Raw genomic sequence first — 64,350 nt, 5'->3', positions numbered from 1 at the left:
GAAACTTGTGATAATAAGCAGTCTTATGCGTTTATATACTACATGTTCAAATGTTTTTACTAGTCATACGTTTAGTATATGGTACGTATAGTACAGGGGTCGGCAAACTGCGGCCCGCGGGCCAATTGCGGCCCGCGAAGGGTAAATCTGCGGCCCGCGAGCACGTTATTTTTTTGAATGGAATGCGGCCCGCGAAAGAAAATTTTGTGGCCCGCGAGCATGTAAAAGTGGCCCGCTGAGGGTAAAATTTTTTTCGGTAATTCGATTAAATTTGTTTAGTTTGGTTTTAAGTCTCTGTATAACATTTAAAAATAATTAGAAGAAGTTGCTACTTTATTTTTAAAATGTGAAAAAGACAGATTAGTATTCTAACAGGATATTTTCTGAGTTTCATAATAACTTCTATTTTACAACAGCAAGTAATTATCTGAAAAAAGAGAGCTTGAATTTAACAAGTTAGTTATATTATACCTATTTATCAAATAAACTAAATGCAAATGTTTTCCATTTTGTACAAAATTAATGTACAGTAATTAACTAAAGTGTCATTTCTTTATAGCTTAGATATTCTTTCCAATATTTTTTATACCTAAGTTTCTTTTATATATTTTTTATTTAAAAATGTTATATTCTATTGTAAAAACATTTAAAATAACATAGTAATAAGAAAAAAAGGTTTATTTAAGTTTAGTTTTGACACATTTTAATTTTTTAGAAGTTTTCTTTGCACTTGAACTAATTTATATGCACTACAACTTAAAAAAAATGCTTAAATTTTAAACCACTTTTTATAAAATACTTTATTTAGTTTAAGTTTAGTTTATGCATAATTTTCTAAGTTTGTTTTTTCTACATGTAATATCTAAATTTGTACAGACACAGTTAAAACAATATATATGACAAAACTAATATAGTTTTTGTTAGGTATACATTTTCATTTTTCAAACATTGATTTTGTCAAACTAAGTTAACTTTTATGCTTTGCATATCAATACACACATTTGCTGTTTTTTGGAGCTACCTATTTAATATAAACTAGACTTAGGGATAGTTTATAAACATTGACACACACTCAGACTATCACTATTTGAAGACTTCAAATCTCAGGCTAACTAAGTCATTTTATAAGTTTTTGGCTAGAATTGTTTTTTTGTATACAAAAATATCAGGAATGTTTTTGTTAATTCAGGCTGGCTTTTTTGCTTAAAAGAGTGGCAAATTAAACTTATTATGTAAGTTTTGCTCAACCCAAAGTGTTAGTTTCAGTTATAATATATGTTATCATATATTAAGTTCAAGCTTTGAACTTGAAAATTTATGCTTAAAAATTTTGGAAAAAAACTTGAATTTGAGAATTTTTGAAAAAGCCTTGAGTTTCAAACAATTTTTAAATGTAAAGTAGTGAAATTTTGATTTGACACAAAAAATTTAGCAAATAAACATTTCTTTATTAAAAAATATACTAAAGTAGCTTAACAGTGTTTTTTAATATTGATATACTTTATAAGACACTTTTTAAACATTAATTAAACTTTATACTAAAAATAAAAGAAGGAATTGTACTTCTAAAAACTTATGGTGCATTGCACCTTAACTTGTAAAATTTTACCGATTGTTGTGCTTCGTGTTTGAACTAAACCAAGAAATTATACTAAAGTGTCAAAGTTAAAAAAACATCTTTAATAAAAATTCTCAGATGAACAATAGTTTTTCTATCAGTGCTCTCATCTTAACATATTGATTAAAGTCATAATTTTGATTTATGTGACTTTATAACCTTAATGCATTTCCTAAATAGGACTTTTTGTTGTCATTGAAGAAATAAACAAAAGTTTTTATTACTGCCAACAGAAATTCTTTAAAAAAGTTTTCAAATATAAACGGTATCTCATTATTAATAATAAATTTTGCTACTTTATAACTTGCCTTAACAACTTTTTTCTAAAAATTCTGTAGTTACTGAAGATAATCATGTGCTTTGTTGGAACTGACTTTGGTGATTTGTTTTTTTATCGTTTCTTGCAATAACTTTTAACTAACGTTTTTTTATTGTTGCTCGTCTTTTATTTTACAACTAATATTTTTAAATTCTTATTGCAGATAAATAATTGCTGTAATGCTTAATAAAAAAGAGGTTTTTCTCTTCGCTAATGACTCAATTAAGTTTTATACTTTTGTTAAAAATGTTTAAGAAAGTTAATTGTCCATTCCAGCTGACTTATATTTTTTTGGCATGTAGTTTGTTTACTGTTAATAAGTTTCGTTTTTTCTTTATGTTGTGAACTTTGTTTTAACTGGGTTGCAACACAAACAGGCTATTTTAAAAGCTTGAAAACTCAGATGTGTGTGAAACTTTTATTTCGAACACTTTAAATAAATCTTAGAATTCTCAGAACAGTTTTTATGACTGTAGTTAGTTTACTAATTGTAGTTTTTTCTTGTTTTTTTACACTTTGTGTACTTTTTAATGATGATGATATTTTTACTAGGTACTTAAGCTTGATTTACAACGATTTACTAGCTTTTTAAACTTTTAATGAACTTAGGCTGGTTTGATACAACTCAGACATTTTTGCTTTTTAAGTGACTACCATGTAAAAGACTAGTTACTAATAAGATATTTTATTTAAGTATTAAAGAATTAGTTATGTTAAAGAATTTGTTCTAGCTTTCTATAATACAAACAGGTATTTATTTTATTAAATTAACTAATTAATAAATTTTTTAATGAATGTAAACTATCTAACACGCAAAAACTTTTTTTTGAAGTTAATATTCTTAGAAATATGAAAAAAGGGGTTGATAATATAACAAATATATAAAAGTAACTAAAAAATTGTCTTTTAAGTTTGGTTTTATAGACAGTTAAATTGTATGTTAAATTAAAAAAGTATTAAATTTAACTTAGTAAGTGCTTATGAAAGTACATAGTTTATTAACACTTAAGTATATTATTCAAGGTAAATTTTATTCTAATTTTATTTAATTTAATTTAAATTAATTCTATGTATTTATAAAAAAGTTAAAAGCTAAAAGTTATTTAAAATGATAAGGTGAATAAAAGTAAAACTTTTCTCTAGTTTGACTAAAACTAAAACCAAAAGATTATTCAAATGTCACTAAAACTAAAACTGCGGCCCGCGAAGACTTTGTAAACTTGAAATTTGGCCCGCGACCACCAACTGCCTGCCGACCCCTGGACTATAGTATTTATCATGATTAATCGTGACTTTGTTAACAAAATTTTGGGTAAACTTTATAAAGAACATAACAAAATTAAATATGTTTGTGTCTTTAAAATACTTTAGGATAAAGTATTAACAGAAACTATCGTCAAATAAAACTATTAAAAAACTAATTATTTCTAAAAAAATCACAAAAGAAAAATATTATATAATCAAAACACAAATAAATTAAGTAATATGTATGTAAACTGTTTATTCAACGTTATTTTTTACTATATCTTGTACACGATTAAGTTAATACTGATTAAGTAATCTGGAAAATAATTTATTTACGTTTTATGTATCAAAAATAATATTAACTTATTTTATGTGAATATAGTTATTACTTTTTTGCACAAGCACATACATTAATTAAGCATTAAAAAAAACTTTTTTAATTATTTCAAAGCTTAGAAGATTTTTTTACCAACAAACTTAAATAAAGTTAACAAGACAACATAATCTAAACAGTTTATTAGTGAAACAGTTTTTTTGCTGTTAAACGCCTTACATAAAGAACCTTGTTGTTGCTTTAGTTTTATTTTAAGTATTTTTAAAAATTCTTATCAAAATAACTAAATTTATGAAAAATTTGTAAGATAATTCTTAATTCAAGTAAAAAGGTTATCATATTTTATATTTTTAAGCTCCTAGTGTACTTCTCTTACAAGTTTTGAAAAATTTACTCTTGATAATACAAGCTAGCTACTTATTAGAAATTGATTAAATAAAATTGTTTTGTAGTAATTCTTAGTAAAAACTTGTCAGTAACATTTTTTGTGACGTAAAATAATCTTAACTGCAAAAATTTACAAACATTTAACATATTATTGATTTTGTAGAAGAAGTAAATGGAAGTATTTTTAAATTAACTGTAAAAATATAAAGTCGTATAAGTTAAAGTTAATAATGCATATTTTAAAAAATTGATATGTAATCGTTGAAATTATAACACTTCAAGTCTTAATGCTGCAATTACAAAAGAAAAATTTAAATTAACTGGTAAACACTGTCTCGAGTAAATAAGTAACTTAATTATGACTTGTTCTAGTTAAATATTTTTAAAACAGTAACAGAAAATATTATTTCACGCCCGCATTATAACTCTGTTTATACAATCGATTAAATGAGGAAATGTGGGACTGACCGCGTGGCGCAATGGATAAGGCATCCGGCCGCGAAGCGGAATATTGAAGGACCGAGGCCCATCGGCGTCGTATTTTAATTTAGGTTATGTTTATTAAGTAATCGTAAAAATAGTCGTGAAAGCTTTTATTTAGAATGAAAACTTGTTTTGTTTAATAAAAATCAGTTGGTTATAGAAAATTTTCATTTTACAGCAAGTAACTAAACGACAGCATTTCTTATCTTCTATAGTTAACTATAGTTTATTAAACGTTATAATAGACGCTCAAATTATTTTGTCCTAGGACCTGGTGCACGAAGAACCTTTCGGTTATCAAGCTAATAAATAAAGCTATTAATTTGGATTAGAAATATTTTTAAAATTATTCTAATACCATAAGTAGCTTGTAATTCTAAAACAACTATTAATTAATTACTTTTATAATTATTAACATTAGTTTAAAACACCTAAAAAGATTAATTTTTTGAACAACAATGTACATTTTGAGTATAATGAAGCTCATAAAAAGTTTATATAAATTTAAATGTCTTAAAGAAGCTTGTTACCAATGTCAATAATTGAGTCATCATACACCTGTTTATACCAATATCTAATAAATAGAAATAAGGAATAAGCAAAGCACTTATTCTTATTGGGAGCGGGTCAGAATGACACAGTGACAAAATGACACGGTCGTCAAATAGACACGTTGCGTCACTTTGGCACAGCGACAAAATGACACGGTGCGTCACCTTGGCACGGTGCGTCACTTTGGCACAGCGACAAAACGACACGTTGCGCCACTTTGGCACAGCGACAAAATGACACGATGCGTCACTTTGGCACGGTGTGTTACTTTGGCACGGAGGGTCACTTTGGCACGGCGTCACTTTGGCACAGCGACAAAATGACACGGTGCATCACTTTGGCACGGTGTGTCACTTTGGCACGGCGACAAAATGACACGGTGCGTCACTTTGGAACAGCGACAAAATGACACCAAGTGTCACTTTGACACGGTACGTCATTTTGGCACAGCGACAAAACGACACGGTGCGTCACTTTGGCATGGAGGGTCACTTTAGCACAGCGACAAAATGACACGTTGGTGAATAAGGGAGGGAACGATTTGTTGTGAAACTTCATTCTTCATTGGTATGGACAACGATCTTATTTTTATAGGAAACTTTTCGGTTTCCTGTCTTCTAACCGGTTTTGTGGAATCAGCAACAATAACATTGATTAACTTTAAAAACAAAGACCGCAGGAATTTTTGATTGCGACTTCATAAAATAAAGTGAAACACGTAATGTTTATACCTTCTATTGTCCATCGTCGTACTTATAAACAACATACTCATTTTTAAGCAGTAGCAAGGTGTTAGGTGTACTTAAAAGCTGTGCTTAATAAACGACAAATAATTATTTGTAATAAGCAACGTTCACAAAGATGCAAAAGCAGCAACTTTTTTAACAAACTACGACTGCCAAAATTAAAAAGAATTTATTTTTGATTTCTTTCGAATGGAAAAACTTAAACACAGTCTTGTACTAGAACTTGAAACGAGTAATAAAAATTAGAAAATGACTTGCCATTTTACGACTAGAAAGATAAAAACTCATATAAACATACTTTTTAAACTTCAACAACATTCTGATTTAAAAAATACAATCTAAATTTTAGAACAATCATTCAGCACATCAAAACAATAAACTAGTAGATGTAAACACAGAGGAATATTTGTTTAATGAACTAAAACTCAGACGTTATCGAAAACAGCTTTTCTGCTGTTGTAATTCTAAATTCTAATGCGGTTCTTATTTTAAGTTTTTATGCTTAAAAAAAGTAATACTTGCGCTCTATTGGCCACTTATAGATTGCAATTTTGAACTAAAATACTGCGTTCCCTGACGACTTACGCTAGTAGCAACATCTTCAAAAAATCATTGTGCACTTGACTTAAAAGATCGAAATTTTGCACCTCTATGCGACTTGTGTTAGTTGCAACATATAACGTGCACTTAGAAGTAGAAACATAATGCTCTTTCGCAAAAAAAATTGTGCACCTAAGCACTAAAAATGCATAGATAAAAGTATAAGTACAAATAACCGAAAATAAATTAGTTTTTTTAGCAAAACATTCCCTACATCAAGCATCTATTTAAATAAAACTCAAAACCACTTCTACACACTTGTAATACAATAGTAGACTTGCTTTAACAAAGTACAATTTTTCTTACTATTATAATAGTTAAACTTCGCAAAATAAAACATTATCGCAATTGATATTGTCAAGATTTAAAACTCGTTAAAAAATTGACTAGTAATTATCTAAATTATTTTCTCGCTCCGTTTTTTAATGGATTAGGCGTCTGATTCCTATTAGAATATACCTAAAGCTCAGGCAACTTGTGGTCTCCAATATCTCAATACAGATATTGGAGACCACGGGTTGCCCATGATAATTAGGTAAATAGCACATCGCTTTCACCAATTACTGCCGAATGCCCCATACTTTGAAAATGTTGTCTATTTTATATCAAAATCAAATAAGATTTTTTTTTTACTTTTCCATCAGAAAGAAATTAAATATATAAATGTGCATGAATGGTTGCATCACACTCTTAATTTTGTCTTAACTGTTCATAATACTATTTTTAACTTTTTCATAAATTTAAGCTCCAGGACTGTTTATTTTAATTTTTTGCTTTTAGACAAGTTTATTATACATTTTCAAACAAAGTTTTAAGTAAACATCCTAACTTATTAAATTTGGAACTGTAGTATTTAAAAAAGTTAAATAATGCAATTAAAATAATTAATATGATTACACATTGTAATTGTAGTTAAGAATATTACAAGTTGCAATTGTTTGTAAAATGTTTGCTACAAGTTTAGACCATATTTTTAATATTTAACCTCAAAGTGTTGTACCTTTTATAATATTTTTTATTATTGTATAGTTTAATACTCTATTAAGATTATTTTAAAATTTCAAAGCTATTTAAAACTTAAAACATTTAACTAATCAAATTATAAATAAACTTGTTTTCTTATTATCTTTAACTTTTCAACGTAAAATTCATAAACTATTTGTTAGTCATTTTATGTTAAATCAAGTATTTAAAACCACAAGTTGGAATTAATTGCAACTATGCAACTTTAGTAAATATTTAATTAGTAGTACATACTTTAATTCTTAATTCAAAATTACCTTTAGCTTTAAATTAAAGCAGTACTTTATAGTAGATTGTATTTAATTTAAAAACTAAAAGCATATAAAAACTAGTCTTTTCTGTTATCACAACAAATAGGTTGTTTATTACGTCCTAAAATTAAGTTATTACGTAGTAGTGTACGATGATTGTAAATTTAAACGCTGCAGTTTAATAAATATTGTGAGCCTGACTAGCTCAATTGGTAGAGCGTTGGAGTTTTCATTCAACGGTCAGGGATTCAAGTCCCCTATCATGCTTCAACTTTATTACTTTTATAAATAATAAAAATCAAGCAATATTAAAATGATTAGATTAGTTATCTTTATTTATTAAAAAAAATATATATAGTGTAAACAAAATTAATTTAGATACTAACTTATGTACAAAAAATTTTTTTGTGTTATGAGACAAACAATATAAATAAAAACCTTATTAGCTAAATCAAATGCAAACTAGCATTTTTTTTTTGATTTATTAGATTTTTTTTTAATTTTAAATTAATTCAAAAGCAATTTATTTAAATTTAATTCAATAACATAGTATAACTAAGAAAAATGGTTTAGTGTGAAAAAGATAAATGTCTGTTTATAAGATAAGACTTTGTTTATGAAAAATTTTGCAAAAACAAAGTCAAAAGTTTAAAGTAAAATAAGTTAAACTTACAATGGAAATAAAATTAGTATGTTTATTAGTTACAGTAGTATTCCGTTATAACCTTAATAGTAATCATGTTTTAATTGTTTGTTTATGAACAAATATTCTCTAACTCGAATTTAAAATCTAATCAATATTACTGATGTACCAGACTCACTATCCGGGTCCGGACCTGGCCGGATATTGCCATTTTTGTCTGATATCCGGATCCGGCCGGATCTTGATATTAAAAAAAATACGGATTCGGTTCCGGCCGGATTTTAATTTGAAAAAAAAGTCCGGATCCGGTTCCGGCCGGATTCTAATTTTTAAAAAAGTCCGGATCCAGGTCCGGCCGGATCCTAATAAAAAAAAAAGTCCAGATCCAGGTCCGGCCGGATCCTAACAGAGATCCGGCCGATTTGGATCTAGTTAGTAAAAAAGAGCATACAGAAAAGTATTTTTTTAAAAACAAACCCCGTGTAAATTAAAGAGAGTCATTTTCGGCAGAAAATACATTCGAAAATTAAACACCTACCGTGATTGGCTCATTTTGTACACGTGACTAGTTTAAATTTGTTTACATTTAAACTATGAAACAAATATTTCAGAAATGCAACTCTTTACCTATGTTGTAAAATTTAAAACTTTACTACCAAATTGTCAACCTTATGGCTAGCTGTTCTACTGATTATTAGATTAAAGTAATTTTAGACTCAGGCTAGTCTATACTCACTCTAGCTAGTTTTTTTGACTTAAACAGTGGAAACCCTGCTAGTTTGAAAACTTTTGGTAATTTTTGTAAATCTATGGCTGCCTCAGGCTAGTTTAGTTTTTATAAAAACTCAGGCTAGTTTTAAGATTTTTTGAAAAACTCAGGCTGGTTTTCTTTTAGATTTTGAATGAGTTTGAGATGATCCAGTTTTCAATGGTTTGTGATTTTCTAGTTAGTTTTGTTCAAGAACTTGATTTTAATTGATTTTAGATTGGTAAGGCTTTAGGGGGGTCCACCTTGATTTTTACAAGTTGATCTTACTTGATAGATTTTTTGACTTAAAAAACCTAGGAGGAAATAAATTTTTAGTGAAATGGATATTTCCGCGTTTTTAGCTTGCGCCTTGCATTAGGTCCCTATGGAACTCTCCGGCTTTGACCGCTTATATCTCAAAAACTACTTTGAATTTTGTAAAGCTATAAAAAGCATCTGGTAGCTAAGATAGTATTCTATTAAATAAGATCAATTTGTAAAAAAGTGTATAGCCTAAATAATAAACATTACTTAAAATGTTCAACCTTGTGGCTAGCTGTTCTACTGATTATTAGCTTAAAGTAATTATAATTTGGTTTTCCAAAACCTCATTCTGACTCAGGAAAGTTTATAATCACTCAGGTTAGTTTTTTTGAATCAAAGAGTGGCAACCCTGATATTAGCTAAAATTAGGTGATATTCTGGTTGCAAAAAATCATGAAAAGTTTATAAGTTTAGCAAAAAAGATATTTTAATGTTTTTTTATTGTTCTTTCAATTTGAAGTTTTTTTTACTGTTCTTTCAATTTCAAAATTTTCTTTTTTTCTTTCAATTTTAATAAAATTTAAATGTAAATATTGTTTAGAAAATTAGCAAACATACCAGCAACTATTTTTAACTGTTAATCTTAACTAGACCTTAATAACATATCATAAACTTTCTTATTATTTAATTATTTTAGCAGCACATTAATACTTTTAGTCTAAATTATTTTTAAACTATAATTTTTCAAAATTCAAAAGTATGTAATTAGATATAACACATAAAAGATAAATTTCACACAATTATACTTAGTTAGTAGTTAGTTATATAAAACTGCATTATCGTAAATAGTAGTTTTTATACTACTTACATTAAAAATAACTTAAGAGTATTAAGAATCCGGTATCGGTTCCGGCCGGATTTTAATTTGAAAAAAATATCCGGTTCCGGCCGGATTCTAATTTGAAAAAAAAAGTCCGGATCCGGGTCCGGCCGGACCCAAAATTGTGAGTTCGGTACATCACTAAATTCAATATAAAATAAGCGTAAATTTCTTATTTTGTTACTAGTTTTGGAGGAAACAAAAAGAGGTCCCGCCGAGACTTGAACTCGGATTGCTAGTCCAGTGTTATAACCATTACACCACGGGACCCCTATTAACTTGCAATAAAATGCGTCTATATTTTAAACTACTTATTGTTACGCAATAACCGTTCATTATTTGTTTACTTTTCTCCTACTCATAAATGTGTAAACAAAAAAACAAGTAGTTAGCAAAATTACGTTATTTCATATGCACTCAAATAAAAAGTGCTTTTCTAGCTATGTTATGTTTATGTTTACATCTAAGTTATTTCATTTTAGCTTTATTATAGTATTACTAATTTAGTCTTCTCATATACTTTGATTAGAAGAACAAATTTTAAAGTACTTTAAAGTAAAAGTACTCAACTTTTCACCTTTAAATTTCATTAAAAGTGTTAACTACTAACTAAACATACTAAACTTATCTTTTAAGCTATGGTCTTTAAATATACATTTTTGTTTTTCTCAGTTTATTAAAGTATGATAGCTATTGTTTTTCCCAACAATAAAACTTAATACCATATTGAATAATTTATAAGCTAAAACTTGTAATAAGAAATAAAAGAAACGGCTATATTTCGAATAATATTTAAATTGTAAATATAATGGTGAATGGATTATTGGTGGTCTTTAACTACAAATCATTTATTATTAATAATTCGCGTATGTAAAAAATAAATTTACATTAAGTGTAACAATTTACTATCAAGCACAATCATATTCTATCCAGTATACAAATTTACTATCAATCATAAGAACTTATTATCAAGCATAATAATTTATTGTAAATCCAGTTTGAAATTCATTATCAAGCATAATAATTGATTTTCAAGCACAAAAAGTTACTATCAAGCAGAAGAACTTGTTATCAAGCGTAAATTTTTATTATAACGCATAAGTGATATACATTAGGCACAAGAATTTACTATCAAGCACAAGCACTTATTGTTAAGCACAAGAATTTTTTTCTCAAACTTAAGAATTTGTTATCAAGCATAAATATTCTACAATAAATAGATATCAAACATAATTATTCAAAATCAATCAAAACTATTCATTATCAAGCATAAGTAGTTGAAATCAAGCAGAATTATTCTCTTAAAAACGTAAGCATTTGACAGCAAGCATAATAATTCAACTTCAAGCAAAGTTATTCGACATCAAGCAAAATTATTCAACATCAAGTATAAATATTACACACCAAGTAAAGTAATTCAATATCAAGCACAATTACTTGGCATCAAAAAAAAAATATTTTATTTCATAAACCGATAAAAAACGAGGGGAAACTCGGATTTGAACCAAGGACCTATCAATCAGTGGTCTATTGCTCTACTACTGAGCTATATCTCCCACCTACGTGGTCATAAAAAATAGTTGATAAACATTTTATGAGCGTTGCCTAAAGTAAAACGGTTAATAATGATTTAATTTTACTTAATTTGTTTTTGTAATTGCTTATTGTCTTTACAACAACTCTCACACCTTAAACATCGTATATTTGGTTGTAAAAAAAAAAAAAATTAAGAAAAGGAAACTTTTAATATTTTTCAACTAAAAAAAGTTTATTTTAAAAGTTTTACAGAAGTTATTAATTCATATGAAGTAAACTATACTTAATAAAGTATTGATTTAAATATAGTTTATAATGATGAAATAAAAGCAATCATTTGTTTTTCAACGTTTCAGGTTTATAGATCTAAAATTTGGTTTTCTAATTACTTTTACGACTAGAGTAGTGAGCAAAATTACACCACTTTAAAAACTATACCATAATAACAGTATAATTTTTTCATGTATACTTACCTATTAGTTTTTTTAAATTAAGTTTATTTTATGTTTTGCATTGGTAAAACATTTTATTAAGTATATGTTTAATGAATTTCGTTTAAAGTTAACGTTTAATTAGATATGTAAATTCGTTTATTTATTACATTCAATGCATTAATTTTTGTAAAATTATATATATAATAAACCAGATGTTAAAGCAGTTTATAGACAAAGATCTCTACAAACCAATAACTAACTCTAATTTGTAAAAAATAAAAGTTCCTACACCGGGAATCGAACCCGGGCCGCCTGGGTGAAAGCCAGGAATCCTAACCACTAGACCATGTAGGATTATGATTTACCTTTGTTATATTGAATTTATAAACGTTTATGATGTGTAAATTAGAACGTGTTTATGTAACTTAACCTCATGTACGCGTAATTAGTTAAATATTAAAATACATACGTCTAATTGCGTTTTATTAGTTTTTAACTTCAAAAATTTTATTACGCCTTAGTGGTGATAAAAAAATTATCTAAAAATAAAATATTAATGTATATATTTCTATGAAGTTAATTATAAAACATTTTATAAATCAAAAAAACAAAATTTTCCGAAATATTTACCAATAAAAGTTTGTCAATTAAAATAAAAAAAGTTAAAAAAGAAAATTAATAATAATTGTTCTTTTATCATATTATCTAAGTGCATCAAAGTTTTTGATAATAAAATTTAAGAACTCTTCACACATACTATATTTAAAAATTTAAATTTCTCTTAACAAAATTATTTTTGTAAAATTTTTTTTATAACTTTTATAAGAGTTTTATGTTCAGAAAAAGTAGTTTAAAATCTTAGACAACTACTAGCATTAAACTTTTATACATTTATAAAATATTAATTTTGTATTTTTGATTAAAAACTCAAGCAAAAATATTTTAATTTTAACTGAACTTTTATTTTACTACTTATAAAAACCTATAGTGTAAATCAAACTAAATGCTATATAACTTGATAAATAAAAATTAATACTTAAACTATGTTAACATAGATCACAATTATTAAACCATAACCCAAAACAACTACTTTTTTTACAACACAGTATTATTTGAAAAACTAAAACCGTTAAAAAATAAATCCAAGCAATTATAGTTTTTTCAGAAAAAGAGTTGCCTCGACCCGGGATTGAACCAGGGACCTTCAGATCTTCAGTCTGACGCTCTCCCGACTGAGCTATCGAGGCTAGCGGTGATTTGAATTTTTCAGCGTTTATAAACATTATACAACTTCAAATGCTCAATTCCACCAATACTTTTAACTTTCATTTCAGCTATAAAACGTGTTCGCATTACTTTATTGCTTATTATTTGCAGAAAATTTGTTTATTTTCAAATATAAACACAGTAACGACATCATTTAAGTACGAACTTTAAGAGGTACGCGCCCACGTAAGATCCGCACTAAATCTCGAAAATAAGTTAAAGCAAAAAATAATTTGGTAACGAAATTAACTGAATGAAGATATGATTTAAACACTTTTAATGATCAAAAAACTCAACTCGTTTCAGAAAAAAAAAACTATAACAGACCTTGCTAACGAAAAATGTTTCTATTAGCTATTATTCAAAATAAATATATATTTATATACAATTATAATATATACGATAGTTCCTAAAACTTTAAGTAACGCACTTTAGTCATGGTTTAAGGTGCGTAATTTATCAATGTTTTAACTTTATTGAATTTATTTTACATTCGTTTTGATTAAAACATCTTTTTAATAAATCATGTTGAATTTACTAAATCATTTTTGATTTAACTAAAATATGTTGAATTTACTCAATCATGTTTGACTTAACTAAATTATGTTTAAATTTTACAAAAAGTTTTGACTTAACTAAATAAAGTTTAACTTTACCAGATAATATTTGACTTGTTTCTAAATATTTTTTGACTTAAACAAATGGTGTTTAAATTTACTAAAACGTTTTTGAAATTACTAAATAACGTAGTTTATAGTGTCAAAAGTTATTTAGTAATTTCAAAAACGTTTTAGTAAATTTAAACACCATTTGTTTAAGTCAAAAAATATTTAGAAACAAGTCAAATATTATCTGGTAAAGTTAAACTTTATTTAGTTAAGTCAAAACTTTTTGTAAAATTTAAACATAATTTAGTTAAGTCAAACATGATTGAGTAAATTCAACATATTTTAGTTAAATCAAAAATGATTTAGTAAATTCAACATGATTTATTAAAAAGATGTTTTAATCAAAACGAATGTAAAATAAATTCAATAAAGTTAAAACATTGATAAATTACGCACCTTAAACCATGACTAAAGTGCGTTACTTAAAGTTTTAGGAATTATCGTATATATTATAATTGTATATAAATATATATTTATTTTGAATAATAGCTAATAGAAACATTTTTCGTTAGCAAGGTCTGTTATAGTTTTTTTTTTTCTGAAACGAATTGAGTTTTTTGATCATTAAAAGTGTTTAAATCATATCTTCATTCAGTTAATTTCGTTACCAAATTATTTTTTGCTTTAACTTATTTTCGAGATTTAGTGCGGATCTTACGTGGGCGCGTACCTCTTAAAGTTCGTACTTAAATGATGTCGTTACTGTGTTTATATTTGAAAATAAACAAATTTTCTGCAAATAATAAGCAATAAAGTAATGCGAACACGTTTTATAGCTGAAATGAAAGTTAAAAGTATTGGTGGAATTGAGCATTTGAAGTTGTATAATGTTTATAAACGCTGAAAAATTCAAATCACCGCTAGCCTCGATAGCTCAGTCGGGAGAGCGTCAGACTGAAGATCTGAAGGTCCCTGGTTCAATCCCGGGTCGAGGCAACTCTTTTTCTGAAAAAACTATAATTGCTTGGATTTATTTTTTAACGGTTTTAGTTTTTCAAATAATACTGTGTTGTAAAAAAAGTAGTTGTTTTGGGTTATGGTTTAATAATTGTGATCTATGTTAACATAGTTTAAGTATTAATTTTTATTTATCAAGTTATATAGCATTTAGTTTGATTTACACTATAGGTTTTTATAAGTAGTAAAATAAAAGTTCAGTTAAAATTAAAATATTTTTGCTTGAGTTTTTAATCAAAAATACAAAATTAATATTTTATAAATGTATAAAAGTTTAATGCTAGTAGTTGTCTAAGATTTTAAACTACTTTTTCTGAACATAAAACTCTTATAAAAGTTATAAAAAAATTTTTACAAAAATAATTTTGTTAAGAGAAATTTAAATTTTTAAATATAGTATGTGTGAAGAGTTCTTAAATTTTATTATCAAAAACTTTGATGCACTTAGATAATATGATAAAAGAACAATTATTATTAATTTTCTTTTTTAACTTTTTTTATTTTAATTGACAAACTTTTATTGGTAAATATTTCGGAAAATTTTGTTTTTTTGATTTATAAAATGTTTTATAATTAACTTCATAGAAATATATACATTAATATTTTATTTTTAGATAATTTTTTTATCACCACTAAGGCGTAATAAAATTTTTGAAGTTAAAAACTAATAAAACGCAATTAGACGTATGTATTTTAATATTTAACTAATTACGCGTACATGAGGTTAAGTTACATAAACACGTTCTAATTTACACATCATAAACGTTTATAAATTCAATATAACAAAGGTAAATCATAATCCTACATGGTCTAGTGGTTAGGATTCCTGGCTTTCACCCAGGCGGCCCGGGTTCGATTCCCGGTGTAGGAACTTTTATTTTTTACAAATTAGAGTTAGTTATTGGTTTGTAGAGATCTTTGTCTATAAACTGCTTTAACATCTGGTTTATTATATATATAATTTTACAAAAATTAATGCATTGAATGTAATAAATAAACGAATTTACATATCTAATTAAACGTTAACTTTAAACGAAATTCATTAAACATATACTTAATAAAATGTTTTACCAATGCAAAACATAAAATAAACTTAATTTAAAAAAACTAATAGGTAAGTATACATGAAAAAATTATACTGTTATTATGGTATAGTTTTTAAAGTGGTGTAATTTTGCTCACTACTCTAGTCGTAAAAGTAATTAGAAAACTAAATTTTAGATCTATAAACCTGAAACGTTGAAAAACAAATGATTGCTTTTATTTCATCATTATAAACTATATTTAAATCAATACTTTATTAAGTATAGTTTACTTCATATGAATTAATAACTTCTGTAAAACTTTTAAAATAAACTTTTTTTAGTTGAAAAATATTAAAAGTTTCCTTTTCTTAAATTTTTTTTTTTTTACAACCAAATATACGATGTTTAAGGTGTGAGAGTTGTTGTAAAGACAATAAGCAATTACAAAAACAAATTAAGTAAAATTAAATCATTATTAACCGTTTTACTTTAGGCAACGCTCATAAAATGTTTATCAACTATTTTATATGACCACGTAGGTGGGAGATATAGCTCAGTGGTAGAGCAATAGACCACTGATTGATAGGTCTTTGGTTCAAATCCGAGTTTCCCCTCGTTTTTTATCGGTTTATGAAATAAAACAAATTTTTTTGATGCGAATTGTTAGAAGTAAACTAAAAGAAACAACTTTCAAAAGGTATCATATTAACGTAAAAGCTTAAATGAAGTTTTTTCAAATCAAGTTAAAATAGCACTTACAAAAAAAAGTATATGTTAGGTATTTCTAAGGAAATTTTAAACTGTTACACATATTTTGAAACGAATAAGTTTTAGAAGGTATACGTAAATTTAAATAACGTTTTTTTTAATTAGGCAAAAAAAATATTTTTCCTTCTGTTTAGTATTACAAAAGTAGTTCATAAACTTTTAAGGCTTTATAACACTTGATAATGTAAGAAACCCATTTATTAAATAATTAAATAGTTCTACATGTTTTATGGGCTTCAATTTATAAATAAAATTCAAATGATAACTAAAAAACGTAAATTAATGTTTAGTTTATTTATGAATATTTTAAGCTGTTTTATTAAAATCTAAACGAAAAATTTAAAATACAAAAAGAATTCTTAGTTAGGTTTTTTTAAATAACAACGAAAAGCTCAATTCTTTTTTTATATATTATTTAGAGAACAACCCATAAATTTTAATGCTTAATAGTTTATAGTAATTGCTAAAATAGGAAACCCATATATTTACAAACTAAATAAGTTTTACAAAAAATTTGCATACATGACGTCACGTGAAAATTATTTTACAAAAATTGTCAAAATATTTTACAAAAATTGTCAAAATATTTTACAAAAATACGTCACTTGAAGTAAAATCGAACAACTTTATAAAAAGCAAACACGTAAATTGACCAAATTTTTAATAAATTTTTAATAAATAAAAATAAACATTATGAAAAATAATTATTGAGTAATTCAAAAATTCCTATTAATATACATTGCTAACCTAGTAATCAAAGGAAACATATTTTTTCTAAGCGTAGTAACTGTAAGCAGAAGGTTGAAATAAATGTTGGTTGAAAAGTATAATAGTGATTTTAGATGTTGTTTTTAAGGTGTTTGACGCAATGTAGATTATAAAATTACTATAAAACATGTGAAGTAATATCTGAGCATAATACTAGGTAATAACAAACTTAATCGCACAGCTAGTATATAAACGCAATAAACCGCCTATAGTCATAGGTTTCCGTAGTGAGTGGTTATCACGTTAGCCTAACACGCGAAAGGTCCAGGGTTCGGGCCTGGGCGGAAACAATTTTATTTAAACTAAGGTGATGTAACTATAAGAAAAGATTGATTTTAATTAAAGTAAGATAATTTTATTTTGTTTTGGACCAGGGCGTTCAGAGTTTTAGTTTATAATACAAATTTTCCTCTGTGTTTAAATCTACTAGTTTATTGTTTTGATGTGCTGAATGATTGATCTAAAATGTAGATTGTATTTTTTAAATCAGAATGTTGCTGAAGTTTAAAAAGTATATTTATATGAGTTTTTATCTTTCTAGTCGTAAAATGGCAAGTCATTTTCTAATATTTATTACTCGAAAGAAATCAAAAATAATTTCCCTTTAATTTTGACAGTCGTTAATTTAAATAGTTAGAAATTTAAGACAGGAAACCGAAAAGTTTCCTATAAAAATAAGATCGTTGTCCATACCAATGAAGATTGAAGTTTCACAACAAATCGTTCTCTCCCTTATTAACCACCACGTCATTTTGTCGCTGTGCTAAAGTGACGCTCCGTGTCATTTTGTCGCTGCGCCAAAGTGACCCTCCGTGCCAAAGTGACGCACCGTGTTGTTTTGTCGCTGTGCCAAAGTGACCCTCCGTGTCATTTTGTCACTGTGCCAATGTGATGCTCTGTGCCTGACGCACCGTGTCGTTTTGTCGCTGTGTCAAAGTAACCCTCCGTGCCATTTTGTCGCCGAGCCAAAGTTAATACTTCTTCTATTTTTTCTAAGTTACAAAGTTTGCAGCCGAATTTAGTATTGAATTTTAATTTTATCCCGTTTAATATTTCCCAAGGACAAAATTAAGATTCAATACTAAATTTGGCTGCAAACTTTGTAACTTAAAAAAAATAGAAATCGAAAAATCAGATAAGAACGTAACACTAAACAAGAAAAGCGAAAGACAAAACATATGCATCCATTATCAAAAATACTTTTTTAACAAAATTAAAACCAACTAAATATATATTTATTCTTTCAAAAATTTATTTTGCAAACTAAGTTTCGGTCAAAGACCTCGTCAGTGCTTAAATAAATCTAAAAAAAGATATGTGACAGTCATGGAAAATAGCATTTAAACAATTAAATTAAAATAAAAACAAATTATTACTGAAAGTTTTTACTTAAGAAACTAAACAAATCAAATTTTAATATTAAGACTGGGTTTTAGTAGAAGTTTAAATTTTTAGCTAAGTTTTAAAATCAATATAACAACAATAATAATAATAATCAAAGCTGTATGTAGCTTTCTTTTTTCTTCTAGATAATTTACAGACTAAACATTGCTTAAGCAAAAGTGTAATTAATGAAATGAGCTTAAAATTTAATTGAAATTGGTGTAGCTTATTTTAATTGTGACGTAATTATTGAAAATTTGAACAATCTTGTGCTTTTAATCGTTATTAAAATTTAAATTCCCGCTCAAATGCTTTATATGAAAGCTTACAGTTAAAACAAATTTTTACCTTAAAACAAAACAAGTTAAATTATGTTACTAAGTTTGAATTTTTGGCAAAGTTTAAATTCTAGTTAAATTTAAAAATCAAAGAACAACACAAATAAATAAGAATAAGGTTAATAATAATAAGTGGGCTTAAGTTAAGATGCATTTTAATCAAGCTAAATTTTATTGTGACTTGAATATTGTAAATTTAAGTAATTTTGTGCTTGTAATAGTTACCAAAATTTGAAAATTTTGAATGAATAATTTAGAAAAAAAAAAAAAAACTTTTAACTTTATGAAAATTATAGTTACAAAAATTAAAAAGCATGCATAAAACCTGTATTACGAGTAATTTAAGTTTTGAAGTGGAGTTTTCGGAAGTGCGGGCAGGAATAAAAGAGTTTGTACTGTTTCTTTAGATTATCCCTTCTGTCTGCTTTAGCGATCGCTACCTTTTCTAATATGCAAGTACAGCAAATGCATAAAATAACATTCACAGCGTATTTCAAATTCAGCTAATCGTACAATAAACTGTACCATTACTACGTCACAATTATTATAAAAAATTTAAAATCGAAATTTCTGATCACTATTATAATAAACTGTAACTTACTGACGATCACATGAAATTTTACATTTCAATGTGTGAAACAGCTGTTTAAATTATAGTTTTTATATAATTAAATAAATATATATATATATATATATATCTATATAGCTTGACTTATGGTTGGTAGTAATAAGTAATGAATTATTACTTATTTTAAAGTGTTTTTCATATAAGGAAAAACTTGAAAAACAACAACAAACAATTTTAAAATAACAAAAACTACGTCACAGAAAAAACAAGACTTTCTTTTTTTTTCTGAACACAGTATATAAACTAAAGGATTTCATTTTTATTTTTTAAAAGTTGTTTGTGTTTTTATATTAAAAACAAATTTTTAATAAGGTAAGCTAAATATTTTAAAACTACCCTCTTTTAACTTAAAATAAGACGTTTTTTTACTTAAAAAAGATGTGTTTTATGTTTAATACTACTATTAGAACAACAAGCTTAAAATTATAAAAAAATTATCAATTTAGAACTAATGTGAGTAGTAACTTACAACAGTTAAAGCCAGTTTAAGTATAATCTATTTTGAAATAAACAGCATTATTAAATTAAATATATATTTAAGGAGTATTTAAAAGTGTTATGTTTTATTAAGTAAATCGCTTAAATTTGTTTTCTTATACTACTTGTATTAAAATAATTTGTAGTTTATAACCTTGTCTTTACGCATTTGAATTAAAGTTTGATTTCTTAAATTTTATTTCACAGATTGAATACTTACTAGTTCTTAAAGCTTGAAAAGTACAAGTTTTTGTTTGTATAGAAAAACTAGATTTGGTTCAATTTTTGTTTATTTTAACTAAATAAACATCAACAGCTATAAAAAAAGCTAAATAAAAGTTCTTAATAAAAAACAATTGTTCTAAGTTCAACTTAGTATAGTTTATTGAACGAAAAATAAAAGATGCTCAAAATGGTTGGTTCTAGGACCTGGTGCACGAAAAACCTTTCGATTATCGAATTGCACACCATGGGTACCTTTTAACGTCTTGTTTATGACTTAACTTGAAATATATTTGGTTTTTAAACTTTTTCTAAACATTCACTTGAAATTCCATATTTAATTAAGTGTTAAAGTATTGATAATTTAATAAATATCAATGCTTACATACAATAGAGAAAAGTACTGTAAGGAAGTTAGTTTGTAATATAACTTTCTACTGAAATAACTCAATTAAGCAAGCAAGTAGCTATTATTTTTTCCAAGATGCATATTTCGTTTTGAGAATATAGTCGTAAATATGGAGTTTTAAAATTGCAGAGTGGCGCAGCGGAAGCGTGCTGGGCCATATGCCTGAGGTCGATGGATCGAAATCAGGCTTTGCTATATTCTCACTGTAATCGTATAGCAGGTAGTACTTCACATTTTGGCAGTGACAACCCATGTTCGAATCCTGGTTAAAACACTTTTTTTTTAACTTTTTATTACCAATATTGTATGTTTTATAATAAGTTATAGTTATGATTTTTTTATCTAAACTACGTTAAAATATTTTCTTTAAAAGTTTCAGAGAAAATATATTTTATTTCTTTAAAACTCTGTATTAAACATACCAGCTACACAACTTACATTTAATATTACTATACCTGTTTGTCAAAATAACTGTAAACCCAAATCCAATTATCATATTCCTTTTAATTTTGTAAGCTAATGCATAAGTAAACTTTTTTTTCAGTTCGAAAAAGGATTAATAAAATAAATAATAATAGATAATAAAAACCAATATGTTGCAAATAGTTTAAAAACTAACTAAAATTAAAAAGTATTTATAGCTATTTAACAGTTATTGAAGTTAATTAAAGTTTTTTTTTTCTTAATATCAACAGTAAAATTTTAATTACGGATTAAGATAGATATTGACAGGGTTTCCAAAAAATCTTAAACTCTCGAATATTAATAAAAAACATATTAAAAGTAGCTTTATAATATCTTTTCAATGTTTTTGTACTATTTAAGACAGGTTTTTAACCTTGAGTTTTATTTCATACTAAAAAAGAACTGAAAAATTATCTTTTGATAACCTGCAAAAAAAATTGGAAAACCTGAAAGAATTTTACCAAAAATCTTAGGCAAATATTAGATTAAAAAGATGTTAAAGTTTAATATTTATTGAAAAATAAGTTATTTGTAAAATAAATTGTGTTAAATAAAGAACTTAAAAGTTCTTTATTAATACTATATATATACTAAATATATAATAAATACTAAATAAATAATACTAAATAAATACTTCATCAATACTAAATAAAGAATTTAAAAGTAAAAAACTTATAATTGAATATTTAATACAAACTAAAAGTTCTACTTTATGACAATGTAAAACAGGACAGAGGGCGTGGAGACGCTGGGGATCGTACCCGGGGCCTCAAACATGCAAGGCTTGCGCTCTGCCACTAAGCTACGTCCCCACTTGTAATTTTGCAGTTTGTAACAATTATATACTCAAACTTTTTTTCTTGCGTTTTGATAAAAAAATGCATCAGTTGTGAATGTTCTCATTTTTGTACGTTTATACAGTGTTTTTAGTCGAGAAAACTGTAATTTCAAAGTAGCCCTCTAGCTTGAATTTGTTTTTTAAGAATATGTTAGATTTTTTGAAATTAATACTGCATTTGTACTAAACTGCTTACAAAAAAAAAATTAATAAATAAGTAACATTTAACAGAAAAAAAAATAAATTTAAGTTTTTTAGGAGGAAATTGAGTTAATTAAATTATTTCATGCATTGTATGTAAGAAATCTATTAAAAATATGTTTAATTTCACGCACTAATGTAAGCAGAAATTTTAATAAACGTTTTGAAAAATATCAAAGGTACAACTTGAAGCCCTTAGCTCTAAAAATAAATATTCATTAGTTTCATGTTCATGTAAAGTCATAAAAGTTGATAAATTAATAAATATAAATAAATAAAAAATGGATAGACAGGTTATTTTCCTTTAATTGCTACGTCTTTTTTTAAATTTAGGTCTTGTTTTGTTTTGAAGGTATACTTTTGACGAAATTTGTTATATATTTAATTTTGAATATTAATATTTGTATCAGTGTTATAATAATTATCAGCCTAAAATTGAAATTCCGATCAAAAGTGAATACTTGTTGAAAAAGTAATTGTTTTTTAAAGCTTAATATCTGTTCAAAGGTAATGCTCCCATTAAGTGCTATGTACAATTTTAAAATAACGTTAAGTTCTAAACTCTAAAGTAGGGGTCGGCAGGCAGTTGGTGGTCGCGGGCCAAATTTCAATTTTACGAAGTCCTCGCGGGCCGCAGTTTTAGTTTTAGTGACATTTGAATAATCTTTTGGTTTTAGTTTTAGTCACACGAGAGAAAAGTTTTACTTTTATTCACCTTAACATTTTAAATGACTTTTAGCTATACATAGAATGCTTATTTAAATAAACATTTATTAGAATAAAATTTACTTTGACTAATATACTTAAGTGTTAATAACTATGTACTTTCGGGACACGTTCAAAATCCACCCGCAATCAAAATCCATCCGCGATCAAAATCCACCCGATCAAAATCCACCCGAGTCAAAATCCACCCGATAAAAATCCACCCGGGTCAAAATCCACCCGATCAAAATCTACCCGTTTCAAAATCCACCCGATCAAAATCCACCCGGGTCAAAATCCACCCGATCAAAATCCACCCGAGTCAAAATCCACCCGAGTCAAATTCCACCCGTTCAAAATCAACCCGGTTCAAAATCCACCCGACCAAAATCAACCCGGTTCAAAATCCACCCGATTAAAATCAACCCGATCAAAATCAACCCGAGTCGAAATCCACCCGAGTCAAAATCCACCCGATCAAAATCAACCCGGTTCAATATCCACCCGATCAAAATCAACCCAGTTCAAAATCCACCCAGATCAAAATCAACCCAATCAAAATCAACCCGGTTCAAAATCCACCCAATCAAAATCAACCCAGTTCAGTAGTGTTGGTGTTACTTTTAAAAAAAGAAGTTAAAAAAAATAAAAAAAGAATTACGCTCAGTTTTAATCCACTAAAACTTCCTTCTAATTTAATTTCCCAAAGTCAATCATAATTAAATAAAAATATTTACTAAGGATAACTCATAGTAAATTAAAATATCAAAACTATAGAAGTTTATAAATTAGAAGAATCTTTAATAACATTTATTAAACTAAAGAAAAATACAAAAATCAAATACCAAATAATGTAAATTTATGAAAATGTTAATAAAATGTTACAAAAAGAAAATTAAAATATTAATCTAAAATTTTTGAGCTTTTTTTTTGATGTAAAAAGTTTTGTGTTTTGTGCTTTACTTAAGTTTCAAAATAGTATTACATACAATATTTTATTATATAAAAAATTTCAACTAACAGTGTTTATAAAAAATAAAATATAGATAAAGAATTATATAAAATTGCTACGTGATAATAAAATAAAATTCCTTTGTTAAATTTAAAAAAACTATCACCTATTAATTATATTTTAAACATTATTGTTTTCGACGTGGAAAAGACGTTAAAAGATATTTTTGGTGTGCGACTCGATAACTTTAAGGTATGTTCGTGCAAGAGGACTTAGGACCAAATATTTTGAGCGCTTTTATTTGTCGTTTAGTAAACAATTTATTGACGTTTCTTTTATTAGTAATTTTTAAAAACAGAAAGTTTTAAAGTATTTAACAGTATTTAACTTTATTGAGTCATTAGCGAAATAGAAAAACTTTTTTTTTATTAAGCATTATAGCAATTCTTTATCTGCAATAAGAATATTGCATTTAAAAATATTAATTGCAAAATATAAGACGAGCTACAAAAATAAAAAAAAGTTAGTTAGGAGTTATTGCGAGAAACGATAAAAAAACAAATCACCAAAATCAGTTCCAACAAAGCACAAGATTATCTTTAGTAACTACAGAATTATCAGAAAAAAATTGTTAAGGAAAGTTATAAAGTAGCAAAATTTATTATTTAAAATGAGATAACGTTTATAATTGAAAACTTTTTTAAAGAGTTTATGTTTGTAGTAATGAAAAACTTTTGTTTATTTCTTCAATGACAACAAAAGGTCGTATTTAGGAAATGCATTAAGGTTATAAAGTCGCATAAATCAAATTAAGACTTTAATCAATATGTTAACAAGAAAACACTGATAGAAAAACTATTGCTCATCTGAGAATTTTTATTAGAGATGTTTTTACTAACTTTGACATTTTAGTAGAATTTCTTGGTTTAGTTCCAACACGAAGCACAACAATCGGTGAAATTTTACAAGTAAGCTGCAATGCACCAATACAAAGGTTTTAGAAGTACAATTCCTTCTTTTTATTTTAGTATAAAGTTTAATTAAAGTTTATAATGTGTCTTAAAAAATATATCAATATTAAAAAACACTGTTAAGCTACTTTAGTATACTTTTAAATAAAGAAATGTTTATTTGCTAAATTTTTTGGGTCAAATCGAAATTTCATTACTTTACATTGAAAAATTGTTTGAAATTCCAGGTTTATTCAAAAAATCTCAAATTCAAGTTTTTTTCCAGAACTTTTAAGCATTAATTTTCAAGTTCAAAGCTTTTCCGGGATTCAAGTTTTTTTGGCAACACTGATTGTTCACACTTAAATGTACACAATAATATAAATAATATATTGAATTATATCAGCTGCAAGACTTAAAATTTAACATATATTATAACTCAAACTAACACTGTGGATTGAGCAAAACATACATCATAAGTTTAATTTGCCACTCTTTCAAGCAAAAAGCCAGCCTAAGTCAACAAAAACATTTCTGATATTTTTGTATACAAAAAACAGTTCTAGCCAAAAACTTATAAAATGACTTAGTTGGCTTGAGATTTGAAGTCTACAAATAGCGATAGTCTAAGTGTGTGTCAATGTTTAGTTGTTTATTAGCTTGAATTTGAACTATTTTGATTAACAGTGTACAACCTTGATAAATTTACCATCCCTAAGTCTAGTTTATATTAATTAGGTAGCTCCAAAAATCAGCAAATGTGTGTATTGATATGCAAGGCATAAAAGTTAACTTAGTTTTACAAAAACAATGTTTGAAAAATGAAAATATATACCTAACAAAAACTATATTAATTTATACCATATATACTCTTTTAAATGTGTCTGTACAAATTTAGATGATACATGTAGAAACAACAATGTTAGATAATTATGCATAATCTAAACTTAGACTAACTGAAGTATTAAATAAAAAGTGGTTTAAAATATGAGCATCTTTTTAAGTTGGTGTGCATATAAATTAATTTAAGTGCAAAGAAAACTTCTAAAAAATTAAAATGTGTCAAAAGAAAAATTTGAAAAACCTTATTTCTTATTACTATGTTATTTTAAATGTTTTTATAGTAAAATATAACATTTACAAATTAAAAAATCTATAAAAGAAACTTAGGTATAAAAAACCTTGAAAAAGAATATCTAAGCTATAAAGAAATGACACTTTAGTTAATTACTGTGAATTACTTTTGTACAAAATGGAAAACACTTGCATTTAGTTTATTTAATAAATAGATATTATATAACTAACTTATTAAGTTCAAGCACTCTTTACACTCTTTTTTCAGATAATTACTTGCTGTTGTAAAAAAGAAGTTATTATGAAACTCAGAAAAATATCCTGTTAAAATGCTAATTTGTCTTTTTCACATTTTTAAACTAAAGCAGTAATTTCTTCTAATTATTTTTAAATGTTATACAGAGACTTAAAACCAAATTAATCAAATTAATACGAGTTACCGAAAAAAATTTAACTTGAAACATATTTTTGCTCAGCGGGCCACATTTACATGCTCGCGGGCCACAAAATTTTCTTTCGCGGGCCGCATTCCATTCAAAAAAATAATGTGCTCGCGGGCCGCAGATTTACCCTTCGTGGGCCGCAATTGGCCCGCGGGCCGCAGTTTGCTAACCCCTGCTCTAAAGTATTGTTGTGTCAAGTGTTGTTACCTACACAATAATTATCGTTTTGGTAATTAAGATAATTGAGTTTCAATAAGAATGTTTCCGCCCGGGCTCAAACCGGGGACCTTTCGTATGCTAGACGAACGTGATAACCGCTACGCTACGGAAACTTGTATAGGCGCAGTATTATGCGTTTTATTATACTTGTGCAAATGTTTTTACTAGTCATAGGTTTAGTATTTAGGTCGCATAGTATTTATCATGGTTAATCATGATTTTATTAGCAAAATTTTGGGTAAACTTTATAAAGAACATAACAAAATTAAATATTTTAGTGTCTTAAAATTTTTGTGTATAAAGTATTAACAAAAACTATTGTCAAATGAAACTATTAAAAGACAAATTATTTCTAAAAAATCAAAAAAAGAAAATAATTAGATAATTAAAATACAAAAAAAGAAAGTAATATGTATGTAAATTCTATAAACAACATTATTTTTTACTATATCTTGTATACGATTAACCTAATACTGATTAAGTAATCTGCAAAATAATTTACTTACCTTTTAAGTATTAAAAATAATATTAACTTAGTTTTATGTAAATATAGTTATTACTGCTTTGCATAAGCATATAAACTAATTTAGCATTCGAATAACTGTTTTAATTGTTTCAAAGCCTAGAAGTTTTTTTTTTATCAAGGACCTTCTTATAAGTTAATAAGACAACATAATCTAAACAGTTTATTAGTGAAAGAGTTTTTTTGCTGTTAGAAACCTTACATAAAAAACCTTGTTGTTGCCTTAGTTTAATTTCAAGTATGTTTTAAATTCTGATCAAAATAACTAAAATTTTAATTTTTATACAACTTTGATACAACTTCTTGATAACTGTATGGGTTAAACTAAAATTAAAATTTATACTATACATCAGTGGCGTAGCGTGGTATTTTGGTCAGGAGGTGCGCAAACTTTTTTCTCAAAAAATCCCCTAAATTAAAACTTTTAGGCCGCAAATTTTTCGGGGTCAATTTTCTCGAAAATTTAAAAAAATACTAAAAATCTATCTCCTACTTCATATTTCAAGCAATTTTCTTCAAATTTTAGAAAATTTTCCTTACATTACAGAAAAAAAGCGTTAATAATAATTTAAATAAAAGTTTCATAAAAAAAAATAAAAAAAAAAGTCTTTAAAAAAAAAAAAAAGTTTTTACTACAAATACTTGTATTCACAAGCAATGTTATTTTGTAATTGTATAAAGATTAAATTGTTAAAGTTTGAATAAGATTGCTTGAAAAATGTAGGAGGAGATAGATTTTAAACAAACTAGTCATTTTTCGCTGTTTTAGTTTTCCCTTCCCATAGGTAACCTACTATGCGGCCCGACTTTGATTTGTCATATCTCAAAAAACAATTCAAATTTTTTAAAACAATAAAAAGCATCTTAAAGCTTAAAAAAAATCTCTAAAATAAGATCAACTTCTAAAAAACATGGCTTACCCCCCCCCCCCCCCCTTATGGCCTTAAACTACTAATAAATAGTCAACTAAGTATAACAATTAATACCTTTTAACATTTTTCTCTGTGCAATTTCTAAATAATGTTCAATATCTATTTTATATCAACAAAAAAGTATTGTATAAAACTCAAAATAACTCATACTTTTAGTTCGTTGCAGCTCTTAGTATACTATCTTTATCTTTTATATAAAAATGTTAAATCTTCAGTTTTAAAATTGAAAGTTTTAATATTTTTGTAGAAGAAATCTAAAGAGCTAGTTTTTTTTTAACTTCTTCATTTTTACTTTTATTACAATATAAAACTGTAAAAATAAATCTTAACAAATGAAGAAAATCTGAAATGTAAAAGAAATTAAAAATAAAAGTTTCATACCACTTAAACTGCAGTCTTGAGTAATAGCAATATTTGGTGTTGGTGTGCAATTTTTCAATTCAAGCTTTTGAACTTCAGATAATTTTCCTATCTGATATATTTTTAGACTTGCAACATTCCATACAATATTACTTTGCATATTTTTAAAATAATAATCTAAAAATCAATGAAAATAAATGTTTACTTCTTCTTTAGTATTATAAAACATATTTTATAAAAAAAAAACAATTAACTTTGAAGATATCAGGATTGCCTTGCCACTCTTTGAGTCAAAATAACTGTCCTGAGGTAGTTTTTTATGTCATGTGTCATCATAAGCATTTTAAATTATTTTAAAGAATTTTTTTATTGTTTTTAAACTAATAGAAACTAGGCTTTATAACAAAGCTTTTAAAACCACTAAATCTACCCTAAGTTAAAAAAAAAATCTATCCTTAATCAGCCTGAGCTTAAAAATACTTAAAACATTCTGAGTTATCCTGATTTTTACTGAGTCATACTAAAGTTTTCCAAAATTTTATAAAATCCTGAGTTATCCTAAGTGTGTAGAAAGATTTTACTAAATGTTTCTGATGCAAAATAAAATGCTTAAAAGATAATTTTTTTAAGGTCACCCATTTCAATGCTTTTAAAAATACACTAGAAGCATAACTTTTCACTCATCTTAAAATCAGTTATTCTAAGATCTTTAGGGAATAGCATTTTTTAAATACTAAAAACAGTTGATAGAAAGAAAATTCTTTTAAATACCATTTAAAATTTTATTTAAAACTAAATAACTTTAAATTTAAAATTAATAAATTATGTCTTTTAGACTAAAAACTGATTGTAAAGTTATGTTTTACAAGTTGCTATAAATTTATTCATGATGTGACTAAAGAAATTATAAAATATCTTGCTACAAAAGTTGATTAATTTTTAAACTTTAAGGCTGATAGAATAAAAAAGTTTGATTTGTTTGATATCTTAATAAAAATAGAAACTACTTTTAATATAAATTTTAACTTTAGATAATTTAAACAATACTTTTTGTATAGTGAGATTAAAACTGTAATCACAGTATGAACTGTTTGTTTATTATTTGTTTTAATTAAATTTTTTTTCTGTTTTTTGTTATTTATCTTTTAAATTATGTTGTTAATATTTTTTATTCTTATTATCAATTTATTTTTATTTTATTAACAGTTGTTTATTGCTATTTTTACTAAAACTTGTTTATTCTTGAATCATTATCACTATAAAACAGGTTTAGCTTTACGATTTGTTAACAAAATGTTAGCATTTGTCCTTGTCATAAGGTTATACTACTGCGGTGCACAAACTAGTTGCGTACTGTTTGAGTCTAAACTCTTATGAAGTTAATAAAGTTATAAAATTTTTCCTTATGGAGTTTTTCATCAACATCGGTGCGCATTTGTAATTACGCACCGAATCAATATACTGGGTAATTTCCCTAACTTGTCACCAATTTGTATTAGAAATTTCGTTTTACTTTTCTAATACTAGAAAAACATAGTTGAAAAAAGGCAATTTAAGCAGAAAAATTAAACAATAAAGGATAAAAATATTGCATTTTTTTTGGGTGGCACGCATGCACCAGCGTCCCTCCCCACGCTACGCCCCTGCTATACATTAATAAAAAAAATTTTTACAGCTTGATCTTACGTCGTAGACTTTTATTTTAACTAAACTATAAGTTGTTTTATCGGCTCTTTGGAATCGAACTTTGACAGCTGATTAAAGTTGGAGGGCACAAAATTTTCATTGTGTGAGGGAAGAATAAAGTAACCAGCCAAAAAAATTACTATTTATCTTTAATTTCTTTATTCAAGCAAATATATTCAAGTTTTATAAAAACTTACTTACACAATTAAATAAAAGCAAACTTAAAAAGTTAAAAAACAGTTGGAATGTAAATAAGATGATAGATATTTCTTATACTTTAGCTTGTATCAATCTGTATTTCAACTCACAAGTTTCATGCGTATTTTAAAAAATTTTTTTTTTAATATGAAGTATATAGAAAGGTTGTTAAACTGTTTTTTTATTGTTGCTTTATAGGTTTTGCTTTATAACATTTTTATAATATCGACATGTAAAAAAATGTTTAAAATTCTACATTTTTAGTTTGTTGATTACTTAGTAAGATTTGTTTAAGAATATTTATAAAAAGGATTTTAACTTTGCTTACAATTACTGAATTTTGCGAATACGTTTTTGTTTGTTTCCATGGCTAGCTGTATAAAGATTAGGATATTTTATATTTAGCTATACAATTCGTTTCAACTGCAAACAAGCCAAATTATGACGTGAGTAAAAAAATTAATACGTCATAATATCGTCACAAGTAATTATAATTTATACATAGTGAACTGCGCATGTGCCCGGCTAGCTCAGTCGGTAGAGTGTCCAACGGTCGTGGGTTCGAGCCCCTCATTGGGCGCATTTTTTTTTATTTGCTTTAATGTATAAAATTTGTCTTGGTCTTTTAAAAACTATAAACCTAGTTCGGTTGTTTACATTTTCCAAGGAACTCTACTTCATATGTCATATTTATACACTTTGATAACGAGGAGTAATAACATAAACGCACAGAAAGTTGTCAATTTGAAAAGCATAAACAACTTTGTGACTTCAAATTCACGAAATAAAATAGTAAGGGAGTTGCTAACAGTTAAGTAAGTATATACAGCAAAAACACAAACGTTTAGTTATCATAAGTTACCTTTGAAAAGAAAGATAAATTTCTAAAATTATTTTATTTAAGTATAAAAAATCATTAAGCAATTAAAAAAATCAAAAAAAATTTTTGTTGAGTATTATGGCAATTCTTTATTGCTTTATATCCCATTTAAAAAAGAATAAGTTTAAACTATCTTGATTAAAAGTATACAGAGTAATAAATTTAACATACTTAAATGAAGTATAAATTTATATATTAGCTCAATAAAAAGAGCATCTGTGTATTACAGTGTGTAATATAAAGGAATTGAATTAGTTTTTAAATAAATATCATTTAAAAGGAATAGAAAATGTATACTTATATAACAATTCAAAATCGATAAATTCAAATTTCGACAATAAAATTCTTAAAAAAAACATTTAAGAGACCATAATTTTATAGCAATATATATACTAAATACATGTAAAAATAAAATATGTAAAATTAAAAATAAGTATGTAAGTCTTATTAAAATCTACAGCTCAATTTTTCTTTTTTGTAAAATTTTAAATAGTTTTATAGATATTTAAAAACTATTAAGAGTTACTATATTTTGAAAATTATTTAGCCATACCTAAAAAAGTAATAGATACTTTGCAAAACGAAAAAAAATAGCTTGTAGATAAAAGACCTACATACTTTTTTTCAATTATGTTTATTTTAATAAATTCTCTAGTAATAAAACTTCTGAAGTTAGACTTGTTATTTTGTTTAATTTTTTACAGTAAAATATTTTATAAAGTTTTGAAGAGTATATGCGGTAAAAAGTTTATTAAAAACCTATTCCAACTTTCTTAAACTTGAAAAAGTTGATAAAACAATTAAGATTTTTTTAAAGATATAGAGCGTTTTTTTCTTTTTTGGTCTTTTTACACTTTAAAATTTTTTTCTTGTACCATTTTTTAACTTCTAGACTAGACAAATTAAAAACTTATACTTTTATACTGTTCATTGTAAAATAAATATATTTTCAGAAGAGCATTACTGAAAAAATTATAGTTCGCTGATAGTTTTAAATAAAATATCATATGTAAAATGAAACTATATGCTAAAATAAAGGAACTTTATTCTAAAGTGAGTATTTATGTTTTCAACAATAGCATTTTCTTAACAGTCTACAAAAACTGTTTATGATACTAAGCCTTTGATAAAACAATAGTATGTACTAAATCAACTTTAAAGTGAAATTTTAAATAATAAATAAAATTTGGGTAATTAATACAACTTAGTTTTGCCAAAAAATACAGATTACCTTAAATTAAGCAACTAGAAATTGTGGCTAGTTTTATAAGACTAAAATAATTGTCAAAAAATACAAACATATGAATACTAGTTTTAGATACATTAAAAAGAAGTAAAAAAAAATTAAAAGTAATAAAAGCAGTAAAATTTAAAACAAGCAAAACAGATTATATTCAGTTTTATTAAAGATTAAAAGTTACTTTGAGACAATTAAATTTAAGCTAAAAAAAATTTATAAAGATGAAAATAAATGTTTAAACAAAACTGTAATTGTTTTAATTTAAAACATAAACCAGAAAAATTTCTTATTTTTCAGATATAATTCATTTTTAATATCAAATATCGACTTAAGTATTAGGTATTACAACATATTTTAAGAATATTATTATTTGAAATAGTTCTAGCGTGAAGTATCATTTAATAAAGTGAAGTTTATCAACAATAGAATTTTTAAGGTATTTTATATTTGAAATACTTTGAAGTTATCGAACTACTAATGATATTTTTTTAAGGGGTAATCAATTTTCAAATTTCCTCTAAATTTCAAATAATAAAAAACATAGATATTAAAAATGGGAACGGGTCTAAATTGCACGAGTGCACAAAATTGCACAAAGTCAAATTTGCACAAGGGAATAAAATTGCACGAAGACGATTTTGCACCAAGGGTCAATTTTCACGAGTTACATTTTAGCACGAGAGTAAAAAAATACAGAAAAAATAAAAAAATAAAAAAAAAAATTAACAAAGTTTAATAATAAAAAAGTTACTGACCAAGGGTAGGGGTTAGGGTTTAAAGTGATAGTAAAAATTAAAAAAAATAACTTAAAAACATTACTTATAAAAATTACTACTAAAAAAAAGCTACCGACCGAGAGTAAGGGTTAGAGGTAACAGTGATAGTAAAAAATAAAAAAGTAAAATAAAATAAAATGAAAAAACTAGTAACAAAAAAAACAACTTACCGACCGAGGGTAAGGGTTAGGGGTAACAGTGATAGTAAAAAAAATAAATAAACTAATAAAATTCAATTAAAATTAATACAGAAATTAAAAAATAAAATAAATTTAGCCCGTGCAAATTAGTCTTCGTGCATAAGTATCTTCGTGCAATTTCGTACCCTCGTGCAAATTAGACGGCTACCCATTAAAATTAGTTTCAATTTAGCTTTTCTACTTGAATAATGTTTAAACAGATTAATGAAAATTTTGCGCTAAGTATTTAAATGTATTAACACTAATTAAAACATATAATTAACTTTTAAAATTATATCAACTAAATTTTGTAAAGTTTAAAGGTTATAATATTATTTACTACACAAACAAGCTAAAGTTTAAGACATTTACAATAAGATGTGTATTTAGAAAACATAAAAAAATACTAGTCTACAATTTAAAAATCATATATTCATACTTTCTTCTTTTGAGGAAATTTTTATAGTTGTAATTTATTGCAATAACCACAAAAGTTTTCTTTAATTGATAATATTTTATTTCAAATAAATCTCGAATTTAAACAAGTTTTTTTATTTGGTTAACAGACATTTAAATTTGTCTTAAAATTATTTTACTAACTGATTTCCAATAAATTAACACAATCAAAATATTAACTAATAAGTTAAAAATACAAAACATAATCAAAAAGAAAAAAATACAAAAAAAAAACTTAGCCAAATAAACCAGCTTATGTTCAAAATAAATTTTATTTACTACGTTTTCAAATGATTAAAATACCTAACTTCATCTAGACCAGACTGACAAAGTGTTATTTTCTCCACCGTACACGTAACAATCAAACAACTTTGTGCTTTACAGAAAAATATCAACCTATGTGCTCATCAACGGCGGTTGTTGCGCGCTTGGCTGTTCTGGTTGATGATTTGCTGCTGGATTCTGGCCTGCTCGTCCCCGCACCTCACAAATATCGATTCCTTTTCCACGCTCGAGCGCCACCACCGACCGCTTTCGTCCATGAGAAAAATCTGCAGGTCGATTTGGTGGTTTCCTGCATTGGAAAAAGATGTTGAACGGCGTGTGAGATTTTGCTGTACTTGAAGTGATTTAATATCGCTTTTTACACATTTGATAACAACATATCTTTAATTGAAAATTTACATTTTTATTAAGTTAGTTAAGCAAATAAAACACTAGCATTTAGTTTAAAAGTAAACATTTGCAATAAAATATTAATACTAACTAGTTTAATGTTTAGTACATATAGTGCAAACGCTTCTTTATTGATTAAGCAACTTATCAAAATGTCATGACCTAAGCTAGAATCACCAAGTTACAAACAAACACTTGAAAAAACTGAATTTAAAAAATTGTTAAAAGGCGGTGCGAGCAGGATTTGAACCTACGCGGGGAGACCCCAATGGATTTCAAGTCCATCGCCTTAACCACTCGGCCATCGCAGCTCTGTTTTTAATGCACAATCAAGGGTTTATAAACACTAACTACCATCAAGTAGTTGTTGAATACTCATTTATTTGAACTTTCATTGATTTAAATTTTTTGTTACCTGGTGGTTCTTATTTTTTACAAATTTTCTTTTATATTTATAAAAGTTACAAGCAAGTTAAATTAAAATGAAAAAATAATTTAGTTTGAACTACGGTTATTAGATTTAAACTTAAACATTTTGTACATAATAATATAGTTAATAAACAAATATCAAACCTGTCTTTTTGAAGCTGAGTATGAATTGTATGTGAAAATAGTCGTTATGCGGCTCGGAAAATTTTTCTAAAGTTTCACAATGTTCAACTATTCTTGGAATATTGGACTGAAGCTTCTAAAATATAGTTTAATATCTTAAGTATTTCTAAAACTTCAAAAAACAAATATTATGCAAGTCTAAAAACTAATACGATTAACGAAAAAAACCTTCAATAATAATATTTTTTAAAGTGAAGACATTTTCCTTAAACGAAACATAGTTAATTATAAAACTATAATTAGCATAAATTAAAATTAAAGCTATGTTAAAATAAAATACTTTTGATTGATGTTTTAAAATGATTACTATAGTTATATTTTACTGCTAAAGACTTATTTTTTATCCAGATTACAACTCATTCTTGCTGTTTATGCTTATATTACAAGCAACTAGTGTGTATAAAAACATTTTCAATGGACAGAAAAAAAAATAAGAAAAGCTGATTTTATCTCTTCTGAATTAAATTAAAAACTAATTCTTTACTAGTTTTTTTTTATCAGTAGACTTGAAAATTTTTATAGGTGTTTAACACGGTTTCACACTACGTTTGTGTTAAAATATGCATTTAAATGTAATAACTTTAAAAGCTATATAAAAATATTTGTACAAAGTGACTGTTACATTTTAAATATTGGGCTAAAAGTACTTTTGATCGTGGAGGCAATTATTTTTTAGGGTTATTTTGTCGATCAAATTTTAGAATTTCTAGTATATACAAGTAAAAACTACATTAATTGTGAAATTTGAAGTTTCGTATTATAAAACTACTTAATTCATTGTTTAAATATTGACAAAACTAAAAAGTAAAAATCAGTTTTCATAAAAAATTCTGAAAACTTTATCTTTCAAACTAAGTACGTGCTTATTCACTTATCCGGACACGTTGGGCAAGATTTTTCTGTAAACATGTCCGGATAACTAAAAAACCGGATAAGTACAAAAAATCATTTTTTTCATATAATAATATAACTGCTGCATATAATGCAGTGCATAATAAAAGTGTTATGGTAAAAACAAATACATAGTAATTGTGAATAATATATAATAAAATGATAAATAATAAAAGCTAAACTTTAATTTATTTTTTTTATGGTAGAAAACCATCGGACTTACTAACCCTCCACAACTATATACGTCTTTTAAGGGTCAAGCAAGTAAAATTCATCATTTGCAATTCCACCTGCCCTAACTATTAATTTTAAAACAATATCAGTTTATGTTTAAGAGAAAATATAAATTAGATTTATCTTTAACCACAAAAAATAGTGTAAAGCTATCTCTTTAAATTAAATTGAATATTTTTTTTGTAATTAAAAAAACGGGAAACTTTAACTAAGTTTAAAGTCAATTTAACGGAAACATATCACTCCTAACAAACTAGCTTTTATTTAAAGTTTTACTAAAATAAGAAATAAAAGACGTTTGTTTTATAGTTTTTCCACGTTTTTCAGCAGAAAACTTATGGAATTTAAAAAGTTGTGAAAATTTTTGAATGAATTTTTGTGTTTACTATTGAAAATTTTTTGAATTTTCTTCTGACCGATTCTGTCCGGATAAGTGAATAAGCACTGTAGTATTCAAATCCAACAAATTTAGTTTTTATGTAAAACAGTGAAACATTAAATTTATAGAAAACAGTTTAGCTTGTAGTCAACTTTTACTATCTCAATGAACTAAACTAATTTATATAATACCTTTTCATTAAGTTTTTTATCATTAATTTAAAAAAAAAATAATGAAAATTATAAAGAATGATAATTATATATTATACTATTTCCCTAAACATTTAATATAACAATTTTTTACTTGGCAAGGACAGTTAGCTTATATCTAGGAAAGTTAATTAATAAAAATATACAAAAAAAATTAAACTAGAACTTGCTATGTTTAGTATCTAACAAAAAGTAGTTATGACATATTTGCAAACTCATTTTTGTTTAAAAAACTTTTTTTTTAATGTGAAACACAACCTTTTGCGTCTGCTTCTTTTCCAGCTTGTACAAGTTGAGCAGCAGCTTCACCTTCTTCACTTCCCTGAACCTTTGCAAGTTGTTCTCCGCGTGCCGGTCGATCAGCCCGTCTATTTTCAGCGTCATTTTCCGCTGAACGTCCAGCTTGTACGGGTCGTCGAAGCACCGCGAGCTCGGGCTCAGAGACATCTGAAAAAAAAGGTAATTGTTTTTTGTAGAAAGTTTTGGTTGTAAAACTTATTTGATTTAATATAAAAAAACGTAACCATACTAGAATGAAAATAACCTGAAAGGCATGAAACAATGTGTACGTGTTAGTCATGATAATAAAAGTTTCGATTATATTAATAACTTTAAAAATCAGTTTAAAAATAGTACCATTTTAGATATATAATTTAGATTTTTATGAATTATATTAACTAACTTTCTAGCATCGAAAAAAATCAACTTACATTTACAGAGGTGTATTGTTGATTTTGAAAGAAAAATCTTGGGTATGAAAAAGGGGTGGACAGTAAAATAGAACAACATTCAATTAGACAGGACAATTTCTGAAACGATAAATAATTAATAAAGTTTTTAAATAAAAATACATTGTTTGATGAAAAACTTACATCGATGGGTTGATTGTGCTTTTTAAACAATACACTGTTTGTTTTGTCACACACTTTCTGGAATGCAGTGTGTAAAGTCTGTGTTAATTTTTAAACAGTATTTAGCCTCTTTGAATTTTCAGCTTATCCTATTAACGACGTACATATATTTACCTTAACTAGATTTAACGTATTATACTATTACTACTGTTTAGTTTTTAATACGTGGCATATATTAGAACATTAAAGTAATAAAACAAAACAGTTATTTAATTTTAGCATTATTGAGTTGATCTCTTCCTACTTTCTAATCAAACTTTAAGTTTCTAAGAAAAATATTTTAACTATGTCAATATTTTTCACATTAAAACTTTGTAAGTACATATTTATATGTCAACAAATCTTACTTATAGCCTTATTCAAAATATAAAAAGTTCGGTTAACAACTAAAACCTTGGTAAATAAGTTTGCTCTCGACTTGGGAATTTCGCTGAAGCGGGATTTTATTTCGTCTTGAAGAAAAGTTTTATCTCTGCAAAACGAAAACAAGTAGTCATAAAGTTCAAACAAATTGGAAAAGCCCTCGGGCGAAAACTCACGCAGGCGCTTGCAGTAACGAGTCAATTACAATGGCCATGAGAGAACAGGTGTGCTGAAGTCTGTGAAAATAAAGTAAAAACCAGTTCAGTTTTGAGAAAAAATAAATGAAACACTTGGTAAAAAATATAAACTTATTCAGCAAAAATACTAGTTGTGCGCTAGTTTTATGGTTGTTTAAATTTCGCTGAAAATTATTGAGATGATTGCTTTTAAAATATTACTTTGGTAGCTGATTTTTTCATAGATTGACATTTTGAATCTTTTTGATTACACTTTTTTATTATATTAAAACTTATTTTTAACTTAACAAAATATAAATTTTGATTCGCTTAAAAATTGTAAACTTTAAAGACAAAAAATGCAAATATTCAATGTTGTTTTATTCATTTTAGTTACAAACTTTTCTACATCTGTTTTTGGATTTTTACAAACAAAATTGGTAATTATCAAAAAAAATAGTAAAATGATTAAGGAAAACAGACAAATAAATAAAGTTTTACAAAATAACAAAAACTCAACTAAAAAGCAACCTAACTTTTTATTTAAGTGTATCATAATGTAAAACCAAGATGAAATTTTAGCTCACATTTTAATAGTATCCAGTGTCGAGGGATCGCAATCAAAAGATTTACTTCTCAGCTGGTCGTAACTTTTCTCTATTTTGTTGAATTGTTCAATGCACTGTCGCAACTGTGAAAAACTAATTTAATTTCACAGTATTCTTACATTTACAAGCAACACCGATTTAAAGTGCAAAATTATTAAACTTATTTATAATCAACAGCATTAAACCTAATTGTAATTGGTTCTCTATTTTAAGAAAAAGTATTTTGAATAATATTTAACGAGAAACTTTGTTGAATAAAATACGGAAAATAAGGAATTACTCGCATCAAACTGGTAAACTGTAAATTTACTTTTTTTGATTTCAAACACTCTTCGTCGTGTTTAAGCGAGAAATTGTTGATGAAATGACAAACGTCAATCACGTGGGAATACAGCTGCAGCGTTTCATTCCTGAACTTCACGAACTCAACTTGAAAATTGAGGCTTCTTGAAGGAGTAACTGCCGCCTGTTAAGATATAAAAAACTATTAGTTTTATGTTAAGCATAAAAAGGTATTTTTCAAGTTGATAACAATTGAAAAATTTTATAGTAGCATACTATAACTTTTTTAAATTTTAAATATATAAGTTGGTACTTTCAAATTTTTCAATTAGTAAGTATAAAAAACAAAAACTAAATTGTCTCTCAACTGTAGTTTCTCATTCAAAACTTATTTTCATACTATTAAAGTCACTTATCAGTTCAAGAAAACTTTACTAGAAATAAAGAATGATCGAATGGTTTTTAAAAAAAAAATCTACATATTTTTATTGCACACTCCAGTTCAAAACGTTTTCGAAAGGTTTTATTCTCTTTGTCAACAAAGTTAATAAAACAAAACTTTTAGTTTTTTTTAAATTTTGTCTTAAATAAAAGGAAATTAAAAATCCCACTATGATGGTGAAAACTGCCGGCTGAAATATTTGTCTTCGTTTTACTAAATTTACAATAACTTATTTTTCACTTTCAATTTTTTTTTATTTTAAGTACATTAAATAAAAGCCAAACAGCCTAAACTGCCTTCAACTTGTTTAAATTTCAATTTTGAAAAAGTTACCCATCATTTCGAGTGTAACTTCAGGAAGAAATAAAAAGGATACTAAAAAATCCCACCATGATGGTGAACACTGCCTGGTTGAAGCACTTCATCGCCTCACAAACTCCACGCTCCAAACGCTCCTGCTGATTTCCTCCACGATCCAAACACTCCTGCTTGTTGCACCTGCTGACGTGCGCTTCGCCTTCCGCGATCTGCCGCAACCCCGTCAGCCAGAAGTACTGCTGCTCGCCCATGCATTCGTCCGATATCTTCTCCAACAAAACGAACGCCGCCTCGCTTTGTCCCTGTGTGGCGTTTGGTTTATAAAACATGCAAAAAAAAATTTAACGCTTTGAAACGTTAAAGTGTTTAGTACACGGTTTTGTGACAAATTCCAGGTCTTTTTCAAGTTCTTCAAGGTTTTGGAATGTACAAGTTTTTCTGCCCATTTTTAGAACAAAGCTAAATTTAAGGTAAAAAATGTCATAAATAGTATTATGATATTGAAAAGTTACTGTAATGCTACTTTAAAAGTGTTTTGTAGTGATCAAAATTATAAATGATACAAAAAATAATTATTGTAGTAGATAGATTTTTCGTCTCATTAAAACTTCAATGTTTTGCATATAAAAGTTGTTTAAAATTCTGAGTTTTTTATAGATTTTTCGTTCGAAATTCCAGGTTTTTCCAGATTTTTTTTTGCCTAAATTTTAAATTTACAGGTATTTCCCAATTTTTCTTGATTCCAGGTTTTCGGAAACCATGCTAATAGTAACGTTTTTCAGGAAATAAAATGATAATAAGCATTATAAATGTTTTGATTTCAAAACTACTCACGGAAGTTAAGAAAAATAAACGATTCATTTAATACAAAAACTATTTAAAAATACTAACCAAAAACACTTAAAACTAAACATCAGATACCACATAAATACCAAATAATAAACTTATACTAACCAATCGTAGAGCTTGGCGCGCTATTCTATACAGAGTCCAGCTGGTTTGCTTGGAAGGAAGTATTATTTTGTTTATCATTGAAATCGACCTGTTGCTTTTGTCGCCCAAGTCGCAAATGCAACTCAGTATAAAAAGAAATATCTGTAGAAAGTAACAGTGTAAGACATTATTTGTATTTTTTAGTAAAAGCACTCACTGTAGCTTTTGCTTTGATCTTGCTTGAAACGGAATTTTCACTACAAACATTTTCAAGGTGAAACTTTATCTCCTTTCTATACTTTGACAGGTGGCTTGGAAAATTGCTGCAAAAATGAACGTTTAAGTTTTAAAAAATGCACAGTACACAAAAACACATATAAATAACATGTTGGTTTGTATACAGCAGAATTAGTACACACATGAAGAGCTATCTTAAAGCTACCATGTAAATTAAATTTCATTATTGCACTTGTTTAAACTATCTTTCGAAAAGTATATATTAAAAAGCTAAGTTTGAGATTAAAGTTACTTTGATAAACTTACGAAAACGACACTATATGTTAACAGATCAATTTAAAGAATGTTATTGGTTTTTAGTGTAGATTTAAAAGGATGAAAATATTGTTTTAACAATATACCTATAGAAACATTAATTACAAAAGTCTTTGGATAGTTTCGAACAAAGTAAACAATTATAATATATTACCTTAAGCTAAAATTGATTACAGTAAAATATTAGTCAAGGTGTTATTGTAGAATTATTAAGCTTTAGCTCACTTTAGTTTATATGTTTATATTTGTTTTGTTTTAGATATGTTACATTGGTTTAAAATTCACTTACTTTAACAAGGAGTTATTTTTCATGTAAAATATCTTATTTTGGTTGTAATAAAGTGTCTAATTCAAGAATTCAGCTATCAAACGCCAGATGAATCATGTGAGTTAGTTTGCAGGCTTCTGGACCTACATTAAGTTGACCATGAAAAGAATTCTGGTTCATCAAAAAGTGTATCAATGCCAAATGAACTTCAACTGATTCGGCCAAGAGTGGACCATCGGATCAGTCAAGAAATATGGCTTTCTTTCATTCGCAAGTGGGAGGCATTCAAAATTGGTTCAAACATAAGCAGCCAGAATTCAAGCATACTACTGTTTCAATGTGCACATGACAAACTTGGGGATCTCATGTTGGCAAATGATCCTAGGTTGATGGCTAAATCAGAAGAATATGTAGCTAAATTGATGGAGTCAGCAGCAGTCATAAAAGTTACAGTTGGTGTCAAAAGAGCAGAACTGGGGAGCTTGCATCAAGGCCACAATGAACCTGTCAGAACATTTGCAACCTATGTTCGAAATAAGACAGAAACTTGCAATTTCACTACAGTTAGTGAGTGTGAATGTGGAAAGAAAATGCTATAAGTTATACAGGAGAAGCAATTAAAGACGTGATGCTTGCAGGTGAAGTTGACGGAGATATTAGAAGAAAAGTTTTAAGCACTGAAGATATCTTATACAGGTCATGGTTTGAGATAATTTGCTTTATTGAAAGTAAGGAAATAGGCAAACATGCAACAGAGAACTCTCGGAATGTATCAGCGGTATCTTCGTTTCAACAACAAAAAAAGCAATCTTTTAATGTAGGGGATAAGTTCCAATATGTACCTTGCTAGCGCTGTAAAAAGTTGTTTTATCCATTCAAAGGGAAAAGAACTCAGAATGTAAAACCTTCAGATATTGTTTTTCTTGTTGGCGCAGCTAGTCAAAGTAAGTTATTGCTATTCAAACCCATGATGATAGTTCCTGTTTTATGCAACAGAATACACAAGTAATGGCATTACACGCTAATAAACGAATTATGTTAAAAAATATTATTTTTGACATAAGAAATTTGCGTAATGCCAAGACATTAGACCATCCAGGTGCATCAATCAGAAACGCTAAATACGGCACAAATAAGTTTTTTGTGGTAAGTGCGTTAGCTGATACTGGTGCACAGTCAAACCTTTAGGGATATAAAACTTTTAAGATTCTGGTTTTAGTAAGAATGACTTACTTTCTGTATCAGTCACAATTCGGGCTGCTTACAAAATTCCAGTAAATATTTTACGCGCTTTCAGAGCTACTGTTAGTGGAATGTCTCCAAAGAATTAGGTAATCAGCTGCATTAGTATTATTTATTTCAGTGACTGGGTTTTTTCTATCGTATGAAACAATGGTTGAACTTCTAATTATAAATAGAGATTTTCCCACTATTGGTTCTCAGCTGCCTCATCAGCATTCTAAAATTGTTGCAAATTTGAATGAAAAACATCAAAGTAAACTCAACTCTCACAAGGTAAGCTGTAGTTGCCCAACCAGAAGCAAAGTTCTAGATAAACCATGCTATCCTCCATTCAAGACTACAAGTGAAAATGTGAGTAAGATGCGCAAAGATATGCAGCTTCTACGTTTAATATATGTCCGCATAAACCACTTAATCAATTAAGTGGGCCCCTTGTTGAAATTTATTTGGAAGATAATGCTAAACCTCGTGCTTTTCATACTCCGGCACACGTACCAATTGATTGGCAAAAGTAGGTTGAAGCAGATCTCATCAGGGATGAGAAGTTAGGTGTTTTGGAACGTGTCCCATTTGGTGAACCTGTAATCTGGTGCCATCGTATGGTTGTCACAAGGAAACAATATGGGTCACCTAGAAGAACTTTAGATGTCTCACCTCTTAACAAGTATTGCAAAAGAGAGACATGTGCTTCAGAAACTCCGTTTAAGTTGGCACGCAGAATTCCAAAAGGAACACTCAAGACTTTATCAGATGCTTGGAAGGGGTATCATTGAGAAAGTGTTAGGCATCTCATAAGATTTATTACTCTGTTTGGTAGGATTCGTTATACTAGGGCACCTCAAGGCTTTGTTTCGTCTAGTGATGGTTACAATCGTCGTTTTTCAGCTATCTTATCTGATGTTGATAGAAAGGAAAGGTGTGTGGATGATACTGTGTCTTATGATTCTGAATTAGAGTGTCACTGGTGGAGAACAATAGATTTTTTGTCAAAAGTTGGAAAAGCAGGCATAATCCTTAATCTAAAGAAGTTCTAATTCTGTCAGAAGTCAGTTGATTTTGCAAGTTTCAGAATTTCAAATGAACGCATAGAACCTTTACCTAAGTACTTGGGACTCGATTCGGAAATTCCCAACACCAAAGTCTGCCACAGATATACGGAGCTGGTTTGGCCTTATAAACCAAGTATCCAACTATGCCAAACTACGTAAAGTTAGGGCACCTTTTGCAGACTTTCTAAGCCTAAAATACAGAAAATTTTAAACAAGCATTTAATGAGTCAAAACAAATGGTTGTTGATGCAATAAGAAGCAGTGTACAAATTTTTGATCTTGGAAAGTTGACATGTCTAAGACCTGACTGGTCTAAGCAAGGCTTACTTTCTCATGCACAAACACTGCAATTGCAATCGCCGATTACCAGACTGCTGCACAACTGGTTGGAAGGTGACACTTGCAAGTTCAAGGTTTTTGAATGTGGCAGAAAAGAATTATGCTGCCATTGAAGGAGAGTCGCTTGCCATTGCTTAGTCGTAAAAGCAGACAAAGTATTTTACTAAGGGCTGCAAAGATCTTGTTGTTGTTACGGATCTTAAGCTACTTGTAAAGATTTTTGGTGATTGTGCTTTAAACGAAATTGAGAACACATGAATATTTAGACTGAAACAGCGCTACCATGGCTTTTTAAAGTACAGTACATGTCTGGTGAAAACATTTTAAATGCAGAGGCTGCATCACGTTATCCTACCTTGTCAAGTGAAATTAATTCGCATGATGGTGACTTGATTAATGAATCACTTCTTATTGCTTCATTAAGTAATGAAGTACACTGTTCAATCGCAATCCCTTCGGAAGAAATTGTAGAAGAAAAGTTAAATGACAAACTACTTTCAAGAGTTTTTAGATGTATCAAAGAAGGTCGAAGTTTAAAACATGATGAACAGCGTATTTTAGATACGATAGTGTTTTATACGTGTGATGGAGTTATACTTTACAAGGACAGAGTAGTGGTGCCTTTAAGTTTACGACCTTGTGTTCTCAATAAATTACATTCAGCGCACCAAGGTGTAACATCAATGCATGCTCGTGCCCAACAGATTGTCTTCTGGCCTGGGATTGCACAGAACATTGAATCAATTCGAGAAAAGTGTCAAAGCTGCAACAAAAACTTTCCTTCTCAACCATCGTTACCACAAGAGTTATCTGACCCTTCTACAAGTCCTTTCGAGAAGATATTTGCAGATTTTTTCCAGTTTGCTGAAAACAATTTTCTAGTAGTAGGCGACAAATTGTCAGGTTGGACAGAAATATTTTAAATACCCAGCGGAACATCTCAAGCAAGTTCGCGTGGTTTGATTTAGTGCCTACGAGACTTATTTTCTAGATTTGAAGTACCTGAAGAGATATCAAGTGATGGTGGACCAGAATTTTCGTCTAGTTCAACAATAAAATTTCTTAATACCTGGAATGTTACATATCGAGTAGCTTCAGCATACTATCCAAGGTCAAATGGAAGAGCAGAATTCGCTGTAAAGCAAGCAAAAAGACTCCAAAGGTCCAATGTTACTGAATCAGGTAGCCTAGATAACGATAGATTTTCAAGTTCGATGCTTCAGTTTAGGAACACCCCTGACAGCGACTGTAAAGTATCCCCAGCTGAAATTATATATGGACGACAGCTGCGAGATGGTTTTGCATTTTTAAACAAGCTGGAAAATTTTGTAATCCTGCGGTGCGACCTGTATGGAGAGAAGTATGGAAATTAAAAGAAGAGGCACTGCGTACAAGATTCGTCAAAAATGCAGAAGCTATCAACCACAAAGCTAGGAAGTTGCGACCTTTGTACGTTGGCAGTATGCGTCTACTGCAGAACCAGAGCGGTAACCATGATCATGGACATGAGTGGAGCTGTAATCGAGGTGCTTCCACATGATCAATTTGTGGTGAGAATTTGACACGGAGAATTTGAATTTTATTACTATATCCAATTTATTAAAATTTAAATAAATGCTTTTTCTTACTTATCTAGATTCCCTCATTTGAGCTTTGTTTTATCTTAAGTTTATTTTTCCTTAAACGAGCTGAAGGGGATGTAGAATTATTGAGCTTTAGCTCATTTTAGTTTATATGTTTATACTTGTTCTGTTTCAGCTATTTTACATTGTTATTTAATTCACTTAACGCAACAAGGAGTTATTCTTCAGTTATGCCTCATTTTACAGTTGATACAAATCTGTATATTTTATTGTACTTTATAGAAAAAATTTTTGGGTCATGTATGATCTATAATTTAAATAAATTAGAACTAATTAATCATTATTTTATCAGTTTTTTAAAACTTTAAATTGTATGAATAACAGGAACCTTCGTTGCTGCCTCCTTTGAGATTAATAATTGACTATTCAAAACACTAGTTACTTATTTGTGCGGCTAATTTTGATTTCTGACAATACGTTATTTCAATTTTGTATTTCGAACAATTATATGTTAAATTTTTTTAATGCAGGTTGAAGAAATACTTGTTTTTATACCCTGAAATTGCAAACAGCTAAAAACCATTACTTTTAAAAATGATATTTATTTGATAAACAACAACTATCAAGGTTTTAAAGATGTGCTATTGCAGTATTAGTACATATCTACTTAAAATATTCCAAAATAAAACAACTAGCATTAACTAATAAATAATGAACTTTACCGCCCAATCAACAACAACACTGTAACAGAATATCAAGTTGCACTTGATTACTGTTTAGATTTGGTTGGAAATTTTGAGCTAAAAATTCATTCAAGCGTTAAGAGAAAGCTCGCAAGGTCAAGTTTTATACTGATGCAAGTTTAATTCAGTGGACAAAAGGAGAAAATAAAGTGCATATCAGAAACCCTGATGCAACATTGAGTTATGGAATGTTTTATATAAGCTGATACAACAGACAGACGGGGAGATTCTAGCCACAGCCTGCTGCAGTAAATGTGATAATGAAGAATAGACATTTATATCGTTTTCTTGTGTTTTTTAAAGTGTTGGTTATTAGTGTTATTTTTATAAGTATTTCTTATTTACATTTTAAGTAATTAAATCTTATTTTGTTTTATACATTTTTAAAGTATATTCTTGCTAGATTAAATATTGTGTAAAGGTTTTGACCACATTTAAAGTGTTTTCTAAATTTGATGTTCTTTATATAGTTGCTAGTGTTTGAAATTGTTCTTTATATAAAATATGTTACTCGTATCATGCCTAGTATTATATAAAGTAGCCCTAAGTATTATTGAATATAAGAATTTAGTATAAGTTGGGTTTGTGATCTGAAGGTGCCTGCATCCATAGGTTACAACACCATCCGAGACAACTTACGACCGGTTTCATCCCAACTAGGACTCATTAGGCAGACATAGGCATAGTCGCACAAATAAATTTATAAAATTCAAAACTATTTTTGTATACATAATAGTAGGGCAATTGTTAATATTTCTTTTTCTTTTTTATTCAAATAGTATTCAAATGTAATTATATTTGTTTTTACTTCTTTATCGGCAAAAACAAATTTTATACAAAGTAAAACTACATGAAAAGCAAATGTGAACTGAGAAGATTATTACAAAAAATCCTTTCTTTTTGTTCGAAAACCTTTTAGTTGAAATGGCAGCCAAAGTTTCCAGCAGAGTGCATCCAACGTCGCTGCAAATGCTGACGTTTCCCTCCTTGAAGGCGAAGTTGAAGAATATCTCGTACAAATTCGCTTCCGTGGATCCGCACCGGTCATCTGTAAGCTGCTCGAGCGTGGACAGAACGACCTTGGAAAAAAAATCATTTTATCTTTTAAAAAGTTTAATGATTTAAAAGTTGGTGTGAAAACTGACTAACATTCATTTTAGCCTTAATCTATACTGTCACCATTACTTTTAGTCCTAAAATATGTCATTAAAATTGCATTTATACAACATAAGCACGAGTAAAAAAATTATTTGCAATTTACTTACATGCTTGTTTTATTTGTACTTGAAACAAAAGCAGCGAAAACAACTTGATTTCTAATTGCGTAAATTAATTTTAAACTTCAAATATTTAAAACTTGGTGAAAAACTTAATTAGTTTTTTCAGCCTTAATACCCGAAAATTTGTCTTAATCACTGATTTATTTGTGATGCTGAGGTGCAAACTAACATTTAAAGCATGAACTTTGGAAGTGGAATTTGCTTCATCCAACGGGAACATGACTAAAAAAAGTGAGTCTATAGCTTCGAGTGCTTCTTCTTTTAAATTCTGTAAAATTATTTTTAAATAAACTTAAGCACCAGTATAAACATAAAACGAGTTAAGTACTATTTTTTTTAAAGTGTAATAAGTAAAACTGAAAGATTAATATTTAATATTTAACTAAAAAACTAATAAATGAACTTCCAGAAAATACTTGTACAGTAAATTAATGTTTATGTAATTTATGAAAAAACTTAAAGTAAAACAGCTAAAATACTTAAAAAAGATGTTAAACACTTAATGAAATACATGATCTTTTTAAGCCCAAAAAAAAAAATTTTTAAGCCCACTTTTGAAACTATTGGTTTTATAGAAAAAATGTTTGTTTAGCTTATGTTGTCATTTACATGACAGTTGAAATCTTAGCTGTTATGTACATGACAAATAATATTCAAACAAAACCTTATATATACGAATTCAAGGTATCTTATACTATAAACTCTTTTTTTTTTAAATACAACACATTATTTAAATTATGAAAGTTTAAACCTACATAGAAATAAATTTTTAAGCTACAAAACATTGGGTTAATATTTGTTTCATAAATCTTGTACTAAATTCTACTATAATTAAAAAGGTAAAACTGAACTTACTTGTTGCAAATCACTATCATTTTTTACATGTTGTGATAAATGAGTTTGCAGTTTGATGGCTAGTGCACAATGCAGGACATCAACATCAAACATATATCTGCTGCACAAATCAAGAACAGGAGATTCTGTTTTGAAAAAAAATTAGGTTAATAAACAAAATTAATGTATTTTAGTGATAAGTAATTGAAATAAGGGTTAGGACAAAAAGTTGCGATGGAAACTATAAAAAATAAAAAAAACAACCAAAAAAAATTAATCATTCAAAGACAATTTAACATGAAAAAATATATCAAAAGAGAAAAATTATAACAGAAGTAAAAAAAATTAATAATTTAAAAACTTAAAGCTTTCTTAAATACTTAAAACTTTTTATAAAGTAGTTCAACTATAAAAAAATTAAAACCTGAGTTCAGTTCGAAATTGATAGACTCGGAAGAAGCCAAAGTGCAGAGAATTGTCAACGAGTTCAACCGTTGACGCGCTTTTGAAGTTGGAAAGAGCTGCAAATCGATTTAAGTAGGTTTAAAAACAACCATTCATATACTATATTTTGAAAAATATAGTAACTTTCTGGCAGAATTCCTTGGTGGTTTCTTTAAATTCCCCTTTAATAGAAGCTTATAAAAGTTCATTTATTGTATAATTTATTTTATACGCAGGTAATTCATGAGGGAACGGGTCAAAATTGCACAAAGACAAACTCGCAGGAGGGGACACAAAATTGCACGAATACAATTTTGCATCAAAAGTCAATTTTGCACGGAGGGTCATTTTTGCACGAGAGTATAAAAAAACAGAAAAAATATATATATACATACAAAAAAAGAAAATAAAAACTATAAGATAAAAAAAAAAGCAAAACGAAAAAAAAAAGTTACTGACCGAGGGTAAGGGTTGTTACCCTATGGCCTGTATTAAGGGATAAATTTTATATAAAAATCTAAGTTATTTTTTATAGAATTAAATACAAGATCAACAGAATTACAAATAGTTTAATATTTTTAATGAATTTAAGACGCAATGAGAAACGACAAAATGTACAAAGTTTGTGCAACAACTGCTTACATCAACAACAACTTTATAAACAATAAAAACATTAACCGCCAACACATAACGAAAAATGGCCAATAACTAAAATATAATTTAATAACAAAGGACGGATTTGTTACAGGCATGGTTGCCAAAGATCAAGCTGAGAAAAATTTCCTGACTTTTTTAAAATACATAATCTAACACTTGAAACTATACAAAGCTTTCAATCTAATTTCAATACAGGTTAAAACAACAGTTTTTTTTTTGCCGAATTCAATCATCAAACTTTTATTACATCACTTGAACAATCTGTGTATGATTGATGTATTTGCAATAAACAGCTCTATCAGCAAAATACTTGTATAGTTACCTTATAAACACAGCTTGTCTGAAAAAAGACACAATTTTTTGGCATTTCCTAGCCTACATGTATCTAAATAAATGAAACGACATATAAGGAACTTTTACAATTAAAATCTTAAAACAATAACGAACTTTTACAGTTAACACCTTAAAACAATAAACAAAATCGGCGAAAGTCTGCAGAACAAGTCCGGACTTTCGTTTGCCGTGAGACAAGCTCAAATTTAACAAAAGGGTTGATCATGCCAATTCGATCATCAGACCACAAGTTTCGGTAGACTGAGACCGGTTTCGTCCTTATTAGGACTCATCAGTCAGTCACAACCGAAAAACTTGTAGTCGTCAATCTACAAACGGTTTATCATGCTTTCGCATGAAGCAACCATTTGCTGGCAATGATTAGTGACGTCAGCATTGTCTTTGCCGTGCAACGTTTAAAACATTGTCCACTAGGCAAGACATCTGGTACGCTCGTTTTAGTACAATCAACAAAATTGGCGAAAGTCTGCAGAACAAGTCCGGACTTTCGTTTGCCGTGAGACAAGCTCAAATTTAACAAAAGGGTTGATCATGCCAATTCGATCATCAGACCACAAGTTTCGGTAGACTGAGACCGGTTTCGTCCTTATTAGGACTCATCAGTCAGTCACAACCGAAAAACTTGTAGTCGTCAATCTACAAACGGTATATCATGCTTTCGCATGAAGCAACCATTTGCTGGCATTAAAACAATAAAGAACACTATTTTTCAGAATTTCCTAGCATAAATGTATCTCAATAAACAAAACGCCATATGAGAACTTTTACAATTAAAACTTTAAATTTTAAACGAACTTTCACAACTAAAACCTAAAAACAATAACGAACTTTTACAATTAAAACCTTAAAACAATAAAGAACTTAATCTTTTAGAACTTTCAAAATTAAACTTTAGTCAGACTTAGTACAAAAGCTGTAAAACAACCTAGAAGGTAAAAATATCTAATAATAAAAAACATTTACTTAAAATATGTTTTACTTATATAAATTGTTCGCTCAGTTTAATAAAATACTACTCAAACTATTTAATATAAAATCCTTAAACTAAAAATCAATAAAAAAGAATATACTTAAGTAACTGTAAAAAAATACATAAAAAAGTAAACTATATATCTTTTGTATAAAATATTTCCTCTTATCATTTAGTATAAAGTTGGTAACAAATTAATATACTCTTATTTATTTTAAAAACTTAAGTTATTCTACAAAAAATACAAATAATAAGTAAACTTAATCTTGGCATATACCTCTCTAATAACTTATTTTATAAATTTAAACAACTTTGAAAAAATTATAAAGAGGTAAAGTATACACATCAGTTTGTTACATAAAATACTAAATTAACTGCTAAATTATAAAGAACTCAATTATTTACTTAAACAAAAAACATTTTAATTCTAAAATTATGCTAGATAAATTTTTTTGTGTATATCACAGTTTCACTATGGCAGTGTCCTTGCTACAGATCATCAATACTAAAAAGCTTACAAAATCTGCTTGTTGAATTAGGGTACTTGCTAAATATATTAAGAGAAAATTTTTGCAGTTTTATAAAGGATATACTAATTTAGACCAGGTGAAGGCATTGGAAATAAAATTAAATATTTTTGTTAATTTCTAGGAAAATTTGGGAATTTTTTTCTGACTTTAAAGGATTTTAAATTAATTTTTACCATTCGAAGGCTTTAAAAAATAAGGTATTTTGTAAATTTAAAATAACAAAATCAGACTTTTTTTTTAATCTTATCAAATTTCCCGACTTTCCCTGACTTTTTTTAAAAACTGCCCATTTTTCCCTGACTTTTCCTGACTTTTGTAATTTTTTTAATTTTTCCTGACTTTTCCTGATTTCCTGACCATGTGGCAACCCATGTACAGGATTAGAGGCAACAGTGATAGTTTAAACCAAAATAATAATAAAACTAATAAAAATTATTATATAAAAAACAGAAAAATTTATAAATAAAAATAAATTTATTAAAAAAAAAAGAGCTATCAACCAAGGGTAAGGGCTAGGGGTATCAGTGATAGTAAAAAATATAAAAATAAAAATAATTAGAAAAATTAAAATCAATTAATTAAAAAATAAATAACAATAATTTACCGACCGAGGGTAAGGGTTTGGGGTAACAGTGTTAAATAAATTATGATAAATTCAACCCGTTCAAAAATGTCTGCATGCAAAAGTGTCTTCGTGCAAAAGTGACCCTTCGTCCAATTTTGTCTTGGTGCAATTTTTTCTGCTCGTGAAAATTTGACACATACCCAATTCATGTAGTTGTTTATTTATAAGAAAACAGTCAATACTTAGATATGAATCTACATATAAGACATGAAAACTTATGTATTTTATTTCCTACTATAATACCTTTCTACTAATTAAAAGTTATAAATAACCTGGCAAAGGTCATCTACGTTTTCAGTGGTCCACAGATGCGAGAATTTCTTTGCTAGCAGATTTAAATTTTTTGAAACTTCAGATTTGACCATCGGCCGGGGGTCGCAGCTCGAATACTTCATCAGCAGTTTTATCTGGAATTTGTTAAATCGTCAATAGTTTATAACCAGAAATATTACCTATGTGTATTTCAAAGGCATTTTATAATTATATTAGTAGGATAATTAAGGATTTAAGTTTTCAAAACTTCTTAATTTACAATGTAAATACATGTTGTATTGGTAAAACTATAAGTTTAATAGTTAAAGTATGGTCACTTTTAACTAGTGAACTTTAAAAAATTTATTAGTAATTTTTGTCCAATTCAATAATTTCAATCATGTTTAAAAATGCCTGACAACTAAAGTAATATAAAGAAGCTGAAAAACCTGGTCAGCCACATCAATTAACGTGTGAGACGACAGCAAAGTCAGTGTATTAAGGATTACAATGACAAAATTCTCTGAAGGGTAAACAGGCAGCAGACTCATAAGTATGTTTCTTGCATTCGAAGATATCTACAAGAAAAATATTTTAGAGACTAACCCTTCATAAATAAACTTTAAATACAATACAGAAGCAAATTTAAGTAGGTAAAACATAAACAAGTTAGCACGATTTGAAATTATAAACTTTAAGGAAAAAGTTTTGATTGTTTTTTATTGAAAAAATATTTAAAACACAAGTATAAACCAACTGTTATTTTTTAATTCGTTAGTTTAAAATTATTCTTTGTGTTTTATAAGTTGCTTGCATTTACTTTTCCTTGATTACATAAAACTATAGATTTTAGTAAAAATAAAATTAATAATTTATAATATATATTAACCTCTACGCTTGAATGCATATGCTGTAAAACTGGAATAAGTTTAAGCTTCACTTCCAATTGCGTAGACAAACCTATAGAAATAAGAAACCAGATAAAATTTTTAATCACTTGTTGAGCATAACTTCAAGCTATACTAACAATTTTCAATTACAAATAGAGGTTAACAAAAGCTTAAGGACACAAAAAAAAATTTTACTCAGATGCATAAAAACTCTACTCCAAAAGTGTTGTGCTGTTTCATAAAATAAAAAGTTATCAAGTTTTTGAATTTAAACATTTAAAACTTAAATACTATCCTTAGTTTGAAACTTATAGAAAATCATAATAACCATAGGTTAGTAGCGTGAAATATGCTAAAACATTTTCATCAGTCAGAAAACAAGCAGATTTCAAGATAAAAGTTAAAAAGCAGGCTACCTTTGAGCAGGCTTGAAATTTTGTTGCAGATGTGGGCGGCGAAGGCGTGCGAGTGCTTGGCGAACTGGAAGGTGGCGAAGATGGCCGCCTCCTGCTCGACCCTGTCGTGCGAATCGAGGCCGGCTTGCACGCAGTGGTGCAGCTTCTTCGTTTCGCCCGTGATGCTCGCTATGCTGCCGAACAGCCTGTGAGTGAAAAATAAAATTTTGTGAAACTGGCAAAAAGTCGGAGAAAATTAATGTTAGTGTTTTGTGTATAAAAAAATTTTATAACAAAAAAAATTCAAACAACTGTAGCAACCAGCCATCATCTTTTAACCATATCTAAAAGTATCATTATTTTATATAAATTCAGGACTGTGAAACTAACTCAACAAACTATATCAAGAATTTTTTTTATAATAACTAATGTATAGTACCTCAACGTGATGGCTCTTGCCATTGGGTCGTTGCTGTGAACTACTTTGAAGATCATTTCAGTGAACTCGTGCACAACTGTGATCTTTTCAAAATGCTTCTGAATATTTTGCACAACTCTCAATATGCACAAGCGCAACGAATTGTTTCTGTGAGTACATATATTAAATATATTATCAAAAACTGTCGTTGTTTAATGATGCATAAATTAACCATAAAATATTTTTGAATAATAAATTTAAGATGTGTTGTTGGAATAGCTTTAAACACATGAAGAAATGAACTGTTCAGTACATATTTTATTGTTATAATCGAAAAGTTTTACTGGTAAACGTTTACTATTACAAAAACATAAAACTTAGCTTCTTAAGTATAAAGGATATTTCTGTACAAATTAAGGGTAAATAGGACTTCAAATTAGTTTTATAAAATTAATATTGACTGTTAAACAAAATACTGAAGCATAAGTATATAATACAAAAACTCAAACAATTTTTTAGATACAGTCTATTTCGTTACAACTTTCTGATTCAAATCTATGATTCGTAATTATTTATAGTCAATTTTCTTTTAAATTTTTAAATAGACAAAAATCTATACAATTTTAACTTTTTGAGTAAAGTTTTTCTCGCATTAGGTAGAAAAAACAGTCAGAATATTCTTTTTAACTGAAAAATATAAGATTTACGGTCTAACTATAAAAATTCTATCATTTTTGCAAGAAATATATTTCTGATAATATAGTTTTTTTTTTGCCTTTTAAGTTAGCCGCCTTCATTAAGGAACCTATAAAACTCTTAAACTTTGATCAAATAGATATATTAACTCCGTTTTTTTTAATTAAAAAGCAACTGGTAGGTTATTAAAATAAAATAATTTCACCTGATATGCCCTTATAAAGAAAACTATAGATTAAAGCTCATATAGTATTAACAAGATTTAACGCACATCGATAGCTCCATTTTAATTTTCAATTTTTGAACTAGTCTCATAGCTAATAGTGTACATAATAAACAAAACATCAACAAACTCGAATATGGAGTAAGCGTTGGCGAGCCTCATAAAGGCAGCGCTGATGAAGGAGGGAAACGGGTATTTGTTGAATGCGTCTTGGAAGTTGGTTATGGCTTCGCACTTGTCCCCGCATCTCAACTGCTTCAAACCTGTTTAAAATTGACAAATTTATTCATTTCTAAAACTTTTAGCTTAAGTTTTCAATTAACTGATTCCATAGTTAAATTAGAATAATTTTCTAATGAAATTTACTTTTTTTTTCTTGTTAGTTTTTGTTGATCATTAAACAGTACCAGTTTATGCAATATACTATGTGGTCTACAACTATGATTAACAATTTTGTTACTTAATACATTTTTAAGATTAATTAAATTACTAAAACTTATATTCTAAATAAGAGCTTCTTTTTATATCTACTTTGTTACTCAAAGCAAGTTTTTGGTATTTACACAAATTAAAGATACTACATTTAATTTTCAAGAACAGCCTAGGTTTATTCAAAAATAAAAGAGAACTATCTAGTTTATCAACTAGTCAATTAATCTATCATTTTAAGCAACAAAGTACCATTTAAATAATAATAAAATGTATCTATTAAAATTTAAAAACCTTTATCTAAATTCATCAAAGCCAGTTCTGATTTTTGGTTCATATCATCCATCTTTTACTTTTTCTAGTAAATTTACTAAGTTTTTTTTAAATTTGTAAAAGCATTCATTCAACTATAAAACCAGAATGTACAATTTTTTATAGTTATTTATTTATATATATCAAACATAGTCAAAAGAAAACTATCGAAACATAATTACTAAATTGAAAACACAAACACTATTTATGTTTTTTTGTAAAAGAAGAAATTGTTTTCAATTTCTAAAAATCAAACACTAAATTATTTACAGGCTAATTATAAACTTAATGTACCTCTGAAATATCGAAATTCTCTATTTTAAACATTATTAAATAGTCATTTCTATTTCAAAATATAAGGTTAAATATAAAGTACAGGATTTATTATAAACTGATGATAGCAATTGAAACAGTAATGTAGTTATTAAACAACAACTTTATTAAAAGTTAAAACGTTAAAACAATAGCTTTGGAAAAAAAATTCTGATGTGTAATACACACTTGCTACACTGTTTAATGGTTATACATTCATAAAAAACTGCTTAAAATGTTTGGCCTTAAATAACCTTTTAATGGTAGTGAAAAACAAAGGTGATTGATGAAAATAAAAAAAGTTGTACAAATGATTTTAATAAAAACTTATTATATCTTTATTATAAATTACAAAATATCTGCAGCAGCTACATTAAGACATAGTTGTGCTTGTTGTAGGTAGAATTACTGGTGAGAGGAAACGACTTGATTGGTGCAAATCTGAAATATTTTAAAAACGTTTTTCAGTCAATCATTACTAGTTTTTTCTTGAGTCATGCTCATCAGCTGGATCTGTTCAGTCATAAAGTCTTCTTGCATCATGTCATTTTCATCTTCGTAAATTTTGTGAGATGGAGAGTAGAGCCACAAAACCACTGCTACATAGATGTTCCACAGCCCATAGACTCCAGTGAAAAACCCGCTGTCTGTTTCAAAGCTGATGTCAAACCATTCTTCTGCCATTCTTCCCAACGCGTGCTGAAGAAAAAAGAAGACTACAGTCAGCAAAGCAGTTAAAAATGTGAAGAACAACAAGGTATAGAATCGCTTGACAATTCTTTCCAGTCTTTTTCTGCGGTCAACTGGAAGACTGAACCTTCGCTTATAATTAATTGACTTTATTGCCCTGAAAATCAAGTAGAGTAACATTATCAAATAGCAAGTAGCACCCACAGCACTTATTACTAGCAATGAGTATGCCATGGCATGATTTGTCCATATTGTTGCGCTGGGATTAACAATCTGCATACCACGCTCGGCAAGTTCAAATGACAGCATTGCAAGTGTTGCAACAGTGATCACTGACATATGATACTTGTATGCTGTCAACTTGTTTCTGTTCGCTTGGTCCATTAAATGCTCGCCAACAAAAATCAGCCAAAAACACAACAAAACTACATACATAAGTCCTTGCCTAATATCAGACACTAGCAACATCCAAGTAGCATCACAAAATACTGTAAATAACTCAAGGGGAAGATTTAGCACTTGAATTGAAACAGCAACAACCAGTATAACTTTCTCTACTAATGATGGCGACCTTTCTAATTGCTGAATCCTGTTGTAGTACCAAACTAATGGGAAACACATTAAAAAGAACATTACACACTTCAAAGAAAGCCAAACTTTTGTGAATCCTCCGGTTTGTGTAATAGTAATAAACTCAAAAGAAGTGATGGAACCTATTTTTTCATTACCGTCAGGAGTTAAGCGAACATTAACCAAATAATATTTATGAGGAACAGAACCTAATTGCATAAAATGCAACGGCTCACAGTCATACTCATAACCTATTGCATCATCTGATGACATTGTGTGTTCTTTATCAATAGAACAGTCCAAATTTCTAGTTTCAACTGCTGTATACAGTTCTTTCCAGGCTTTTGGAGAAACTTGTGAATTTGGATCATCACTGTATGCCACTCTGATATCCATTTTTATTTTAGAATCTATTGTAATATCTAGTTGTGGATGATATGTAGTTCTCAAATTAAGCAATGTTAGCATAAATTGAAAATACCTTGACATCTGTTGGTTCTGGTGTGGTATTTTTAAGGCAAACACAACATTTTCTGGCTTAACTGCATTTTCGGACTTCGGATCTAAACTTTGGATTTCATTGCACTTTCCAGGCAAAAGCCACTTTTCTGTTCCATCATCTTCGCAGTGACGAGCTATTTGTTGAAACAAATGTGTTGGTCTTGGAGCAACACATGCACCAATCAAAATACAAACTAGCTCCAACACGAGTAGTCCACTGCAAATCATAAGCATTTTGCGAGTGGACAGGTTTTCCATAATGGTTCCTGCCATCTTTGCAGATTCTTTTAAAATCCTCTAAAAAAAATTATACTAAATGGTAAATGATAATGTGTAAAAAAATAAGCTTGTTTATTCCTGAAAGTAAAGTTTAAACCAGGGGTCCACAAACTGCTGCCTACTATATTTAAAACAGTTTAATATTAATTAGTTTACAAAATATCTTTTTAAATCTTAGTGTTATTCTTAAAAAAAAGATATTTTGCCTAATTTTTTTTTTGGAAAATTTCAATTTGTAAATATTGCTAGTTTAGATACACACCTATTTATAAAAACCCTAGTTATATTAATCATAAAAACTTTTTAAAAATAAATAGTATAAATTTCAATTCTTGATAATTAATACAAAACATGCTCTGTATCTCTTATAAAGTTATAAAGTTCTCTTTAATAAAAGTTTAATGTAAGTCAAGCAGCTTGCTTGGTATTTCATTTTATTTTTCATCAATATATTTTGACAGCATTAAATAGTAATATGAAGTAACCAATTTGTATTTTTATAACTTAAATTACGCAATAATTTAATATAGTAAATGACTTTTCCAGTTAAAAATGCTACTGGTAACTTTACTTATGACTAGACATACTTTTAGAGTTTTTACAACATTTTTTAACCATTCTTTAAACCTTTTACAAATCTCTTCACAAATCACCTTTCTCATTTGTTTCTCTAATATACTTATAATAGACCAAAAATTACCATAAATTTTATTTGTGTACCGATAGAAACTTATAATAACTCTAAGTATTCAAAGGCAAAGTATTTTATACACATTTTTGCACTATTGGAAAAAAATGTTTAACTACAAGAGGTCTAATTAACAGGGTTGCCACTGTTTTTGGGCTAATTTTCTCTAGGTTTTTAAAATTCCCTCCTGGTTTTTAAAAGTACAGTTTTTGGGTCTATTTTTAGCTTAAAATTAAGTTTAGGGTAAAAAACTGTGATAAATATAGTATAACAACATTAAAAATATACTGTCAAGCTCTTTTAGATGTGTTTTATAATTGAAAAAATATTTGAAGATGGCAAATAATTAACATATGTATGATAGATATTTTGTGTCAAATCGAAATTTTACTACTTAATGTAAAAATTGTCTGAAATTTCAGATTTATTAGTGATTTTATTTCAAAATTACAGATTTTTCTAAGTTTTTTAGCCTAAATTGTCAAATTCAAGGTTTTTAAAGGTTTTTCCTAGAGTCCAGGTTTTGTGGCAACCCTAAATTAACGAGCCATAAATTAAAAAATAAATCCTGCTGAGACTTTGCTAAGTAACAGATATTAAAAAGTAGACAAGCTTCAAGATACCTTAAGTAACAGCTTAAAAATAAAATAGTTAAAAAAATAAAAAAAGTGTTTGGTCTCGATATTTACTTTTTTTATTGATATTTTAAAGCTTTAGTATAATTAAAGCATTTGTAGAAAAATTAACATTTGCTAATTTATAAAGGATTTAGGTATAAAGTATAAAAATTAGTTTCAATTTTGAGGTATAGTCAAGTTTTTTTATATCTTAAGCTATAAACTGTAATTTTCTTATCAGTTTTCTTAGAAACTAAAAAAATTACCAAAACTCTGTTTTAGAAAATACTTTATGTTTTGAAAGGTCTACTGTGTTATGGGCAACAAATGAAAAACTTAAAGAAAACATGGTCTAAATAGTTTTGAACTTGCAAGAGTGTATTTTAAAAATAAAACAAAATATATATTTTGTAGTCAATACACCTAAAAATCACTTATTTGGGAGAGAAAATACTTTAATCAAGAAATCCTTAAAAGTTGAAAAAGATTTGAGTAGTAAACAATGATACCAAAACAATAGGAAGAACAAATTAAAATTGCATACTTTTTTATCATATTGAACCTTTCATACAATAACTTTTGAACTTGCAAACTTAGATCTATATCCCAAGCTAATTTTTTTTTATGTATTAATTGTCTGTTAGCTGATATACAACCAACATAAAAACACCTGATGGTCTTAAAATGATGTTTTGAAGCTTATTTTATCTACATCTATAATATTTTTTATTGCTTGATTATTTTTATTTAAATATAAACAAATTAGTGTTTTCTTTACTATTTTAAAAATAGAGTCACCAAAACATAATATATGGTTAAACTGTTGAACTGTTTTGTAACACTTTTTTACTTTTCCTTAAGGCTATAGGGGAATTAGTTTTTTTTACATCTTGATCTTGTTTTAAAGATTTCTAAATTAGCTAACAGTTGTTTAATATCATTCTGCAAATTCCAATTAGTTTTTGAGATATGAGTAAACAAAGTTGGAGAGTGCAATAGGTTTTTTATGGAAGGACCAAAGTAAAAAGGCAAAAAAAATACTATTTCATTAAAAATTGGTATTTACCTAGCATGATGTTGCACCAATATCAAGCTGAAATTATACTATGTTTGATGCTTTTTTTAACCCTAATTTTAGGCTAAAGATACTATGTTTATCTTTTTAATTGATACCATATTTTAAAACTTATTATCTGAAAGCGGATTTTTAATTTTAGCCTAAAAATATAATTATAAATTTTAGTAGTTTGGCTTGATAATATATATAATATACAAATACAATCTCCGACTTGAAAGTTATTATATGCTTACTTATGAAATAATTTAATAACTATTTATGTATTTTTATTATAGGTTGCCACTCGTTTATTCAAAATTTTTTCCAGGTATTCAAAACTTTTTCCAGATTTTCCAAATTTCTTCCAGGTTTTCAAAAGTACACAATTTTAAGTCTATTTTTAGTTTAAAGTTAAGTTTAAGTAAGAAACTATGTTATATAGTACAAAAACATTGAAAAGAAACTGCAAAGCTACTTTAAATAGGTTTTAAAAAAAAAAATTGAAGATGACAATTTTTTTTTATTTATATGATAGATTTTTTAAGTCAAAATGAAATTTTACTACTCAACATTTGAAAATTGTTGAAACTCCAAAGTTTTTCCAGGTTTTTTTTTCCTAAATTGTCAAATTCCAGGTTTTTCCAGGTTTCCAGGTAAAGTGGCAACCCTGTCTATTGCTTGTTTAAAACATAGTATCTTTTTAGACTTAAAATATTATGCTAATTACATTATGGTTAAAATAGACATCGAATATTATATAATTTCAGCTTGATATTGATGCAACATCTAGCTAGGTAATTACCTAAAAAATTATAATCTCCTTCAGTTTTTAAGCAATATTCTTTTTTTTTTTTTGATATTTAATCTTAATTGAACAAGATACATTTCTATTGTAAGAACTTTTTTTATTTCAAGTAGTAGTTATTTTAATTAAAAAAAAATTGTAATAAATCCTTTTTGGTCGTAAAAATTTTAGTTTTTTTTTTTATTTTTATAACATAATTTTTTCCATTTATGCAAGGAGCACTTCCTGAAAACTTTAGGTTAATTAAACAAAAAATGAAGAAGATAGATTTTTAGTAATGTTTCTTAAGTATTGAAAAAAATCTGAAACTTTTTTTTTCTTTAATACATTTTTATCAGAAACTTTAAACACAATTGACAATGTCTCAAAAGAAACTTTTATAAAAATATTTAACTTTTAATAAATTTTAAAGCTTAAAACACATCAGTTTAAATTTGTTAATTTAAAATAGAGTTCAATATATACTTTATGTGTCTTTAAAGTCTGAAAATGTTATAAATATATATTTATTTTACGGTTATTTCTTGTTTAGAGAATTATTAAAAATCTTCAAGTTTAAAATTATCATTTTTCATAAGTTTTTATTTTAGAGTTAAAATATTTGACTTATATATTTTTTTCTTTTTTAGCTTATTTTAATTTTCGTTCAAGTTGGGTGTGCGCTTGATGACTGAGAGGTCTGACCCAAGGTCTTTAGACCAGTGGTCTTCAAGCTAATCAAATTATGTTTACGCAAAGCTGCAAAAAATAAAATAGGTGCAACCAAGATCTAATCTTAATAAGCGCGGCTAGTGGTGGGACTACGTAAACTCTTTTATTAGCGCATTTCTCCTTAAAAGTCATAACTCAGTTTGTATTTACATGCAAACCATTTAACAAATGAAGCTGAAACTTTTTATTTGATCCTCTTTTTAATTGACCTCTCTTTTTGTTTTACCTTATTTTCACAATGATATTTTAGTTATATGGCTTTGTCTTACATAATTATTAATTAAACACTACTCTGCTATTACTACAAAATCCCCAGTTCAGTATTCTTTAAATACTTTATTAAATATTAACTACATACTTAATATCTAACTCTACGTATTTTTTTGTAATCTCAAAATTTTGTGCACCCCAAAAAAAGTTATGTGTACACTAGTGTACACCAGTGTGCACCTTGACGACCACTGCTTTAGACTAAAGTGTATGTTGAGCACCTTTTTTTTTCATTTAGTAGTAAATTACATATACAAATTTCCATAACTATATGAGCAGTAACTTTTACTTAAGTAAAATTATTTGCTTAAAACAAATTTATATGGTGGATGTAATTACTTTATTTGGTTAGCTGTCAAAATTGCACGAGGGGATGAAATGCACAAAGACACTTTTGCACAAGACATTTTAGCATTAGACATTTTTGCACAAGAAATTTTTGCAGGCAACATTTTTGCACAAGTTGTTTTTTTTATTAATTTTTGTTTTATTAAGTTTTTTTTTACTATCACTGTTACCCCTAACCCTTACCCTTTTTTCTTCTTATAAATTTATTTTTTACTCTAGTGCAAAAATTTAACTTGTGCAAAATTGACCATTGGTGCAAAGTTGTCTTTGTGCAATTTTGTTCCCTCTTGCAATTTTGTCTTTGTGCAATTTTGACCTGTTCCCACTTTATTTATGGGTAAAAAAAAATAGGAAGTGGTTTTAAAAAGGTCGTTAAAAGTACTAAACTTCATGACTATGTGTGCAGTTACTTTTTTTATGTTAGAAACTGTCAGTCCCACTCTTTCTCATGTAACCACAAAGTCTACAAAAAAATTTTTGTTTTCAAAGAACTACAATCAAACTATCTTTTTTCTAGTGCATGTTAATTATTTTTTGAATAATTTTTTGGAGGTTTTGTACATTTATACTAAATACAACAAACTGTAAAAACAGTATAAACAGTTATTTTTGTAGTTGTTAACACTTTTAATTTTAATAAGTGTTTTTAAAGATTAGTAATTGTTTCACATCCAACAAATTAATGAGAATTAATTGTCACAACATCAATGTAAAAAGTTTGTAAAAATATATTACTCTGGTGGCAGTATTCACATATGGTTTGATGTTTTTTTTTTAGCACTAGTGAACTTTAGCATTATGATTTTCCCACACTATGTGGTTTATGGTGTTGAGAATTTAGGCTTGTAAGTGTTCCCCAAATAGTGTGTCACCAAGGGTTTTTTATATATTTAAAAGATAGTTTCTTGTTTTTTCTGGACTATTAAAAGTTAAACATTAATGGAGTAGATAAAATAACACATGCAACACACTCACTATTGCTTAGAAAGCGTTTATGGTTGCAAAGGGTAGAGTTACTGATGTTTTTTTACCATTAAAAAAAAGATATAAATGTATGTTGTTTTATTAGATTCTACATGCAGACTACACAAGTTGCAGAAAAGTTAAGTTATATTTTTTTCATAGCTTTAAAGTTATATTAAATACTTTGAATCACATAATAATATAATACATGATTACAATGTTTGTAAAATATTTTTATTATTTACATCAACTTTGATATTTTAAATATGAAAAAACTATTTTGTCTTATAACTAAAAGGTGATGTGCAGATTCTGTGAAAGTTTAAAATTTTGTATTTATTCTACAAACACTGCTAACAAAAATCACAGTAA

General features: G+C 27.4%; 2 protein-coding genes and 7 non-coding genes across 9 annotated transcripts; 2 read left to right on the top strand and 7 right to left on the bottom strand.

Moving 5' to 3' along the window:
• Positions 1-12,345: 12,345 nt before the first annotated feature.
• Positions 12,346-12,417, bottom strand: Trnae-uuc (transfer RNA glutamic acid (anticodon UUC)). The gene has a single exon. It is a non-coding gene; the product is annotated as a tRNA-Glu (tRNA).
• Positions 12,418-13,237: 820 nt separating this feature from the next.
• Trnaf-gaa (transfer RNA phenylalanine (anticodon GAA)) lies at positions 13,238-13,310 on the bottom strand. Its single transcript has one exon. It is a non-coding gene; the product is annotated as a tRNA-Phe (tRNA).
• A 1,550-nt stretch (positions 13,311-14,860) lies between these two features.
• Trnaf-gaa (transfer RNA phenylalanine (anticodon GAA)) lies at positions 14,861-14,933 on the top strand. Its single transcript has one exon. It is a non-coding gene; the product is annotated as a tRNA-Phe (tRNA).
• An 820-nt stretch (positions 14,934-15,753) lies between these two features.
• Trnae-uuc (transfer RNA glutamic acid (anticodon UUC)) lies at positions 15,754-15,825 on the top strand. Its single transcript has one exon. It is a non-coding gene; the product is annotated as a tRNA-Glu (tRNA).
• Positions 15,826-22,177: 6,352 nt separating this feature from the next.
• On the bottom strand, positions 22,178-22,249 carry Trnaa-ugc (transfer RNA alanine (anticodon UGC)). Its single transcript has one exon. It is a non-coding gene; the product is annotated as a tRNA-Ala (tRNA).
• A 4,610-nt stretch (positions 22,250-26,859) lies between these two features.
• Positions 26,860-26,932, bottom strand: Trnaa-agc (transfer RNA alanine (anticodon AGC)). The gene has a single exon. It is a non-coding gene; the product is annotated as a tRNA-Ala (tRNA).
• A 7,371-nt stretch (positions 26,933-34,303) lies between these two features.
• LOC145838357 (integrator complex subunit 7-like) lies at positions 34,304-56,214 on the bottom strand. The gene is made up of 23 exons (XM_082945932.1): positions 56,150-56,214; positions 55,557-55,689; positions 54,529-54,675; positions 54,111-54,295; positions 53,694-53,764; positions 53,254-53,382; positions 52,825-52,959; positions 49,397-49,493; positions 48,994-49,118; positions 48,308-48,406; positions 47,771-47,937; positions 41,300-41,405; positions 41,104-41,244; positions 40,221-40,451; positions 39,418-39,573; positions 39,087-39,190; positions 38,500-38,559; positions 38,354-38,432; positions 37,922-37,999; positions 37,760-37,858; positions 37,308-37,496; positions 35,298-35,412; positions 34,304-34,623 (listed from the first exon to the last, which is right to left on the bottom strand). The coding sequence occupies exons 1-23, from the start codon at positions 56,199-56,201 to the stop codon at positions 34,457-34,459; spliced, it is 2,865 nt and encodes a 954-aa protein (XP_082802058.1). The 5' UTR covers positions 56,202-56,214; the 3' UTR covers positions 34,304-34,456.
• Trnas-uga (transfer RNA serine (anticodon UGA)) lies at positions 34,954-35,035 on the bottom strand. Its single transcript has one exon. It is a non-coding gene; the product is annotated as a tRNA-Ser (tRNA).
• Positions 56,215-56,443: 229 nt separating the features above from the next.
• On the bottom strand, positions 56,444-58,533 carry LOC145837879 (protein wntless homolog B-like). Its single transcript, XM_082945361.1, has one exon. The coding sequence runs from the start codon at positions 58,511-58,513 to the stop codon at positions 56,948-56,950; it is 1,566 nt and encodes a 521-aa protein (XP_082801487.1). The 5' UTR covers positions 58,514-58,533; the 3' UTR covers positions 56,444-56,947.
• Between the last annotated feature and the right edge of the window lie 5,817 nt (positions 58,534-64,350).

This window comes from Thalia democratica, chromosome 6 (assembly GCF_965202585.1).
Source record: "Thalia democratica chromosome 6, ktThaDemo2.hap1.1, whole genome shotgun sequence".
Lineage (NCBI taxonomy): Eukaryota > Metazoa > Chordata > Thaliacea > Salpida > Salpidae > Thalia > Thalia democratica.
Note: the sequence above shows the minus strand (reverse complement) of the source record. Positions and strands in the feature narration are given on the sequence as shown.

Excerpts from the sequence above, each read along its gene's own strand:
- LOC145837879 (XM_082945361.1), bottom strand. The coding sequence starts at position 58,513 with ATGGCAGGAACCATTATGGAAAACCTGTCCACTCGCAAAATGCTTATG.
- LOC145838357 (XM_082945932.1), bottom strand. The coding sequence starts at position 56,201 with ATGGATGATATGAACCAAAAATCAGAACTGGCTTTGATGAATTTAGAT. Across the intron at positions 54,296-54,528 it reads GCAAGAGCCATCACGTTGAG|GCTGTTCGGCAGCATAGCGA; the intron begins GTACTATACATT and ends TTTCACTCACAG. Across the intron at positions 53,383-53,693 it reads ATATGCATTCAAGCGTAGAG|ATATCTTCGAATGCAAGAAA; the intron begins GTTAATATATAT and ends TTTTTCTTGTAG.